This window comes from Camellia sinensis, chromosome 2 (assembly GCF_055761805.1).
Source record: "Camellia sinensis isolate YWXY chromosome 2, ASM5576180v1, whole genome shotgun sequence".
Classification (NCBI taxonomy): Eukaryota; Viridiplantae; Streptophyta; class Magnoliopsida; order Ericales; family Theaceae; genus Camellia; species Camellia sinensis.
The window spans coordinates 48022738-48094826 of NC_138962.1; the positions used below are offsets into that span (position 1 = coordinate 48022738).

At 35.3% G+C, this 72089-nt stretch overlaps 3 protein-coding genes and 1 pseudogene across 3 annotated transcripts; all 4 read left to right on the top strand.

Moving 5' to 3' along the window:
* The first annotated feature begins 14186 nt into the window (after positions 1-14186).
* LOC114266778 (Aldolase-type TIM barrel family protein) lies at positions 14187-21816 on the top strand. The gene is made up of 6 exons (XM_082914292.1): positions 14187-14655; positions 19637-19849; positions 19935-20030; positions 20350-20495; positions 20674-20893; positions 21028-21816. Exons 1-6 carry the CDS (start codon positions 14518-14520, stop codon positions 21217-21219), a joined length of 1005 nt encoding a protein of 334 aa, XP_082770418.1. The 5' UTR covers positions 14187-14517; the 3' UTR covers positions 21220-21816.
* Positions 21817-34082: 12266 nt separating this feature from the next.
* Positions 34083-34763, top strand: LOC145813549 (putative mitochondrial protein AtMg00310 pseudogene; annotated as a pseudogene).
* Positions 34764-35051: 288 nt separating this feature from the next.
* LOC145813551 (uncharacterized) lies at positions 35052-35798 on the top strand. The gene has a single exon (XM_082909095.1). It carries the CDS (start codon positions 35052-35054, stop codon positions 35796-35798), a length of 747 nt encoding a protein of 248 aa, XP_082765221.1.
* Positions 35799-40145: 4347 nt separating this feature from the next.
* LOC145813553 (uncharacterized) lies at positions 40146-52377 on the top strand. Its single transcript, XM_082909100.1, has 9 exons — positions 40146-40210; positions 48922-49261; positions 49338-49556; positions 50078-50125; positions 50209-50364; positions 50476-50522; positions 50838-50994; positions 51090-51151; positions 52119-52377. The coding sequence occupies exons 1-9, from the start codon at positions 40146-40148 to the stop codon at positions 52375-52377; spliced, it is 1353 nt and encodes a 450-aa protein (XP_082765226.1).
* Positions 52378-72089: the final 19712 nt, after the last annotated feature.

A 72089-nucleotide genomic window follows, 5' to 3' on the forward strand; every position in this document is an offset into this window, starting at 1 on the left:
TTTCTATCCCAATGGATTCCGACCTCTGAGATATCAATAAACTCCAAGTGCCTTTCCCTCCGCCTCCCAAAGGATCGGGCAACGAGGCTGATGAAAAGGAGGTCAAGTCCGACGACGCTAAAGAGGAGGAGGAGGTTGCTAATTGGGCCAAGTCCCCCACTCTAAATGAGTAAGTCCTTGACTTGACTCAAGATGAGGAGGACGAGGTCACCAAGAGTTCCTTCTCCAGGAAGACCATTTCTAAAGTCGAGGTCCAGACTGCCGAAAAGAGTTTGGACCAAACACTTCAGGAGATAGATACCGAGATCCAAGCCGAAAAGTCTTCCTAGATGTTTGCCGAGGTTAAAACAATGCCAATTTCCAAGGCAAGATAGTCTGAGGAAAATGTTGGAAATTCATGCACATATGAGTTTTTTCCCTTTGAACTTTTAGTTACTGTAATCTTTTTTCTTGCTTGTTGAGCTGAAGTACCATTTCTGTAACTGAACAAGTAGTCTTCTATGCTAGGCCAAAGTGCCTTTTTGTCTTGACTTGAACAAGTTTTCTTTAAATGAATGCATGCCTTTGTTTCTTCTAAGTGTTGGATGTTCCTTGTTATGTATGCTTACTGCTTTTTTTTTTATGCCTTGTATGCTTCCACACTTGGAATATTTCTAAGTACCAGTTTCTTGTGTGATCACTTCGGGTTAGAATACCCCAACCAAGCGTCATCTCAGACCCGTTTCATCTCGGGTGCACCCTTAATTGGTCACCTCGGACGAAATAATCTCTGAGTTCTCCTTTTACCGTGATCTCGGTCAAACCACATTAAAAAATATTTTATTCAAAATATTTTTACAAGTGTTCTTCCTTCATTTGTACTTGTTGTTTTCTAGCAAGACTTCACCATTCCAACCCTTCCAAGCTTGACAGCTTGGTTGGTTATCTCGAGTAATGAATACCTCAGATACCCCTTCCCTTATTACCTCGGTTAACTTCAACTTGTAAATTATTCTGAATTTTCAACAAGTGTCAAGCCCAGTTTAACTTGTAAATTTCTTCTAAAAATTTCAACAAGTGCCACGCTCTCAAGCTTATTTATCATTCCTGTTCCCTACCCCCTAATGTGAACCTAAGTTCCACTTATGTTCACATTATGCGTTTATGGTCTTTTGCCGAAGTCAGATTCAAACAAAGATTAGCCGAGGTGTTCGACCTTGGTTTCTTTGTTAATCTAACTAAAGCAAACTTAGTTCCATTCTGCCGACACATTAAGCAAGTCTGATTTTAATCAACTAAGTTCAACTCTGCCGATATGGCAAGTTTAAATTAATTCAACTTAGTTCAACTCTATCTTATGCAAGTATAATTCAACTCTGTCATATAAAAAGTCTAAGTTATTCGTCATGTTTCATTCAGAAACATCGCCAACTTAGTTTAACTCTATTATATGCAAGTATAATTCAACTCTGCCATATAACAAGTCTAAGTTATTCGTTATGCTTCAATTGGAGATATTGCTAACTTAGTTCAACTCTATTGTATGGCAAGTATAATTCAACTCTACCATAGATAAGTCTAAGTTATTCATCATGTTTCATTCAGAAATATCGTCATAGGACTGGTCAGTCCTATCGCACAAATTTCAAATTCATAAAGATCAAACTACTAGCATTTTATTATTACTTTGGCTAATAAAATTATATCATAGACTTTAAAAAATAAAAAAAACTAATGATAAAAAAAACTTCAAATTGCAAGTGTTCTAGAGTCTTTGACAACTCCTTGCCATTAGTGTCTTCAAGCCGATATGCCTCATTACCAGCAATCGAGATGATTCTATAAGGCCCCTTCCAGTTTGGGCCAAGTTTGCCCTCCCTGGGATCCTTCTTGTTGCCAACAACTTTTCTCAAGATGAGGTCCCCAACCTTGAACTCTCTTGGGTTGACTTTCTTGTTGTAAGCCCTAGCAAGTTATTGCTAGTATACCCCCAACCAAACTGCTGCTCTTTCCATTCTTTCTTCCAATAGATCCAGATCTCAGGCTAATAATGCCTCATTGGTCCCATCTTCCACGCCTAGGGTTCAAATTCCAAGGATGCCAACTCCCAGTAGGATAACTGATTTAGTGCCATAAGCCATGACAAAAGGACTCCCCAGTTGATCTTCTCAGCGTAGTCCGATATGCCCAGAGCACATTGGGCAACTTTTCCATCCACTTCCCTTTTGTTGCTTCCAGTCTCTTCTTGATCCCATCCAAGATAGTCTTATTGGATGCTTCTGCCTGACCATTACTTTGAGGGAAACTTGGAGTAGAGTAGTAGTTCTTAATTTTGTACTTTACACAGAAGCTTTTGATTAGCTTACTGTCAAACTGTGTACCATTATCTGCTATTATTTCCCTTGAGATCCCAAACCTGGCGATGATGTTCTTTCATATGAAGTTCTTCACATTAATATCTCGAATCTTCGCAAGGGGTTCAACCTCTATCCACTTCGTGAAGTAGTTAGTTGCTACCAGTAAAAACTTTCTTTGCCTAGTTACTTGGGAAAGTTGTCCAACAAGATCCATGCCCCACTGGGCAAACAACCAGGGGCTAGATACTGGGTTTAAATCTGCTGTTGGCTTGTGTATCAAGGGTGCAAACCTTTGTCACTTCTCACACTGCCTGACATAGGCTTCGGTATCTTTCTACATGTATAGCCACTAGTATCCCTGGGATATGGCTCTATGGGCAAGTGACCTGCCCCCTACATAGCTTCCACAAACTCTTTCATAGATCTCATATAAAAAATCCTTAACTTGGGATGGATGTACACATCTTATAAAGGGCCTAGTGAATGATCTTCTGTAGAGATGGTCATCTGTTGATAAGCAGAACCTAGCCGACTTTAATCTGGTCTTATGTGCCTGGTAGCTTGTTATCCCTTAGGAACATTACTATTACATCCATCCAACTTAGACCCATCTCCACACACATTACATCGTACTATGTGATCGATGGTTCTACACTTGGGCCTGACAAATAATCAACCATTATTATCCTTGTCTCTCTTGATTTCATTGCACTAGCCAGGTTAGCCAAGGCATCAGTATGACTGTTATCATCTCGGCTAACCTGTAGTAGCCAGCAATCCTTAAACACAGCTAGCAGTCTAATAACTACTTTGACATAGGCTATCATTCTTTCATCTCGGGATGCATACTCGCCTGTTGCTTGATTCACAATAAGTTGAGAGTCACAAAAGATTACCACTTCATTGGCTTCCATTGTTGCTATTAACTTTAACCCTGTAATCAGTGCCTCATACTCTGCTTCATTGTTTGAGGCCTTGAACCCCAAATGAATAGACTGCTCTAACATTTGCCCATCTAGCGATACTAACACTACTCTTGCCCCCGCTCCTTAACGGTTTGAACTTCCATCAACAAATAGGTAGAAGAAGTTGCCGATGTTGATGTCACAGGGTTTTGGTTTCTCTTATTTCTTCTGTTTTGCTAGAGTGGGGTTCTTAGGTCCCAGTTGGGTTTTTTTCTCCTCCCCTGGGCATCCCAAGACACGGCTCACCGGAGTCTGACATGGGATGGCGCCAAGGGTGAACTTGGCCACAAAGTCGGCCAAAATCTGGCTCTTAATTGTTGTTCTGGGCCTAAACTCCAAGTCATATTGGCCCAACACTACTGTCCATCTGGCTACCTTGCTTGTCAGATCTCCTTGCTGCAACAGGGACTTCAAAGGATGCTTAGTCATCACCACAATCTTATGGGCTTGGAAGTAGTGATTCAGCTTTTTCGAAACCATTATCAGAGCTAGTGTCAATTTCGAAGCCATTACCAGGGCTTGGAAGTATTTGGTTGCTGCACCTGTTAGGGTCTTACTTACATAGTATACCACCTTTTGTTTTCCCTTTTCTTCTCAGATTACTACCGCGCTTACCGCGTGTTCTGAAATTGCTAAGTATAAGAACAATTCTTCTCCAGGTACCGGATTTGATAGAATTGGAGATGTTGTCAGGTACTTTTTCAAGTCGGCTAAGGCGACTTCACACTCTTTTGTCCACAAAAAATCTGTGGTCTTCTTTAACAAACAAAAAAAGAGTTTACACTTATCAAAACTCTGATAAACCTGTTCAGGGCTGCCGCATTGCCGACCAAAATCTGGACCTGCTTGGTTGACGTCGGGCTCTTTAAGTCAAGAATGGCCTTGATTTGATCTAGGCTTGCCTCAATGCCCTTTCTGGTAACCAAGTATCCCAGGAACTTACTAGACCCAACTCCAAATACACATTTTGAAGCATTGAGTCGGAGCCGATATGTTCTCAAGATATCAAAAACTGCCCTCAAATCGATCAAATGATTCCCTGGTTCTTTGGTCTTTATGACCATGTCGTCAATGTACACTTCTACTGTCTTGCCAATTAGATGTCTGAACGTCTTGGTCACTAACCTCTGGTAGGTTGCTCCTGCATTTTTCAATCCGAAAGGCATCACTCTGTAGTAGTACAGCCCTTTTAGGGTGATGAATGTAGTCTTCTCCTTGTTAGGAGGATACATTGCTATCTGATGGTATCCCCTGTAAGCATCCAAGAATCTCATCCTCCCATGCCCTGAAGTAGCATCCACCAGCTAATCAATTTTGGATAGAGGGAAGCTGTCTTTAGGACAAGCCTTATTTAGGATAGTGAAGTCCACTCAGACCCTCTACTTTCCATTCTTTTTTTTGACAACTACTGTGCTGGACAGCCAAGTTAGGTTGTTCACTTCTCGAATGGCCTTGGCTTCTAATAGTTTGTCCACTTCCTCCTCCATTGTCTCCACATGAATCAACTGTCATGACCCAAACCCGCCCCTATGGGTTTAGCACCGTAACCGGCCAGTAATCCGTGATTACCGACGGCCTACTTAACTGTCAAACAATATAGAGTACAGGGGCATGGCGGAAGCCAAAACAATAAATAGACAATGTCCAATGAGTTGTGACAGTCTGTATGCAAAAAGACTTTTCATACATATATACAATCATTGCAAAACAGTATGTACAACATTTACAATCGTTCAGGACAGGGACTTAATCCCTATTAAAACTGTGCAGTGACAGTATATACAGTCTATATAAAGACAAACAGAAAGGGGGAAACTAAAACACCTCTATAGCCAAAGCTTGAACGGACTCGGAACCTCCCAGTGAGGCACATAGGTTGGCTTGACAAAATTGGAGTTTACCCCAACGCTTCTAGCAACGGTCCGGTGCCTGTACATTTACATATATATATGAGCAACGAGCTAAAACCCAGTGAATAACATAATGCGTAAAGAGGTTAAGAATGAATGTCCTTACAGTATTGAAAACAATCATTTCAATCAGTATATCAGTTACTCAGTCATTACAGTCATATGTGGTACATCTAATAGCAAAACAGTACAGTAGGTCTTATCAGACCGAACAGTCAGTTGATGGCCATCATATCAGTAAACAGTAGTGGTTCTAACATGGGAACCGACAGAGATCTCTATGACAGTAGCAGTACAACACAGTAACAGTAGGTTGCTAAGGATGCCACAATACAGTTCACAATTAGGACGTCATTCATTCAGTAACAGTATCATTTCAGAAAACAGTACAGTTCAATTGTTCAGAAGATAATCATATTTGAACATATCTTTACATAGTTGTTACTCACAGAGTTTTGGGCTACAGATAAGCTGGAGCGCGTCTCTGGATGCCAACCCTACACAGTTACAGAGTGAACACACACTAAGCTATATAGTTGGGAAAATATAATTTAATCCCTATCTTGACTCGGTATGGTTCTACATCTATATCCTCATTAAGATGCCTTAAACTAGGCCTAGGAATGCCTAGAATGGAATGAGGATGCAAAGATGCACTTTAAAAACATTTTCAAAAGTTTCAAAAAACAGGGGTCACGCTCGAGCATCGATTACTCCGCTCGAGCGGACATGCAGATAAAGGTTTCCGCTCGAGTGCAGACTTACCCACTCGAGCATACTGCAAAACAGTCAAAATTGCTGGATATGTGAAATTCACACTCGATTGGGCGCTCGACACCCGCTCGAGCATAAGACAAAAGGTCCCGCTCGAGCGTAAATTACCCCGCTCGAGCGGACTTCAAAACAGTGTAAAGTACTGGGAGCACGAATTTCACGCTCGAGCGCCAGTCACCCCGCTCGAGTGTGAGTTCAAAATCTGGAATTCTCAGATTTGAACCTCAAGCTCAAATTCAACTTTTAAAACATGAATTTTGATCCTCTTGGGCTAATTTGCTGGAAAACATTTGTAAATACATAGTATGACATGATTTAAAGCTCAATTTGTAAAATCAAGGCCCAAAGGTGAGGGAATTAAATCCAATTTCAAACCAACCTTTCAAGAACATGATGAATGTGTAACATGCATGAATTCAACAACTTTAAAGCTTCAAATGCTAGCTCAATTGAGCCAATTCTTTCCAAAACCAAGACGAGTTCATGGTCCAATGCAAAAATATAAACATGCATGTACCAAATTCCATGTATTCAACCTCAAAATGCTAGGATATAAGCATGCATGCATGATTTATGCTACAATTCAACATTGTAAGCCATATCTTGGCTCTAATCTTCAACAATCCTCTAAATCATGCAAGAAGTAATTCAATTCATAAACAAGAAGATAATTACTCTACCTTAAGTCTTGTATTCAAATGTAGAAACTCAATTTGCACAAACCCTCTACAATTTCTTCAAGTTTCGAAGCAAAATTCAAGATGAACAACTCAATTCACTCACTCCCTTCTCTTAGTCGGCTATGCTCTCAAGGAATGGCTGAAGAAAATGTTTTTTCTAAGTGTGATAAGGCTCCAAACAATGTGTAGGTAATGGCCCACTTCTATGGCAAAATTGGTAATTAGAGCCAACTATTGCAATTTAGCTCGATTCAATCTAATTTAATCATACCAAATCACATTTCAGATAAATATGCCATAAAATCTTATAAATTCTAATGATCATAAAACATCAATCGATTTCAGATTCGGCCGCCGATAAGGCCTTCAATTCGCAATTTAAAAAAAAAAACATGGACAGATAAGTTTAACAGTCAACAGATAGATATGCATTTAAACTAGCACATTCAATCAGTCAGTTCAGTATTTCAGTCGATTCAATTACTTTTCATAATCAATCTCAATTTAGCAGTAATCAGTAGGGTTATCAGTAATCAGTGGTGAGGGTTATTACATCAACGTTGGCCTTCTTGCCCGCTAAATAACAAGTTTAGCCGACTTGTCTACATTGAGTCTTTGGCAAGTGACCTCGGGGTCAATGCCAGGCGTCTCGTATGGCATCTAGGCAAACACTTCTATGTTTGCTCGTAAGAAAGCTTCCAACACTTCTCTTCCTCCTCGGCTAAGCCTGAGCCAAGAAGGAAGAAATGCTCTACATCATTTTCTTTTACTAGAATCTTCTTCAAGGCTTCTTCACTCTTGTCGGCCGGCTCTTTGCCGACGTCATCCAGGACCTCCATGTCTTCGTCTTCAATTTCTACTGTTTCTGCCTCTTGCACGTTGTAGGTGGATTTTATTGTTGCCACGAAGCAATTTTTTGCCTGCACATGATCTCCTTTGACCTCTTTAATTCCATACTCCTTTGGGAACCACAACAGTTGGTGCAATATTGAGGAAACAGCCCTCATCTTGTGCAACCACGGTCTTCCCAAGATAACATTGTAAGGAGAGGGAGTGTTAATTACTGTAAACTTTGTGCTTACCTTCTTCATGCCTGCCTGCACTTCCAAATTCATGGCTCCTAGAAGCCACGTCGGCATTCCATTGAATCCAACTATTGGGCTGTTGGATTGTTCTAGATCATCTGGGTGACGACCAAGCTCCTTGTAACATCTTACATATATGATCTCACAAGAACTACCTTGATCAACCAGTATGCGCCTTACTTGGCAGTCCCTAATCTTCAGTGTTAACCAAGACATCATTGTGTGGATGCTACACCATATCCAGATCTGCTTTGGTAAAAGAAACCATTGGTCTCTGGTACTCATTGGTCCTAGGTTTCTTTTGTTGGACCTAATACACATGCTGCAAGTGCCTCACTCTCTGAATCTCCTCACACACCTCATTCTCATTAACCTTTAAGTGAATAACATTGATCACCCGAGGTCCATCTTCTTGTTGTGGTAGCGGTGGCGAAGGTAGAGCTACCAGTGCCTGGGACAGTCTTACCTACTTTTCCCTTGTTCTGGCCTCATCTACTAGGTCTCGCAGATGACCTTGTCTGACCAGATCCTCTAAGTGCGTCTTTAGAGCCCTACACTCCTGAGTCAAGTACCCATTCTCATTATGGTAGGCACAGTGCTTCCCAAGGCTCCTTCCCATAAACTCACTAGGGACCCTCTCTGGTGCTCTATAATATGGATGGCTCCTGATTCTTTCTAGAACTTTGTAAATTGGGATCCGGAACACAGTGGTGACTACCTGCGCAGCCCTCAACCCTATCTCCTGTCTGTTAAAACCAGTGTTACCTCGGCCTCGCTTCGGTGTGCCATTTCTCTCCTCTTGTTTCGGCACCTTTGTTTCTGGCGTATCCTTTCCTACTCTGGCGTATTTTTCAATCTGAGCCATAAGCTCCTCCATACTTTTTGTTAGAGTTTTCGCCAGTGATTTTCAAAGAGGGCATTCATCCTCTAGGCTGTTCTTAAAAGACACGACCGCCAGCTCCTGGTTGCATCCCGATATTCGGTTGAACACCTCATAATACCTTTTGGCATATGCCCTGAGGCTTTCACTCTCACCAATTTTCAAAGCCATCAGGGAATCTGCTCTTAATGGCTGCAACTTGTTCGTAACAAACCTAGCCACAAACATCTCGGTCAGGCTTTCTCAACTCTTCACAATTTCTTTCGGCAACTTGTGGAACCAATCCGATGCGATTTCTCCAAAGGATGAGGGGAACACCTTGCATAGCAATTGCTCGTTCTCGATATACAAATCCATTGAATTCAGATATAAGCCGACATGAAAGTTCGGATCGGACTTACCGTTATAAATCTGAAATCTCGACATATGGAACCTCTTTGGGGCCTCAAACCTATCTAACTCCACTGAAAACAACGTTCTCGGCTTGACGGGGGATGTGACCTCGGCGTTTTGTCACTTCCTCTGGAGGTAGTCCCTTAAATCCTCATTCGTTCATCCGGGAGCTCGGCTATCAACAACTTTTAGCCTTTTTGGCACATTGCTCCCAGCTTCGTGGTGTGTCCTCTTGGATTTTTCTTCATTCACTGTATCAAAGCAAAGTCCTTTCCCCTGGACGTGTCGATGTTCTTTGACATAAGTTCCCTTGGTGTGAGGCGTCCTCTGAGACTCACATTTCACTGACTCTGGTCGCCCGACATCCCGTGAAGGTCGATGTGAACATTCATTCTCCTTGTCATGCTGAGGGACTACTGGGATTGCTCTCTGCCCTCTTTTCTAGGCGTCAATCTTGGCCGCTGGTATCGGCGTGTCCTGCAATGGGTACAGTGGTTGCATCACGTTGTTCTACATCATGAAGTTGACAACTGATTGAAGATCTGCCAACTTGTTTGCCATCCCCTTCATCTCACTGTCCCTCTTCAGGCATCTATCCTTCCATACCTAAAGGTCGCTCTCGTTGTAATACTCATCTCGGCCTGCTTTCTTCGGGGCGTCTCCTTTTTTGCCGACGTCATTCTCCCTAGGATTCTGATCTCGTGCTCCTTCATTATGGTTTCTTCTTCAATGTTAGGATCGGTATGTTTACCACTTTGCCTTGGGATGTCATCCTCGATCTTTTCTCCTTACCCGTTGTTGGCCATCTATTCTCCTTAAGTTCCCACAGACGGCGCCAATTTGTGGATGTTGATTTCCGACAACACAACCAAACGGAGAACTTATCTAAAGAGCACCAATAGAATAGATTAAGCCCAACAACCTGCACAAGAAGATGAGAATCCGGCGGTAGTTCGTCCACCCGGGGGCACTCCGACGATCAAGTTAGTAATCAATATCTCTCAAAGATAACAAATTGTGCTTAAACTCACAAGAAAGAACTTACCTTAGACCCACGAGGGTGCCTTGCTTTTATAACCAGCAGTGACCTGATCCCATTAGAAGCCTCACTTCAATGGACTCAAGCTTAATACTCATCTTGGACCTTCATCTAGATAGAGATAAACTCTTCTTGAGACTTATCTTTATTCAGACTGAGATCCTTCCCTGCTCTAAGACTCTTGTTCCCTATTCACTCATCTCGGATTCCGGTATCTCCACAGATAACCTCGGCCTGCCGGAGATCACCTCGACGCATGACCAAACCACGTGGCACCTTGGCTGACACTTCAACATCACCTTAATCACGTATTGTCATTCACAAAATACGTTGCCACAAAGACCACAGATTTTTTTTTTTTGTTTTTTTTTGTTTTTAGTTATTTAATTGATACAATATTTGAAGTGACAAGCTAAAGATACAAAAAGTTACAATAGCGGAATAAATTTAAAAATCGCCATCTAAACATGGATATGTAATTCTACAATCTTAAATAGCCCAAGTCATCCAAATCAGTATAAAATTAGTGTTCCAAAGAATTACATATAGATCATATAAGATCATATAGGTTTGCAATTATCATTCGTTAATTTATTACTTTAAATAAGGTAAATATCAACAGGTATCCATTATGTATTCTTTAATTTTAGAATTAATATAAAAAGTGTATTGAAAATGATAAAAATGTTAAAAAATATTTTAAATTAAGTGAAAAGCACTAAAAAAAAATGGAGCATTTACGTACAAATCCTTATTTATAAATAAGTTTTAATTAAGATTTTTTTAACCTTCAAATCCCATTAAATTTTTAATATTGGAATTACCCTGCAAAATTGAAATAAAAATGAAAAAAATGATAATGTTCTTAGTTTTAAAACTGAAAAAAAAAATTGATAATGTTCTCAGTTTTATTGGATAGTTGAATCAAACCAATAAACAGAAGGACAAAAACGTTTAATCTCATGTTCTGTTTTTTCCCCCCAGTTAGTGAAATAATAATCTAGAACATTATTATGCAAAATGTTCTTAGTTTTAAAAATTAAAAAAAAATTGATAATATTCTCAGTTTTATTTACTAAGGCTTATTGATTTAAAAAATCTTAGATATGACTTGAATTATCATAATATTTGTAAATAAGACTTTTAAGTAATTAACTTAAAAAAATGAGTGAATAGTATCTTGGGTTTTTTTTTAGCTCTTACTTGGCTCTTAATACTTATTAACATGACTTTTATTTTTAAAATTAGGGAAAATTATTTATAAATCCTATTAGGGAGACTTATACTACATATGGTCCTTTTAAAAAACTTATGTTCCCATAAGTCCTGTGGGAAGTTTGTTGACACATTTACCTTCAATATTAGTTGTTAATATCATAAATAATAGTAAAATCATATATAGGAAATTGAATGTTACCATAGATCATATCTATATAAACGTAACGTAACGTGACACCTACATAAACGTAACGTGACACCTATGATCTATGGTAACATGCAATTTTCTAATTGTATGTTACCATAGATCATATCTACATAAACGTAACGTAACGTGACACCTACATAAACGTAACGTGACACCTATGATCTATGGCAACATTCAATTTCCTATATATAGGAAATTGAATGTTGCCATAGGTCATATCTACATAAACGTAATGTAATGTGACACCTATATAAACGTAACGTGACGCCTATGATCTATGTCAACATTCAATTTTCCTATATAGGAAATTGAATGTTACCATAGATTATATTTATATGAAACCTAACGTGACACCAACATAAACCAGCAACATTTTCACATTTAATTTAAAAAAATAAAAACTCATTAAGTTTACGAAATGTAACGTGACACGTTACGTTACGTGATGTTTATGTAGGTGTCACGTTATGTTACGTTTATATAGGTATCACGTTACGTTACGTTTATGTAAATACCACGTCACGTTACGTTTATGTAGGATCTTGTAGAATACATTCCTATCTAAATAGGACTTAAAACTCTATAAAAAATTATCCAGGACTTAACTTACCATAAGTCTCTGAAAAAGACTTATAAATAAGTCTTCCAAAAAATTATATTGTTTTAATTTTCAATATGATCCATAAAACCCCTCACTAATCCCACATAGCATGAGAAATGCTATAAATTTTAAATAATTTATTAAATCTTTTATTAAACTTTTCACATGACTAGAATATGAGACCATACAAATTCGCATGTGCACAATCCTACACGCATAAGGTGCTTAATAAAACTGGGGTTTGGTTATGGTGTGCAACTTACACCTTACACCTTATACCTTACACTTACATCTTACACTTACACCTTTTGTAAAAAATTAAACCTTACACTTACACCTTTTTTGAGGTTGCACACCATGTGCAACCCACTTACACCTTACACCTTACACTTACACCTTATACTTATACTTACACCTTACACTTACACTTTTTGTGTAAGTGGCACATGGTGTGCACTTGCGCACTTAAGAAAACTCCATAAAACTGACATAGAATTCCAGGTACAATGAACTAGAGTAGATGTGACTAGTAAACCAAATGGAAACGAAAGAACCACCATACCGTCCAAAGTGACTACAAAAGCATTGGAAGAGGTAAGAGACCTCCAATAGATAACTTAAAACTCATTTTTTAAATAGAATAAAAAAGTCATTCGTCAAAACATAAGTTTCAATAGGTTCCCCGGAGTATTTTAGAAAGATAATTAAAAACTGATTTTTTAATTTTTTTTTTAGATTTTTTAATTTTTTTATGAAAAAAAAATAAATTAAAAATTAAAAATAATTTTTAATTCACTTCTCAAAATACCTTTGACTCCTTAAATTTAGCAAACGTTATAATAATCTTATATTTGAGGAGTTACCTAACCATTATTCAAGGTTGTATTAGACAGGTATTTAAAAAGGATTAAGAAAAAGACAAAAGAAATATAATTGTAATATAAACTATTTTTTATGGAGAAATTACAAAAAAAAAAAAAATCAAAATCAATCAATCAACATTTGATTTAAATTTTAAATTAATATTTGGATAAAAAAAAAAAGCTTGGTCAATAAATTTTTAAAATTATTTTTTTCCCTCTCCTGTATCCTTCTCTCTTTTTTTTATTTATTAATAAATCAATCAATCACTTTTTTCTCTTCTCTCTCTTCTCTTATTTTCTCACATTCTACACATTAATCAATCAAATTTTTTCTCACACATATCTATTCAATTATAAAATAAATAAATAAATAAAAACTACAAATAATCCTAAAATTATTTTCAAAACTCACAACTAAACAAATTTTTAATTTTTAAAACTCTTTTCAATAACTTATCTTTCAAAATATAACTCAAAACTCAAAAGTCCAACAGAGCCTTAGAGTTTGACTATTGTAACAAAATAAATTATGAATTCTTAATTTTGCCAATTTAAAATTATAAACTTTTTATTAATTTTCAATCTAACATATTTATCTGTTTTCGTTAAGTAAATTGCTTAAAAGAATGATATTTTACTCATTAAGCTCAACAAAAAATTATATTTTAGATATGCTATGTACACTTGCATTAAATTTAATGACTAAAAAATTATTTTCTCGTCGGTTTTACTCAACAAAAATAAGTTGAATGTATATATTAAAAGTAAATCAAAAAAATAAAATTTTGTGATGAGAAAAAAAAATTAAATTGACAAAATCAAAATAAAAAACTTAAAATTTATTTTATTATAAGGTTCAAATTCTATATTTTTTTATTATATAATTTCCCAATTTTTTTCATTTTTCATGCCTTTCTCTTCCCCTTTTAAATTCATATATAAATTAATGATCAAAATACAAACTAAAAATATAGAATCAGCTGCTTTACTACTGGGTTATTTTGGGAAGATGATTATAATTAATTTTTTGATTAAAAGTTACTTATAAGTAATTTTTTTGTGAGGAATGAAATGGGTTATAATCTGAGAAGTGAATTATAACCCACTTTTCAAAATGGGCCATCACCATCTCCCATATCATTATCGCATCAATTTTTAAAACATTAAATTAAATAGTCAAAAAAAAAAGAATAATTAAATGAATTTAGAAAATTAAAAAATATTGTGATGGCAATAAGTGTAGTTTAAAAAACATTATTTATGACATCCTTGCTTACGTTAAAAGGTATTTTCTAAGTACATTTGTGTTTTATAGTAGTAGTAACAAAACTCTAGAACATGGTATTGAAAAAGAATACGAATTCTATGGCTTACCCGGAAAGAAGAAGATGACTCTGCGCTGACCATCACTCTCTGGATCGAGCGGCGGCCAACGCCCACCACAAAAAGGCTCCCTGCACAAATTTGAAGTAAAGTTGGAGTGAAGCTACAATATATATATATATATACACACACATATGCACACTTGAATTATCACTTCAAGATCAACCTAGAGAGAGGGAGAGATGGGGGGGTGGAGAGGGATATTGGGTTTTGAGTATGGAATAGTATTGGCACCATTAGGACCTGATATATCTGGTCCAGAGCTTGTAGCTGCTGTTGCTAATGCTGGTGGACTTGGTCTCCTCAGAGCCCCTGACTGGGTCTGTTTCTCTTTCTCTCTCCTTTTTCTTCCTCTGTTCTATTTAATTTTATCTTGGTATGTGAATTGAATACTTCTTCAATACATACAGGTTGTTCTACCCTGCAATTGATCATGCTATAGCTTAAACCCAACTGCCAATTTCCTTTCTTTCTTTCTTTTTTTTTTTTTTTTTTGAATAATTTGATTATATATATATATATACCATAAGGCTGATCATTTGATATGTCAATTTTGATTATAGTCTAAATTGTATTGGTTACAAAAGAATGATTCATTCTCACAAAAATCTCTCACAAAGTATCCGTTCATATACTGACTGTGTAAGAGAATAGACTTTTACCGATCAAAGATGGTCTTGTAAGAGATTTTTATAAGAACGTAGCACGACTGATTTGTTATGCACCATCTTGGTATTTCATTATGGATAAGAGTGGTGATCATTTGGCCTAAAGACCTACTGGACCCAACATTTGAAGCTAGGTTGGGCTTATTGCCCATGAGAGGGACAAAAATATGAAATAATTGGGGATAGGCAACGGGACCCCAGGTTTTGAACGGATTTAGGGCCCGTAATTTATATAAGTCCTTATGGTACCTGGAAAACAGGCCTAAATATGACTAATATAGCCCAATCTGACTTCACATCAATTGAAAGGCCCAAGAAAATTCGTGTTTCAACTTCAAAGTTTCACAAACTATTGGGTCTAAATTGCAAATCTTTCATCAATTGATGTTTAGAACAAATCAGTGGCCTCGGTATATTTGTTCTTTGTACAGTAGCCAAATTTTAACTGTTGAAAATCATGTAATATTTGAATAGTCAGGGTTGTTTGATTTAATCATCTTCAAGAGTAATAATGGTGGGGTGTTCTAGATAAAAAAATTGTTGATATTAATGTACACCTAAACTTACTCCACTAAACCTAACCCACTACACCACTCCACCTCCACTTCACCTACTCCACTACACACTCCACTTCACCTACTCCACCACTCCACCTCCACTTCACATCTCCATCTCCTATATAATGTACATACAATACATCACAACATACATCAATCAATAATACATCAATTTTAACATGGTATCAGAGCTATAAGATTTAGGCCTATACTCCTTTCTTTCTGGCAGGCAGCCGGCCGGCAACCTTGCCTTCGCTGCCCGTTGGAGTTTTTCAACACATACCACAAACACATACCAGAAACTCTTCTTTCTTTGTTTCCTCATCTTCATCGTCACTAATTTCTTTCACTGTGGTCTTCTCTGTCCAGAGGTAGATTGGGTAGCTAATGAACTCAGAGTGCTTCTTCACAAGTTCCTTCAACTTGGACATACTCCCTGCATTGGGGTTGGCGGATGCATGATCATCCCCATCAAAATCATCAACTCCTCTCTCATTTCTCTATCTTCACCTTCTTCATCTCCGATGCCGACCAACCACCACCTCCGTGGCCTCTGACGATCTCGCTGTCGATTCGGTGATTCAAGTAACAGAGCAATCATACAACAGCTGCAACATCACAGATCCAATCTTGTACATGAACAATGGCAATTCTCTGTTTAACATCACCCAACCAGGTGAATTTTACTTCACCAGCGGCGTACTGGGTCACTGCGACAATGCCCAGAAACTCCACATTTCTGTCTTTGGAAATGGATCTTCTTCAGCATTTTCACCCTCTTAGGCTCCTGCCGCTTCACCTTCTTACCCTACCGTCTTCGGCTCAATCCCGATGGCACCTTCCTCTTCGCTTCGGAAGCAAAATCCAGAGGCGATCTGTACATTTTCTTACTGAGCCTCGACTTTGCCATTCCCAGAACCATCGGTTGCAACCTCAAGCACATTGCCCTATGTGCCGTAGAGAATGGCAGTTTAAAGCAAACAACCAAACGACCTCCTATACCGTGGCCATATGCTCGTAGCAGTATTCACAGCTATGGCATGGATGACAGCTTATGGAGGTTTTAGCTCAGTTCTGATATGGCTACTAGTAATGCACAGTGCCTAGAGAGAAGTACGGGAACACCACCATTACAGTGTGGACTGTGTCGTGGCCATCACTGGTCAAGTCCCCAGGCGCATCCCTTTCTCTCCACCAGACACCAACTTTTGTCCCCCTCTTTTCGTTTCTTTTTATTTTAATATTATCCACCCCCTCTTCTTTTATTTCAACATAAAACCCTCTCTCCACTCATTCATTTTATTATTATTATTATGCACAAACTCAGACTCCAACATCCCTGTGCTCTTTGACCCTTTTTATCAACCCTTTCCCCCCCCACACACACACACATACATCTATCTTTTGATTACTTTTCCTTAATATATCTATTTTGCTTCCTTTTTTCTTAGTGGTCGGACCCGCCCACACCACACACTCTCACAATTTTTTTTTTTAAAACTTTGAATATCATCTTTCCTTTTATATTTTTTTTTTCTTACTTTAACTTTCACATCCTTCTTTTCAAATTTATTTTCTTTTATACTTTATTTTCTCCCACTACCTCTCTGTTTATGTCAGTGCGCTACATAGCCTTCTCTCCGGAGCACATGGGTATGAAAAAAGAAAAAAAAAAAAAAAAAAAAAGGCGAAAAAGACGGACTACACACCACACTCCTTTTATTCATATCGGGGCTCACCCCGCTCACCATTTTACACCACAAAAAAAAAAAAAAAAAAAACAAACAAACAAACAAACAACAACAACAACAACAACCTCATCCACAGGCGGGATTTTTCTTCTCTACTCTGCCGCCGGTCTTTTCTTCTTGCCTCCGTCCTAGGCAGCCCTTGCCGGTGTTGCCTCCGTGTTTCCCACTCCACTGGGCATGCTCACTACTCCCTGCTCCTCCACTGCAGCATATGGCGGCCCTCCAAATCGGAACATCACGGTGGCCTTCCGCTTCAGCTCCTTATTTTCCGTCTTTAGCACACTTATCTCTGCTCGCGCATCCTTATACATGCGTTGGAGCAGAGTCAGTTGGGCGTTTAACTGCTACACCTCATTTGTCCTACTCTGAAGCCGGTGCGACAGGTTTGTCACCGCCGTCATGGTCTCCACACATGACTTCAAAGTATACTGATTGGCCTCAATATCCGTTTGCACCGCCATTTTTTGCTCCACCGACCGCATCGGAAAGTTCAACGGAGCAAAACCAGAGGCGCTTGGTTGAGGTTCACTGGCCACCGCACCAGTTATCTCTCTTGTTGACTCGTTGAGGTCGGGAAAGAGAGTGAGCAGACCACGGGACAAAGAGGCCATATTCTGGGTAGCTGAACGGGAAGACGAGGCCATGTTATGGGTTGCTAAGTGTTTCAGAGAAGGGTTGGTTACAGAGTGTTTACAGAGTGTTTCAAGATTTGCAGCTCTTAGCGACAAGCTCTCAGAGAACGAAGAGGTTTCAACTGGTTTGTTATGCTTCCAAGCCTCAGCTTCCGCTTCGGTTTATAAAGACCATGATGAAGAGGCAGACACGCGCATCATGCGCCTCTCGGTGCTCGCCGACAACTTGGGCGCACCTTTTGATGGCACGTCTTTTGATGGCACGCCTTTTTATGGATTGGGCACGCCTTTTGATGGCACGCCTTTTGAAAGATTGGGCACGGCTTTTGAGGGCGCGACTTTTGAGGGCTCGATGTATATATACATGTATCTCTTTTGGGCAGCCTATCTACACACTCTTTTACAACGGTCAACTTTCTCACTCCCTTTGTTTCAACCTCAAATAGGTTTCTATCTTCACACCTATTTGAGTTTGAGGGGGGGTTATACATATATCATGTATCATGGTGAGCATGGTTACACACCATGGGAACCACTCAAGCCATCCCATGGCGCACTCCCTAAGTCGCCTCCTTGGTGCACCACCACAAGCTTTACAACGGTCCGGCATAACCCCATAAACTGTCCCGACATTGATTCCGGTTAGCATCTACATCGGTCCGACATGACCCCGTAAACTGTCTTCTACATCGGTCTGACACGACCACACAGTGTCTGCTACAACGGTCCGACATGACCCCGTAAACTGTCTTCTACATCGGTCTGACATAACCCCATAAACTGTCTTCTACATCGGTCTGACACGACCACAGTGTCTGCTACAACGGTCCGACATGACCCCGTAAACTGTCTGCTACAACAGTCCGACATGACCCCATAAACTGTCTGCCACATCGGTCTGACACGACCATACCGTGTCTCCTATCCTGTTTTATTTTATTTATCAGTTTACTTTCCTGTTTTGTTACTCTCTTCAAACTCAAGTTGGTTAGTTCCTATCCTCCTTGAGTTTGAGGGGGCTATTAATGTACACCTAAACCTACTCCACTAAACCTAACCCACTACACCACTCCACCTCCACTTCACCTACTCCACTACACACTCCACTTCACCTACTCCACCACTCCACCTCCACTTCACATCTCCATCTCCTATATAATGTACACACAATACATCACAACATACATCAATCAATAATACATCAATTTTAACAGTTGAGATCTTTATTTGTCTTCCAATTGGACTTAAATATATGCTCAAGTATACTTGAGTTTCAAACACCATTTGTATCATCGAGTGATGACACCTAATCTTCATCTTTGGAGACAAATAGACTCAATTAAAGGGTGGGTTGGGGTATATTCTGTTTTTGGATTTAATACGAGACATAGGTGTAATTTGGTTAATCTTAGTGCACTTTTGTTTGAAAACAAAAACAAACTTGTGGGATTTCTAGACTTGATATTGATAAGTATAGATATTTGTTTGATTGAACCAAAATCGGTAGCCCATATCATATATAAAAATAAATAATAAAACTCACCATCCAGAAAATGTTCTTCTCTTTCTTTTTCTTTTTATTTTCTGGGCAAAGGGGTGACGAACATTTTACAAGAATATTTACTTCATATTCTTGTGCTATTCAATTTGTGAAATGTCATTTGATTGTGTTTTAATCTGTTTGTCTTGCCAGGAATCACCGGATTACGTGAGGGATTTGATAAGGAAGACTAGGACCTTGACTGATAAACCATTTGGGGTCGGTGTTGTTCTAGCATTTCCTCACAAGGAAAATATAAAGGCCATACTGGACGAAAAGGTTGCTGTATTGCAACTTTACTGGGGTGAATGTACAGAGGAACTAGTCCTTCAAGCTCATCAAGCCGGTGTGAAGGTTGTTCCCCAGGTAGGTGTTTTGTGATATTTTTATTAAAAATAAAATAAATAAAAGATGCATCTTCCGTATCTCATGAGTTTCAATTTACTATAAGGTTGGGAGGGTTGAAGAAGCGAAAAAAGCTATTGACGCTGGTGTAGATGCGATAATTGTCCAGGGGCGGGAAGCAGGAGGGCATGTAATTGGTCAGGTATGAATGATGCTATTCAACTATTTAAGTTATATATATATATATATATATATGCAATTTTATACAGTTGTAGAAAAAACTTAAATAAGTAGATCATAAGATGCAATAAAAAATTCATTGTTAATGATTTAGAACCTCTGTCTACGACTCTTATGTCCATGAACATCTCCGTTGTTTATCTCGTCAGAGACTTCTACCCTTTGTCAGACATTGAGATTTGCTAGATTTACTATTACAGAGTATAAACTAATAATAGTATATACTAATTCGTTTTCATAATTCTGACATCCTTCTCCTTGACGTGTTTGACTGTTTCCAGGATTCGTTGTTTTCATTGGTGCCAAGAGTAGTTGATCTTGTTGGTGATCAAGATATACCAGTAATTGCTGCTGGGGGAATCGTAGATGGACGTGGTTATGTTGCCGCTTTGTCTCTTGGTGCACAGGGTATCTGTTTAGGCACTAGGTTAGGAACCGTTTCACCTGGATTGTATTGAACTTTCTTTTTTAGGCATTTTGACAAACTGTTCCTTGCTATTTAACAAGCAGCCTTTTGGATTCCACAAAATTGTGAAATTGCCCATTTTATTTCACAAATAATTTTGAAATGAGTTTGCTGACAGACCGTTTTATTTTTTATGTAGGTTTCTCGCAACAGAGGAAAGCTATGCCCACCCAACATACAAGAGGAAGTTGGTTGAACTTGAGAACACCGAATATACAGATGTATTTGGCCGTGCAAGGTGGCCTGGGGCACCTCATCGTGTCCTCAAAACACCTTTCTTCCAAGATTGGAGAAATCTTCCTAGTCATGAGAACGAGGCCAATCAACCAGTCATTGGCCGTTCAACCATACACGGCATGGTGAAAACTTTTACCCTAATACCTAATCATGTTATTTTATTTTATTTTATTTTTATTCACAATGGTTGGAATGAATTCATGGCATACATGTTGAGGATTATGGAAATGATGCCTTTCATTTTGTTATTCAACAGGAAAAAGAGATTCGGCGTTTTGCTGGTACCGTTCCAAACCCGGCAACAACCGGTGATATTGAAAGCATGGTGATGTATGCTGGGCAGAGTGTAGGACTCATCAAGGAAATTTTACCTGCAGCTGAAGTGGTAAAGAGGCTTGTTGAAGGGGCTCAACTCCTCATCCATCAAAGATTTAATGGTGAAATCTGAGGAAGAAGCAAATTAGTTTGAGTAACGATATTCAAACATAATTTTTATACAAAATTTATATATAGAATGATATGATTTCTGATAATCTCTTTTTATTTCAAAGCAAAACACTTATAATTTCAAAAACAATAATGCTTAGTAGTCCGAAAATTCATGGTTGAAATGACTCGAATGTGTCAAAACGACGTCGTTTTGGAGATAAAACGACGCTGTTTTAATACATTTGAGCCATTCAGGCCTCATAAATTCAGGTCACAAAGCATTTTTTTTTCAAAAAATATTATTGTTATATCATTCTGAATGAATTCTTTGTATTAAAATTATGTTTGTAAATAATTTTCTAATTACTTTATTATGGCATGCCTTGGTATCCATGGTCTCTCTCTCTCTCATATGTTTTTTTTCTTTTGTTTTTTATTTTTTGTTTTAATTTGGTGGTGTAGTGGTGAGAACTTACAAATGAATTGAATGTTGTAAAAATAAATTGTCAAAGTCACTTCAATTATGTGAGGCAAGTTAATTTGCAGTAAGTGCATGTAATTATATGATTCTTATATATTGTGTAATAATTAAATGTATGGAAATTTGTGTAAAAAACATGTGACATTTTATTTTTAAAATTTGTGTAAAAATATTTGATACAAATTTTATTTATCACTTATGTGGTAAAAATAATTAAAATATTTTTAAAAAAAATTAATTGTTAAAAACCCTTGAAAATAATACTAGTTGCTTGCTGGTTTGAAAAGCGGTCGACCTCATCATGTTCTTTAGGACCTCTATAAAATTTATAAAACCTTTGTTTAATTTAATTAAAGTGTTCCGGAATTTTCGGTTTGACTTTCATCCTCAAAACGTGTTTAGTACAAGAACCACCGTTAGTTCATGGATTTGAACTTAATTAGTTGCGTTTTGGATATTTGGACCCAATAATCACTTTTCATCAATTTTTTTTATTTTTTATTTATGTACACTTGTTACAATCCCAATTGATTGGTGTAAGGGATTCAAGGTTAGAGAGGTGATTAAAGAGATAAAATTATGTTAATGATTCAATAATGGTGGAAGTGGCTGGAGAATGAGTAGTAGCAATTGTCTAGGAGTTGGAGAGTGTGTAGCTAGGTGAAGGTGAAACAAGTGGCTCAAGAAGAAGACAATAGCAGTGTCAAAATGGGCAGCATCTCCCCCAAATCCTCCAAATTTTTCTTCTTGAACCTTGGGAATGGGTCCTATTTATAGGCTTTTCCTTGGCACCAAGATGACACCAGGTGGCCAAATAGAGAGAAGATATGTGTTCTAGAGGATCACATAGAATATTTTTCCTTGAACCACCAGGTTGAAGGTACCACGTATCCCTTTGTATGTACTGTGTACTATCTGTTTCTCTCAGCAACTACCTCTTTGAGCCTCAGCAAGTGTAACTGCGACGAGAGTGTTTGGCGTGGCAACTCCCTTTTGAGCCTCAGCAAGTGCAGTGTCAACGGGCGTGCTTGCCTCTGCACTTGCATTCTCAGCTTGAACTTTAGCAAGTGCACTTGCAGCGGTGAACCTTGCCGCTGCATCTGCCTTCTCAGTTCTATTTGGCCAGTGCATGCATTGCTAAGACTCCATTAGTCTGCTATCGACTATGTTTATGCCCACCTCAGCGAAGCTTCCACCCTTAGCCACCTAACCACAAACTCCCCAACTTCCCAAGGCGAAGGCCACAACCAAGCTTGCTATCAGTCATGTTATGCTTTAATACCAAGCCCAGGGGGGCTTCCTTAATCCTGTCTGTGCGACTAAGGCAGGTTCATAGCCTGGGTAATGGAAAGGGAGTCCCCCATGTTCGGGCTACCCGGCTCCCATCTTCACAGGGTTACCGCGGTAAACTGGTATATCTGGGTCTGCTATCAACTTCAATCAGCAAGTTTTAGGGGCCTGCTATTAGTGCCAAGTTAATAAACTGTTGGACCTGCTATTAGCCCTAGGCTAGTAATGCCTTGGGGCCTGCTATCGGCACCAATCATTAATCTCTACTTGCAAAGGGAAGTCTCTCTCAAAGGTTGCTATCGCCTTGCTAGGATATTCCTTCTGCAACTTAGTTGTCATAGTAGTAGTTGCTGCAGTAGTCATTTCCCGTGGCAAGTTCAGACGGCATGACCGAAGATATTAGCGATGGCGGCATCGACAGAATGCCTCCGCAACTTGGGCGCTGCAAGTATTGCCTCTGCAACTTAGTTGCTTCAGTCTTCTCTTTCCCTCGACAACTCTAGATGGTCGTGACACCGACATTACTTGGAATGGCAGTGGCACCGAAGATACTTGGAATGGCGGCACTGAGACAAAGTGCCTCTGCAACTTTGCCGTTGCAAGTGTTGCCTCTGCAACGTAGTTGTATTGGCTTTTCTCTTTCTCTCAGCAACTTCGGATGGCGGCGGAACCGAAGATATTAGGAATGGTGGTGCTAAGGCAAAATGCCTCAGCAACTTTACTGCTGCACATGTTTCCTCGGCAACTTCACCGCTACAGGTGTTGCCTCTGCAACTTGACTTGGGTATTTTTCTTCACGGAGTCTATCTGGAGCCCTGGTGGGTTGGACCTGCCTCGACCCACTTGTTGGCCCACTTTTCTTGGGCTTTGGCCCATTATCTTTTTTTTTTTAATCTCTAGTCACTTTTTTGGGGCGATCTCAGTGCTTGGGTCCATGCTTAGTTTGGGGCTTAATTTCTGACCCTCTACAATTAGGTTTAGGACTAGGAAAAGATTATAGTTCACATCTCTTATATGGTGTGTATCGTATGTAATTTATAATAATAAAATATATATAATTTTATATTTTTGAGTCATAATTAAAAAAAAATATAACCAAATAGTGCGTGAGATATAATAAAAAATTTCATGAATCATAACTAAAATAAGATCATAATTAAAGAAGAAAATTAATTATAATTAAAAAAATTATATAACTTAGGAGTACATAAAATAAAAGGTAATAATAGTAAATTTCCCTTTGGACTATCATGTTCAGTCTAATTTTTCAATCAAATATCATTTTTCATCTTTTAAATGTGATTATTTCATTATTCCAAAATAACAGTCAGTATCTTTATTTTATAAATCTTGTGAAGAGATTTTAAATGTTTATTAGTATTTTAAACTTCTTAGTTCATAGCATGCAACTTATAAGATACGCATCAAGTTGTGATTTGTGATCCTGTACAACAAAAGGGCACAAAATTGACGGTTTATTATATTTTGGATAAATTACAAATCACAACAACAAAAAACACAAACGGCGACTAAAAAAAAAAATTCGTCGCTGAAAGTGCATAAAATGGCGACTAAAATGGAATTAGTCGCCGAACATAACGGTTTTAGCGACTAAAAGAGTTTAGTCGCCGAAAAGCAGGGTTTTAGCGACTAAAAGGAAGTTTAGTCGCCGAACATAGGGTTTTTAGCGACTAAAGTTTGTTTAGTAGCCAAAAGTCACGGTTTTTGGCGACTAAAATAATTTAGTAGCGAAAAGTTATGGTTTTGGCGACAAAAAACAGGTTTAGTCGCTGATTATAGCAGTTTTGCCGACTAAAAACAATTTAGTCACTGAAAGTGACGTTTTTTGGCTACAAAAAAAAATTAGTAGCTAAAGGTCAAGAATTGCCGACTAAAATGCATTTTAGTCGCCCAAAGTAGAGGTTTTGGTGACCAAAATTGAGTTTAGTCGCCAAATGTGCTAGCCTTAGGCGAGTTGTCACTGTTTTAGCGACAGAAAAGAAATTAGTAGCCAAAAAATAGAGTATTGGCGACTAAAATTCTGATTTAGTCGCCAAAAGTGCTTACCCTTTTTTTTTGTAAATATTTTATTTTTTACATAAAATATATTAAACAAAAAAAATTATTTTCATATATACAATTTTGTATTAATGCCAGTGAATATAGTATATAAATAATATTTGTTGCAATAATATTCATGTGAATTGGGAGTGGTGTAGTGGGGGAGCAGGCTTTGGGAAGGCATAGTGGGGTGCAAGTTGGGAACACAGGTTCGAACCTTGGGACATCCACAGAGGCAACTTTTTTTTTTTTTTTTTTTGTGAAATATGGTTTTGGCGACTAAAGGCATTGGTCGCCGAAAGGTATACCTTTTGGCGACGAAAATCTTAGTCGGGAAATGTTTAAATAATAAATAAAAAAATCACTATTGGCGACTAAAAATTTAGTCGCTAAATGTATAATTTCAAAAAATGAAATTGCATTTGGCGACAAAAAAAATTCGTCGCTGAAGACCTGTGAATTGGCGACTAACAGGTTTTTAGTCGCCAAAGGAATGGACGACCATGAATTCGCGACAACAGTGGCGACTAAAAGTTTTTGTCGGGAAAAGTGAAAATTCGACCTTTGGCGACTAAAAAAGGACCTTTGGCGACTAAAAATTTAGTCGCCAAAGGTGTATTTTCTTGTAGTGAATACACTCTTTGAAGTTTAATTAAAATACGAATCATCTCTTGTGATTTTAGAAATTACATTTCACCCCCTGAGATTTCTAATTTCATAACAAATCGTCCTTTTTATTAATAAAGCATCGAGTCAATTAACAGTTTTTAATGATGTTAGAAATATGTTTCAATTAATAATTTATGTAATTTTATTATTGTATAAGAGAGCAATTATGAATTTTATTTTTTTAGTTAATTCTGTTAAATGAAAATTACTAACAATGAGATATTTTTAATTTTTCAAACCACGTGAGGCAATCTATACTTTAAGCAAACCTCATGAGGTGTATTTGTAATTTATCCTTATATCTTTGTTTGATCAACTTATATGTAATAAGAAAATTGGATAAAATTCATTTTATCTCTTTTTTTGGTTTAACTCTAGATTATTTCACCACGTCTTTTAAAAATAGCTAATTATCCCTCGTATGATTTTAGTTGTTTGTAATTTATCTACTCGCCGTTACATATTCCATTTAAATTGACAAACTTTGTCATACATGTGCAGAAAGGGAGAGTAGGTATTGCAAAAAATTAATAGGGTAAATTATATTAATGGTTCTTATAGTTTGAGACTTGTGTCATTTTACTTCCTGACTTTTCAATTGTGATATATTTGACTCTAAATTTTAATGACATTTCTTAATCTCTCGTTTTGTAACCCTACTCCTTCCATGAGACTAGTGGAGGACCTATAAATCTAGAGGTCTACCTTTATATCCAAACATAAGATTCAAAACCAAACAGCATACATAGTTATTAACAGAAACTTTCATAATTCCAAACAAACACTAAAGATGTTAAAAATGTGTGATTAGTGAACCCCAAGTGGTTGGCTTAGTAGTTGTACTTAAGAGTTTGGAGGAATGTTTTTTTCAAGTCTTAAGTTCAACTCCCATTAGATGTCATCAAATTTTTGGAGGCCACGCCCGCCAACTCTACCTGATCTATATGGAGGGGCACTTTACATGGATCCCATTATTAGTCAAGGTACGAGTAAACTGGTCCAGATATCTGGTCATACAAAAAAAAAAAAAAAAAAGTATGGTTAGTATAGATCTCAAACTCTTTTATAAGTTATAGATTCTCAGATTATATTGATCAGCCTAATACAATTAAAGCAGATTTACAAAGAATATATGTCTTTGGTTAATGATAAATATGATTCAATTCAACCAAAAAAAAAAATTATAAATTATAATTACATTCGCAAGTATTTTTATCGTTATTTTTGGTGGGCTGGAATTCATGACAAATAGATATTGTGCCTAGGACGAACTAATTTGAAAATGAAAACAAAATTATTTTCTCACAGAGAAATTTAGTTAGCTCGGTTTGGATTATGAATTTGGATATAATTTTTTTTTTTAAAAAGGCGAGGGAGATATGAATGAAATATAAGGTTTTTTTTTTTTTTTCATTTCTCTTTCCCTTTTCAAATTCATACTTAAATTCACGATCCAAACACAAGGTCAGAAAAAATATTTGAAATCCTTAAAAAAAAACTCTTATAATTTGACTCGCAATAATGTAATAATGATAGCTATGAGCTTGTGGAAATTTGCCACATGATCTTCATGTATTTGGCTTTGAGGCATCCAGTTTTACCGTGGTTTTTATCTCTTTAACTAATTATGTGTTTGTTTAGTTAAGTTTAATATTATGGTGCTATTTATTTTGGTTTCCCATATTTGCCACCAAAAAAAAAAAAAAAAAGTACTTGGGTAGCCATATGGGCCAAGACAGGCTGAGCTTTAGGCCACGGCCCATTTATACATTTTGAAAACCGAATAGTAGCCCTATTTCAGATCTTCTAATTTCTAGGCCCAAACAACAATTTTATAATTTTTCTTTTGAACCCAAATAATAATTTTATAATTGATTCAAATAAATGCCACATTTGTGGGCTTTTAAGTAAAAGCCTTTCGAAAAATGAAAGGCTTTAAACCATTTGTAAATTTCTCTTATTATTTTATACTGACTTGTTTTTTAATACAAAGAAGTGTTCGAGTTCAAGACCTCCACACAAAGGCAAAGTAAAATCTATGACCACATCACAACAATGATGACCACAGATTTCTTGTTTTTAGCTATTTAATTGGTTCAATATTTGAAGTGACAAGTTAAAGATACAAAAAGTTGCAATAGAGGAATAAATTTGAAAGTACGATTATCAAAATCGCCATCTAGACATGGATATGCAATTTTAGAATCTTAAATAGCCCAACTCATCCAAATTGGTATAAAATTAGTGTTCCATATAACTGCATATAGACCATATAGGTTTGTAATTGTCATTCGTTAATTTATTACTTTAAATAAGGTAAATATTAACAGGTATCCATTATGTATTCTTTAATTTTAGAATTAATATAAAAAGTGTATTGAAAGTGATAAAAATGTTAAAAAAAAATTTAAATAAGTGAAAAATACTCCAAAAAAACTAAAAATAAAAAATGAAGCATTTATACATAGATCATAATTTATGAACTTATACTCCATTAAGTCCTAACTAAGATTTTTTAGACTTTCAAGTCTCATTAAATTTTTTGGATAAATTACAAATACACCCCTTGAGATTTACTTAAATTACAAATTACACCATGTGGTTCTAGAAATTACATTATGACCCCTAAGGTTTCTAACTTCATAACAAATAAGTCATTTTATTAATAAATCATCAAATTAATTAACAATTTTTAATAATGTTAAAATTTTATTTCAATTAATAATTCAAATAATTTTATTATTATATGGGTGAATAGTTAGAAATTTAACTTTTCAATTAATTCTGTTAAATAAAAAATTTTGACGGGAAGGTATTTGTAATTTTCCAAACCAAAGGACATAATTTGTATTTTAAGCAAACTTCAAGAGGTGTATTTGTAATTTATCCAAATTTTTAATAGTTGGAATTGTCTTTCAAACAATGATTGTTCATTTATGATTATCTATAAAGGAATACGATGATTTGACATTTATTTTTATTTTTAAAACTTTAAAATATCAACTTTCAAATTAAAAAAAAAAACTAAATAAAAAAAATAGTGTTTTTTTGGAAAAATTGAATTTTTTTTTGTGCAAAATTGAAACTTTTGTATTTATAAAGGAGCATGATGATTGAATAATAACGCGCAAAATTGGAGAAAAAATGAAAAACTAATCAGTGTGTTTGGTTTGAGTTTTTTGGATTAAGTTTTTTAAAAACCGAGTTTTTTTATTTTTTTATTTTTTTATTTTTAGTGAATATTTTTAAAATTTTAATTTTTTTTTTTACTTTTTTAGATGTACTTTATTTAAATGTATCTAAAAAGTAAAAAATTTGTGAAAAAATATTTTAAAAAATTAATAAATACAAAAAAATACAAAAAAATGTACTGAATTCTCCTATTTTTTTTTTAATATTTTTGGTATTTAGTAAATTTTTAAAAGGTTTTTTTTTTCACAATTTTTTTACTTTTTAGGTATATTTATGTTAGGTATGTCTAAAAAGTAAAAAAAATTGCTTAAAATATTAAAAAAATTCAATAAAACAAAAAAAACGGAAAACAAAAAAGTATAATTTTCTGAAAAATATTTTTGGAAAAATAGAACCAAGCTAATGTTCCAGGATTTATTCAATAGTTAAATCAAACCAATAAGTAGAAGGGTAAAAGCATTTAATCTTGTGTTCTGTTTTTTTCCCTAAGTTAGTGAAATAATTATCTGGAACATTATTATGCAAAATGTTATTAGTTTTAAAAATTGAGAAAAACTAATAATATTCTCAGTTTCATTAATTATGATTTATTGGTTCAAAAAATCCTAGATATGACCTGAGTTATCATAATATTTGTAAATAAGATTTTTAAGTAATTAACTCAAAAAAATTAGTGAATATGATCTTTTTTTTTTTTTTTTTTTTTTAGCTCGCTCTTGTGTCTTAATACTTATTAACATGACTTTTATTTTAAAAATTATATTGTTCCAATTTTCAATATGATCCATAAAACCCTTACTAATCCCACATAGAATGAAAAATGTTATAAATTTTAAATAATTTGTTAAATTTTTTTATGAAACCTCTCGTATGAGTATGGTATGAGACTCATGCAAATTTACATATATGTCAATCTATATCCATATAAAAAATTTAATAAATTATTTAAATTTTTTAAGATAACTCGTATTGAATTTGAGATACTCCCTCCGTCCCAAAATATTAGTCCCTTATTCCATTTTTCATTGTCCCAAAATATTAGTCCCTCTTTATAAATCAAGTACAAAAATAATGTAAATTTTCTATTTTGTCCTTCTTTTAAATTAATAAATAATTTAAAAAGTACAATTATGACATTGATATTTCTAAAAAATGTACTATCAAAAGGGTAATTTTGGAAAACCAACTTTTTTCAAATGCAATAAATGTACTACCAAAAAAAATTAGATTCCCTAAAAAGGACCAATATTTTGGGACGGAGGGAGTACCATGAACGAGAGTAGATGTGATTAGTAAACCAAATGAAAACGAAAGAACAACCATCCCATCCCAAGTGCAGTGACTACTAAAGCATTGGAAGAGGTAAGAGACCTCCAATAAATAACTTAAAACTCATTTTTTAAATAGAATAAAAAAGTCACACGTCAACACAAAAGTTTCCATAGGTTCTCTATGTGACTCCTTAAGGGTCCGTTTGGAAAGAATTAAAGTGGATTTTTTTTTTGACTATTTTAGTCACAAAAGATAAAATAGGTTATTTTAGCCACAAAAAACAAAACATCACATCCAACCCATAATCATTACACTCTTTTCTCACAAAAAAAAGTCAAAAAAGTCAAAAAAAACTAAAAAGCTCTTCCCAAACCAAACTTTTTAGCTCAGGCTAAAATAGCCAAAAAAGTCAAAAAGCCAACCCATTTCCCAAACGGAGGCTAAATTTAGCAAATGTTATAATAATCTTATATTTGAGGAGTTAACTATCCATTATTCAAGGTTGTATTAGACAGGTATTTAAAAAGAAAAAAGACAAAAGACAAAAGACAAAAGACAAAAGACAAAAGAAATATAAATGTAATATAATTTTTTTTTTGAGAAATTATAAAAAAAAATAAAAAATAAAAAATAATTAAAAAAAAAACTCAAACAACATTTGGTTTAATTTTTAAATTAACATTTGGATCAAAAAATAAAAAAACTTGGTTAATAAATTTTCAAAACTCTTTTTTAAAATTATTTTTTCTCTCCTCTCTTTCCTTCTCTTTTTATTTATTCATTAATAAATCAATCAATCGTTTTTTCTCTCTCCTTTCTCTCCTCTCATTTTCTCACAATTTTACACATTAATCAATCAAATTTTTTCTCACACCTATCTATTCAACTACACAAAAAAATAAATAAATAAATAAATAATCCAAATCATCCTAAAAATATTTTCAAAACTCATAACTAAACAAATTTTTAATTTTCAAAACTCTTTTCAATAATTTATCTTTAAAAATGCAACTCAAAATTCAAAACTCTAATTGTAACAAAATAAACTATGAATTTTTAATTTTGTCAATTTAAAATTATAAACTTTTTATTAATTTTTAATCTAATCTATTTGTCCGTTTTCGTTAAGTAAATTGCTTAAAATAATGATATTTTACTGATGCGTGAATTATTTTAACGGTCCCTATAGTTTAGATCTTATGTCACTATGATCCCTGACTTTTTAATTGTGACACATTTGACCATGAATTTTGAATCTTATTTAAAATAAGGACAATTGAATATATCATTGCTTAATTTCAAGGGCAAAATTGTCAATTTGATAAAATATAAATTAATCTGAAAAAAATAAATGTCAAAAAAATATTTTTGAATTTTTAAAAATTATTTCTATCAACTAGAGATAAATTCATGTAAAATTGATAAATCTTTTAGACATTTATTTATTTTACCAAATTAATTTTTATTATGTGTTTGGATGATAATCATGTAATGGGTAGTTATTTTTATTTTCATTAAATTAGTTTATATTTTTTCAAAACTCAAATATGGCGACAAATTTGATATCATTATTAAACTAATCCATTAAATCAAAAAATTTAAAACTAAAAACATTTCATATATTAAATATTGATTACACATTAAAATCCTAATAACCACCCATTACATGATCATCATTCAAACACATAATAAAAATTAACTTGGTAAAATAAATAAATAAATAAATGTCTAAAATATTTATCGATTTTATATAATTTTATCTTTGGTGGATAGAAATAATTTAAGAATATTATTTTGACATTTATTTTTGTTAAATTAGTTTATATTTTATAAAATTAACGATTTTGTCCTTAAAATTAAACAATGGCATTTTAATTGTCCTTATTTAAAATAAGATTTAAACTTCATAGTCAAATGTGTCACAATTGGAAAGTCAGGAATTAAAGTGACATGAATCTCAACTTATAAGAATAGGGGCAATGATTGGTGGCCACAAATTATGTGGCTCAAATGGCTTGAAAATGCCAAAACGACGTCGTTTTGGGTACAAAATAACTCTGAAAATGTCAAAACGACGTCGTTTTAGCATTTTCGAACCATTTGAATCACAGAATTTGTGGCCACCAAATATTTTCCTAAGAATAGTATAATTCGCCCTTTACTCATTAAGCTCACCATAAAATTATATTTAACAAGTCATAAGAACGAAGCCAATCAACCAGTCATTGGCCGTTCAACCATACGCGGCATGGTGAAAACTTTTACCTTAATACCTAATCATGTTATTTATTTATTTATTTTTGAGTCACAATGGTTGGAATGAATTCATGGCATACATGTTGAGGATTATGGAAATGATGCCTTTCATTTTGTTATTCAACAAGAAAAAGAGATTCGGCGTTTTGCCAGTATCGTTCCAAACCCGACAACAACCGGTGATATTGAAAGCATGGTGATGTATGCTGGGCAAAGTGTAGGCCTCATCAAGGAAATTTTACCGGCAGCTAAAGTGGTAAAGAGGCTTGTTGTTTTACACCATCGCGAGGGCTCCGTCAAGGAGATCCATTATCTCCCTATTTGTTTCTTCTAGTAATTGAGGTACTCTCAAAGCTTCTGCACCAAGGCCTCAGGGAACATCAATTTTCGGGGATCAAAGTTCGCAGGACTTGCCCAATGCTATCCCACCTGTTGTTTGCGGATGATGCCTTATTGTTTTTGAAAGCTGATTTGGACCAATGTAGAAATACTCTTCGAATCTTGGGGGTGTATTGCAAAGCTTCGGGACAGTCGATTAATTTTGACAAATCAGGGATCCAATTTGCAGCATCCACTACAAGAAAAAACACTTTTGACAACCACTTTTTTTTTTTTGTCGCAAATAGTCCACTTTCTGCGACTAAAATTTAACTTTTTGCGACCACAATTTTTTGGTGGCGGAAAATTACCTTTTGGCGACCAAAAAAAAAAGTTGGTCGCGGAAAGTATACTATTGGCGACCAAAGGCTTTTTTGGTCGCGGAAGATCACCTTTTGGCGACCAAAAAAAAAGTTGGTCACGGAAAGTATACCCTTTGGCGACCAAAAAAAAAAGTTGGTCGCGGAAAATATACTATTGGCCACCAAAGGCTTTTTTGGTCGCGGAAGATTACCCTTTGGCGACCAAAAAAAAAAGTTGGTCGCGGAAAGTATGCTATTGGCGACCAAAGGCTTTTTTGGTCGCGGAAGATCACCTTTTGGCGACAAAAAAAAAAGTTGGTCGCGGAAAGTATACTATTGGCGACCAGAGGCTTTTTTTGTCGCGGAAGATTACCCTTTGGCGACCAAAAAAAAAAGTTGGTCGCGGAAAGTTATGGCGGAATAAATTTTAAAAAAAATGATACTACAGTAATTACATGCTATTTTTCTATTTAGGCATTAAAAGTTTTATAAAATAATATATAACCCAATTTTTATGGGTTATATATTTTTTTTGTCAAATATGAACAAGAAGTATGTTATTGGCAGAGTGGCAGAGTGAATTGGGTGCATGGTGACTCCTTGGTCAGGAGTTCAAGTCCCAAGGAGCACAAAAGAATTATTTTTTTTGGGTCAAGGCGCTGACTTTTGGCGACCAACTTATCTTTGGTCGCTAAAAGTTTACTTTTGGCTAATATAAATTGGACTTTTCGCGACCAAAAAAGTTGGTCGCGAATGGTCACTTTTAGCGACCAAAGGCTTTTTTGGTCGCAAAAAACTATCTGTGACGAGGCTTTAGCGACCAACTCGCGACCAACATATTTTGGTCGCGAAAAGGTTTTAGCGACCAAATATGGTACTTTTCGCGACCAAAATGTTGGTCACGGAAAGTGTTTTTTCTTGTAGTGATCAGTAACACCATTGATGAAACATCAAACTTGTCATTTAATGCAGATGAGACCAATGGGGGCTGGGGCAAAATATTTGGGATTGCCATCGTGTTGGGGTCGCTCCAAAAAGGATGCTTACAATTTTTTGGTAGAACGGATGATGGATAAGCTTCAAGGTTGGAAGACAAAATTTCGATCTCATGCTGGCAGGGAAATGTTACTCAAAGCAGTAGTGCAAGCCATTCCGACATATGCAATGGCTTGTTTTCTTTTTCCTAATAATTTGTGTAAATCAATGAGCTCCATGATGAGCAAATTTTGGTGGAGGGGTGACTCAAAGAGCAGAGGGGTTCATTGGGCAGCTTGGGATAAACTGTCCATGCCAAAAGCCAAAAAGGGTTTGGGGTTTCTTGATTTTCGAGCTTTTAATAAAGCATTACTTGCTCGACAAGGATGGCGGCTTCTTAAGTACCCTAACTCATTTGTAGCAAGGTTCTTGAAGGGTATTTACGTTCCGAATTCTGATTTCTTACATGCTTCGAAAGGAGCTCGAGCTTCTTGGGCTTGGGCGAGTCTCCTTGAGGGCCGCAAGATTCTACAGCGGGGGATGCGGTGGCAAATCTCTAATGGAGCTTCAGTCAAATTTTGGGAGGATAAGTGGGTTCTAACGGATAAGGATTTCCGCATCCAAACTTGTAAACCAGCTGGGTGCTTAAAGATGCTATTAATCCGACCACTAAATCCTAGAATGTAGGGCTGCTAGAAAATTTGGTCTCACGATCGGATATCCGCAATATCTGTGCCATTCCCATTTCGATTGCCAACATGAAGGACACTCTTATTTGGCACCATAATCCTAAGGGCTTGTACAAAGTCAAATCTGGGTATAAAGAGGAGATCGGATTCCAGCAAGCTCAACTTACTGATAGACCATCCACTTCTTTTCCACATCCCTGAATCGGTTTGGAAAATGATTTGGGGCCTTCCAGTCCCTCCAAAACTTAAACATTTCTGGTGGCGTTGCTGTCACAACTCTTTGGCGATGAAGCACAATATCTATAGACGTCGATGTACTCGGGATGATGTCTGCCCAGTTTGTCTTGCTGCGCCCGAATCTATTGAGCATTTACTGTGTGGGTATGCATGGACCAAAGCTGTTTGGTTTGGTAGTGATCTGGGTTTGTCTTTCCAGGAGGGTGTTACGTCCATACCCAAATGGATGTGTGATCTTTACGTTGCCTTCTCTAATACCAAGGATCGGGTCTCGTTTTTCAGTAAGGTATTGTGGGTAAGTTGGCACATTTGGAAATCCAAAAATGATTTGGTTTTTAATGGCCTGCCTGTGGATCCAATATCTACCATTTTCCAAGTTGCAAGGGATGGTTTGGAGTTTTCATCAGTGGCTTCCCGACATCAGTTTCGGGATAATCTCAATCTTGCTCCAGTGGTAGTTTCCAATGGGGGTTGGACAGCTCCTTTACCTGGATGTTTTAAAGCAAACTGTGATGTGGCTATGGCTCCAGATTCAACATCTGCTTCTATTGCGGTTTTGTTTCGGAATTGGAAAGGTGAGCTAATTGATGGGGTTGTGCAGAGGCTAGCGGTGAACTCTGTCATGCAAGGGGAGGCGTTTGCGATTCGCAAGGCTTGCCTCATGGCCCAAATTCTTAATCTCTCCCAGGTTGAGATTGAAGGGGATAACAAAACAGTCATCTCGCTATATGTTTCCGAGGACGCTCCTCCCTGGGTGTGTGCTCCTCTCATTGCGGATATTAGAGCTTTAGCTTGATGTTCTAATCTATCCTTCCACTGGTCACCTCAGACGGCAAACAGGGCAGCTCACTGGACTGCGAGAGCCTCTCTATCTGGTTCTTTGCCAATCAACTGAGTGCTAAATCCTCCTAAGCCTTTGGTGCAAGCTTTGAGTTGAGCACTGTTTTTGCTTTGTTAAGTTCCCCTGGTTGTTTAAGTTCCTGTGTTCAAAAAAAAAAAAAAGAAAAAGAAAAAATGGGCTCAACTCATCCATCAAAGATTTAGTGGTGAAATCTCAAGAAGAAGCAAATTAGTTTGAGTAATGATATTCAAACATAATTTTTATACAGAATTTATATATAGAATGATGTGATTTCTGATGATCTCCTTTCATTTTAAAACAAAACACCTATAATTTTAAAAAATGTTACTGTCATATGATTTTGAATGAATTTTTTGTACAAAAATTATGTTTGTAAATAATTTTCTAATTACTTTTTTATGCCATGCCTTGGTATCCATGGTCTCTCTCACATATGTTTTTTTTCTATTGTTTTTTATTTTTTGTTTTAACTTGGTGGTGTAGTGGTGAGAACTTACAAATGAATTGGATATTGTAAAAATAAAATGTCGAAGTCACTTCAATTATGTGAAGCAAGTTTTTTTTTTTTTTTTTTTTGGTTACATCGGAAATAAAAACAAGGACTACGCCCGCTCTTAAGATAGTGTAGTGAAGCAAGTTCAGTTGCACTACGAGCATGTAATTATATGATTCTTATATATTGTGTGTGGGTGAAAATCTGACCACACTGCCCGTTTAGTGATCAGCTGGAGAGCACAAGCAGAATAGATGGCTTGAGTAACCTGAAACAGAAAGAAAAAGCTCCGGCGGTGGTTCTTCCACCCGGGGGCACTCCGACGATCAAGTCAGTATATCTCTCAAAGATAATCAAGTACTAAACTGAATACTCAAAGTATAAATTGCATACCTTAGACCCACGGGGGTGCCTCTCTTTTATAATATACTCAATCCAAGTCCCACTAGAAGTATGACTTCTATGAATTCCAATTTACTGTTTACTCTGGACTCTTCAAGAGATAAAGATAAACTCCCTAAGAGCTTTATCCTTATCTTGGTTAAGTCCCCTCTTTCCCTTAGGACTCTTGCCCTTTATCTCGGATTCCGATATCTTCGGAGATGACCTCGGCTTCTCCGTGATTACCTCGGCATAAACTACCAAGGCACGTGGCACCTCGGCTGACACGTCGGCGTCACCATGCCACGTGTTGGTATTCAGAAAATATATCCCCACAACTGCCCCCTAGGTTCTATTACCTCGGCATTCTGAGGTGATGGAACCTATTCCGAAATTTTGTCACTTCTTTTCTGAGTAATGGCTCAAAAACTATTTAGCCAAGATTATGTACTTTCAGCCGACGTGTTCTCTTCGGAGAACAAGGCTTCGGTCGTACTCTCCCATGCGTATGAGCTGTCATGCATATCTAACTGTTTCTTTTACGTGTTTCGCCTTTATTGGAGCGTGCCAGTGACGCGCCTGAAGCTGTCTGTTCATTTCGTCTGCGCCGCCTGACGCGTGCGTTACCCTAGGCGTAATGATTACCCTAATTTTGCCGCCGTTTCACATTTTTGACAAAACTTTTCTTTTGCCTCTATCTTTTCTTCACTTTTTCATTCTGTCTTCTTGCTCTTTCTCTCTCTGAAAGCTCATTCTTCTTCGAATCTGCCATCGCCTCAATCTCTCTTCTGGATTTGCTTTTAACCCCTCATTCTTGCAAAGCCTTCTTTGCTGTTGCAACCGGTTTTTGGGTTCGGCGAACATTGCCTCGGCTTCATTTGTCCTGGTAAGATCCTTTCCTTTAATTCTTCCATTCTTTTTATGTGCTTTTGTCTGTCTGTCGCCATTACTGATCTTGTTCGAGGTCTTGGTTTTATTTGTATCTTGAATTTGTGGCTACGCCTTGAACTTCTATGTTTTTTCATTATTCTCTTTGCCGCTGTTCTTGATTTGTTTCTGTATCTCTATTGTTTCTGAGAACTATACCTCTGTTCTTGAATCTGAAACTTCGTCTTTGTTTTGTTCCTTTTTTTTTTTTTTTTTTGTGTCTGTCCCAGATTTATGCCCTTGATTTTTATCTTCATACTTCATAGATTTGGGATTTGTCTGTAGAACCCTTAATTCTTAGGGAAACCTGAAAAACGCCCATCTTCTGAAACATATTCCTCTTAGTTTAAGCCGACATAATGGGTATGTGGAGGCATAGGGTAAATACCCCAACAAAACTTGAATACTTTAGGCAAGAATTCTCTATCCCAGCCGACGTTCATCTTAAGCTGGCTGGGGATAATGATACCATCATGCCCACAGACCACACAATGCCTTTTCCGATAGTTGCTTTTACCGAATGTGGACTTCGACTTCCACTCGATCCCCTCTTTCGTCAAGTTCTCCATTTCTATAAGCTGAACCCTATGCAACTTACTATCAATTCCTATAGGGTAATTAACGGTATTATTGTCTTAGCTAGGCAAGAAAACCTCAGAATCACCCTAGCCGACCTTCAATATTGTTATACCATGTGCCCTCTTGATCTGAAGGATAGGGGTTTTGTCTATTACCTTAAGCCGAGATCCACACAGTACAAAATTATAGCCGACCTCCCAGACTCCAACAAGGGGGCTGGAGATGATTTTCTCATTGCTTCTGGAAATTGGGAATTTGGCCCAGATGAAGATGTCCACCTCTACCCTCTTCCTCGAACAATCACAGAGGGCAAGAGTAAGAGCCCTGAGTCAACACTTAGTTGTTTTTATTTAAGGCTTTAATAATCTTTGTTTCTGACGTCTGTTTCTTTGCAGATCTTCATCAATCACCGAAAAATTTTCGTCAATCCTTCTTCCCAGGAACAGATCTGAAAACACTTCTTGGCCTTCCAATCCATAAACGAAAAGCCCCAGTATTACTAAACTTCATCCCTACATACAAATCCACCTTACCCGACGTCCCAAGAAAAAGGAAAAAGAGTCTTTCTCCACCCACAGCCACAACCTTAACTGCTTCTACATCCCGAACAGATCAAGAGTCCACATCTGACCCAGCCGATCTTCTATCAACTTCGGCCCCCTACTTAATACCAATTCCTGAACGTAAACGCCGACAAAAGCTTGTAAAGACTGCCGAAATGGTTCGTCCAAGGCCTGTCGTCCAAGACCTTCTTGCCGATCTCCCAACTGACGCCGAAGCCACACCAACGCAATCAATGCTCCCACCCAAACCAAAGAGGGTAAAAAAGGCTCAGCCTAAGGCCAAGGCTACAGATGCCGAGGCTGAGGATGCTCTGCCGATTTCGAAGCTAGCTGAAAGCAAAAAATCAGCCTCTACTTCAACCAAGAGGTCTGCTGAGGGCCAACCCTCAGGGTCTACACAAACAAAGAGGCCAAGGTCATCGTCTGCGACGACCTCGGCTTCGAAGAAACCCGACGTCCCCTGGGCCCCTGATTTATCCCTGGAGGATAGGCCCATTATGGCTAGTGAGAGTGCTGACGACATTAATGTTGCTGTCGCCCTTAGCACTGCTCTTCTTCTACCAAATGACTTGGAGCGAAATGGCAAGCTTAGTGAGTATGAGAATTACGCTCTTATGCTCCAACACTCCGCTCAAGTAAGTATTTCTGTTTGTACTTGTGATTTTTTCTTCCGTTCTATACTGAGAGTACTGTCTCACATTTCTGTTCTTTTTGCAGGCCATTCAGCATGCCCACTCATTTTCCATGCAATCCTTTGAAAATCATCAAAGGTTGGTTGATATGAAAAGGGAAGCATCTTCAATGAAGAGAGAGATACGGGCCCTTGAAGCAAAAATGAAAAAATTGGAGGATCAGGCCGAGGCTGCAACGAAGGTTCAAACTTTAGCGCTTGAGAAGGCCGAAGCTGCTGAGGCCGTTAGAAAGGTTGCTGAGGTCGAGAGGAGAGAGGCCGAGGTTCAGAAGGTCCAAGCGGAGAAAGAACTCCAGCAAGCTCTGGCCACTAAAGAGGCCGAAATCAAAGAGGCCGACGAAAAGGCCTATGCTCAAGGTATGGCCGACGTCGCAGAAGACTACAAGCTTCAAGTCAGGCAGGCATGCAACAGGGGATTTTCCCTTGGTTGGATGTCCTTGATAAAGAAGCTTGATCTTCCTGCTGACTCGCCATTGCGCCAGGCCGACGCTATTCCTTTACCATTTCCTCCACCTCCTCCTGAAGGTGGATCAGAGTCTGAGGCCGAGGCCGTGGATGAAGATGAAGAAAAAGATGATGGTGAGGCTTTGGTGAGAAAACCTAAGAATGCTGCCGAAGCCAAGTCCCCTCCTCCTGCTGAGCAGGTTATGGACTTAACTCAAGATGAGGGGGGTGATGATGCTGAGGAAGTGCCCAGGGAGTCTGTTCAAGGGTATCATCTGACCTCCTTCTGACTGAAAGAAGTCTTGACACAACATTGGCAGAGATAGATGCCGAAATACAAGTGGAGAAAGTGGCCGAGGAGATTCCTCCAGAGTTGTCCGAGATCCCAGTCCCTGCGGTGGCTAATGCTGAAGAATCTTGAAAAAATTGTCCTTTGTACTTTTTTACTTTCTGGATTAATAAAAAAAACTCTTTCTTTTGGCCGACGTGGTTTCTTCAATATGTAACTGCAACAGTTCTTCCTCTGGATGTTTCAATCTTGTGATATTCTGTTGACTGCATAGTCTTGTACTCAGAATATTTTTGCATATTTCCTCATGTTGCTTCCTTTGTGCAACCTCCTCGGGGTTTCATACCTCGGGTATAATCATAAAAGTATTTATTTCGGCAAGATACTGTCCTGCAATCTTTTCATAAATTTCAACAAGTTTTAAATGGTTATCTTAATCTTACCTACTTGTGAATTGCTACAAATTTTGACAAGTAATAAACAATATACTTAGCCTTTATTTTAACCTGTAACTTTCTGTATACCTCGGCGGGTGATCATATGTCGGCTTAACATAAACTTGTAAATTGCTACAAATTTCAACAAGTGTTAAGCATCTTCCCTAGGTTTTAAACAATCCACATATTGCTACGAGAACTTAAGCAATAACCTCGGCTTATCTTCCACTTTGTAAATTGCTACAAATTTCAACAAGTGAAGATAAGGAATCAGCTTAATTCCAACTTGTAAATTGCTACAAATTTCAACAAGTGAATTAAGGAATAACATCGGCTTAGCTTTGCCTGAGTTTGATATGTCTTCAAAAACATCCATGCATAACTTTATCAATCGAACATGTTGAAAAGGATTCTGAAAAGACTTTATTGATAATATCGGTCAAATAATGATGTTTATCTAATGATAGAAAAATTTCAAATTACAAGTATTCCAAGGTCTGGGCAATGCTTTGCCCTCATTGTCCTCAAGCCGATATGCTCCATTGCCTAGTACTGAAGTAACTCTGTAGGGTCCTTCCCAGTTTGGGCCAAGCTTGCCTTCCCTGGGATCCTTCTTGTTCCCGACGACTTTTCTTAGGACTAGGTCGCCAACTTGAAAATCTCTTGGATTAACCTTCTTGTTGTAAGCTCTGGCAAGCTGTTGTTGGTATACTGCGAGCTGAATTGCAGCTTTCTCTCTTCGTTCTTCCAACAAATCCAGGTCTCGGGCTAAGAGTATGTCATTGGTGCCATTCTCTACTCCCTGGGTTCTGATCCCTGGGATGCCGATCTCTAATGGGATGACTGCTTCTGTGCCATAGGCCATGGCAAAGGGGGATTCTCCTGTTGATCTTCTCGGCGTAGTCCGATATGCCCAAAGTACGTTGGGCAATTCGTCCACCCACTTTCCTTTTGCTGCCTGCAGCCTCTTCTTTATTCCATCCAGGATTACTTTGTTGGATGCTTCTGCTTGCCCATTGCTTTGAGGAAAACTTGGTGTTGAGAAATAATTCTTGATCTTGAATTTTGCGCAAAAGTTTTTGATGAGTTTGCTGTCGAACTGTGTCCCGTTGTCGGCAACAATTGCTCTTGGAATCCCAAATCTGGTGATTATGTTTCTCCAAATAAAATTCTTGACGTCCACATCTCGGATTTTGGCAAGAGGTTCTGCCTCTATCCATTTTGTAAAGTAGTCTGTTGCTACCAGCAAGTATTTTCTCTGCCCAGTTGCCTGGGGAAGTTGTCCAACCAGATCCATGCCCCATTGGGCAAACGGCCAAGGGCTGGATACTGGGTTTAGGTCGGCAGCTGGCTGATGTATCAAAGGTGCAAACTTTTGACATTGTTCACACTTCTTTACATAAGCTTCGGCATCCTTTTGCATGTAGGGCCACCAATACTCCTGGGTAATGGCCCTGTGGGCTAACGATCTGCCCCCTGCATGGCTTCCACAAATTCCTTCATGAATCTCGTAAAGGAAATCTTCAACCTGCAAAGGATGTACGCACCTTAAAAGTGGTCCAGTGAAGGACCTCCTGTAGAGATGGCCTTCCGCTGTTAGACTGAATCTGGCCGATTTCAGCCTAATTTTATGTGCTTCTTTATGGTCTTCTGGCAGCTTCCCCTCTTTTAGGAATGCGATGATTGCATCCATCCAGCTTGGTCCAAAGCCCACGCACATTGCTTCTTGTTCGGTGCTTTGTTTATCTATGCTCGGGGCCGACATGTAGTCGATCATGATTGTCCTTGTTTTTCCAGTTTGAATTGAGCTAGCCAAGTTGGCTAACGCGTCGGCGTGAGTGTTGTCATCTCGGCTTACTTGGAGTAATCTGCAGTTTTGGAATAGGGCTGCTAGTCGGATGACTTCCTTTGCATATGCCGACATTCTTTCGTCTCTGGCTGCAAATTCTCCTATTGACTGGTTAACAATCAATTGTGAATCACAAAATACAATTACCTCGTCTGCCTCTGCTGCTGCTGCTAGCTTTAGCCCTGCGATTAAGGCTTCATATTCTGCTTCATTATTGGAGGCTTTGAACCCCAGATGGATGGACTGTTCTACAATTTCTCCATCTGGAGATATCAGCAGTACCCCTGCTCCTGCTCCCTGGCGGTTTGAACTTCCATCGACGAATAGTCTGAATGAATCGCCGATGTAGATGCTGCACGGTTTGAGTTTTTCTTTCTCTTGCTTTTTTGTCTTTGAGTGGGATTCTTTTTCCTTGTCGGGCCGATGCTCATCTTGGCTCGACGGAGCCCGAGGTGTGATGGCTTCCGGTGTGAGTTCTGCGACGAAGTCGGCCAAAACTTGGCCCTTTATTGCTGTTCTTGGCCTAAATTCTAGGTCAAACTGGCCTAGTATTACTGCCCATTTTGCTATCCTTCCTGTTAAGTCTCCTTGATGTAATAAGGACTTCAGTGGGTGCTCTGTTAGGACCACAATCTTGTGTGCCTGAAAGTAATGGCTCAATTTCTTTGAGGCCATTACCAAGGCTAGCATTAATTTTTCCAGTGGTAGGTACCTTGTTTCTGCGTTAGCCAGAGTCTTGCTTACATAATAGACAGCCTTCTGCTCCCCTTTTTCCTCTCGGATTAGCACTGCACTGACTGCGTGTTCAGAGACTGCTAAGTACAAAAACAATTCCTCCCCTGGGATTGGGTTAGAAAGGACCGGGGTTGTGGTTAAGTACTTTTTTAGGTCGGCTAAGGCAGCTTCACATTCTTCCGTCCATAGGAAGTCTGTGGCTTTTTTTACCAGGTTAAAGAAGGGTCTGCACTTGTCTGAGCTTCTGCTGATGAATCGATTTAGGGCTGCGGCCCTTCCAGTGAGTACTTGAACTTGCTTTGCCGATGTTGGACTCTGTAGCTCCAGGATGGCCTTGATTTGGTCTGGGCTGGCTTCAATGCCCTTTCTTGTTACCAGATATCCTAGAAATTTACCTGACCCAACTCCGAAGGCACACTTTGAGGCGTTGAGTCGGAGCCGATATCTTTTGAGTATGTCAAAGACCTCTTTTAGGTCGGCAAGATGACCTTCTGATTTCTTGGTCTTGACGACCATGTCATCGATGTAAACTTCTACCGTTTTGCCAATTAGATGTTTAAACATCTTTGTGACTAACCTCTGATAGGTTGCTCCTGCGTTTTTTAGCCCAAAAGGCATTACCCTGTAACAGTACAGGCCTTTCGGGGTGATGAACGCGGTCTTCTCTTCATCTGGTGGGTACATAGCAATCTGGTGGTACCCTCTATATGCATCTAAAAAACTCATCCTTTCATGTCCCGAAGTGGTGTCGACTAGTTGGTCGATTTTGGGCAGAGGAAAGCTGTCTTTGGGGCAAGCTTTGTTGAGGCTGGTAAAGTCTACACAAACCCTCCACTTGCTATTCTTCTTTTTTACTACTACTGTGTTGGACAGCCATGTTGGGTACTGAACTTCTCGGATGGCCCTGGCTTTCAGGAGTCTGTCTACCTCTTCCTCTACTGCTTCGACGTGTATTAACGTCGGCCTTCTGGCTCGTTGAATCACTGGCTTTGCCGATCTGTCGACATTCAGTCTGTGGCAGGTGACCTCGGGGTCAATGCCAGGCATTTCATAAGGTGTCCAGGCGAACGCCTCTATGTTTGCCCTTAAAAAATCTTCCAGTTCCTTTTCTTCTTCTCTAGCTAAGCCTGAGCCGAGAAGAAAGAATCGTTCTTCGTCGCCTTCCTGGACGAGGATTTTCTTTAGCGCCTCTTCGCTTTTCTCGGCTGGTTCTTTCCCGACATCTTCTAGGACTTCCATGTCCTCATCTTCAACTTCTGCTTTCTTTGGCTCCCGTATACTACAGGTGGATTTTATTGCTGCCATGGAGCAAGTTTTGGTTTGTAGTTGATCCCCTCTCACTTCTTCAATCCCATGCTCTGTTGGGAACCGGAGTAGTTGATGCAACGTTGAGGGAACTGCCCCCATTGCATGCAACCACGGTCTTCCCAGGATGATGTTGTATGGTGAGGGTGTGTCAATTACCAGGAATTCCGTCCTGATCTTCTTAGTGCCGGCTTGTACTTCTAAGCTTGTTGCACCCAGTGGCCATGTTGGTGTTCCATTAAAGCCGACCATCGGGCCGCTTGATTGTTCTAGGTCATCTGGGTGAAGGCCTAGCTCTTTGTAACATCTGACATACATGATGTCACAGGAGCTGCCTTGATCTATTAGGATGCGTTTTACTTGGCACTCCCCAACCTGGAGGGATACTACCAAGGCATCATTATGCGGATGTTGGACCAGTTCTAGGTCGGCTTCAGTAAAGGCTATTATTGGCCCTTGGCACTCTTCTGGCCGATGTCTCTTTTCCCCGACTTGGTAGATATGCTGTAAATGTCTTACCCTCTGGGTTTCTCCTCTGACTTCGTTTTCGTTGACCCTTGAGTGGATCACATTAACCACCCTTGGTTCTCCTGCTTATGGTAGCTGTGCTGGGGGAGGGGGTGCTGCTGGCGCTTGAGGCAACCTTGCCTGCTCTTCCCTTGTTCTGGCCTCATCGACCAGGTCCCTCAGAAGGCCTTGTCTTACCAGATCCTCCAAGTGTGCTTTTAAGGCTCTGCAACCTTGAGTTGGATGCCCTTCTTCATTGTGGTAGGCACAACGTCTACCAACGTTCCTTCCCATGAATTCCCCCGGTGCTCTTGCCGGGGCCCTGAAATAAGGTTGATTTCGAATCCGATCTAAGATTTTATGGATTGGGATCCGGAATACCGTGGTTACCGCCTGTTTATTTCTTAATTCTATTTCTTGTTTGGTTGGCCCATTGTTGACTCGGCCTCGCTTCGGCGAGCCGTTCCCTTTTTCTTGTTTCACCTCTTTGTTTCCCGATGTATCTTCTTCGGCCCTGGCGTATTTCTCAATTCTTGCCATGAGTTCTTCCATGCTTTTTGGCAATGTTTTTGCCAAAGACTTCCGTAGTGGGCAGTCATCTTTCAGGCCGTTCTTGAAAGACACGACTGCTACTTCCTGGTTGCATTCAGGTATTCGGTTGAACACCTCGTAATACCTCTTCGCATAGGCCCTGAGGCCTTCTTCCTTGGTGATTCGTAGAGCCATCAAAGCATCAACCCTCAGGGGTTGCAGCTTGTTGGTCACGAATCTGGCCACAAACATCTCGGCCAAGCCTTCCCATGTCTTTATGCTTCCTTTTGGTAACTTGTGGAACCAATCAGATGTAATTTCCCCAAAGGATGAGGGGAATACTTTGCAGAGCAACGGCTCGTTTCCGCTATATAACGCCATTGAATTTAGGTACAGCCCAACATGAAAGTTTGGATCTGACTTACCGTCATAGATTTGAAACCTCGGCATACTGAATCTTTTGGGCGGTTCAAATTTGTCCAGTTCCACCGAGAAGGCTGTCTTCGGTTTCACTGGGGAGTTTACCTCGGCTTCTGCATTCTGCTGCCTCCTCTTGAGGTAGTCCCTTAAGTCTTCTTTGCTCCTCCCTGGAGCTCGGCTGTCTTTGGATTTTAGTCTTTTTGGTACACTGCTTTCGGCCTCGTGGTGGGGTCGTTTGGATCTTTCTTCTTGGGATGTGTCAAAATGGAGTACTTGCCCCTGAACATGTCGATGTTCTTTAGGGTCTGGATTCTTCATGTGATGTGTCCTTCGGGACTCTTCTTGCCTCGGCTTTTCCCGTCCAACTTCCCTGGAAGGCCGGTGAGAATGCCTTCCGTTTCTGGTATGCTGAGGGACCTCGGGGATTGTTTTTCTTACCTCTTTCTGAGTGTTGTTCGCCGGCATCGGCGTATCTTGCAGCGGGTATGGTGGCTGCATAACATTATTCTGCATCATGAAGTTGACGACTGACTGGAGGTCCGCCAACTTGTTTGCTAGTTCTTTTACTTCCTCATCCCTCCGTAGGCACCTGTCCCTCCATACCTGGAGGTTATCTTCATTGTAGTATTTTCCTTGGTTTGCTCTTTTTGACGTGTCGCCTTCTGGGATAACGTCGTTCTCTCTGTGACCCTGGTCACGGGCTTCTGCACTGTGGTTATCTCCTTCGACGTTAAGGTCAATTGGTCTGCCACTCCCATTGGGAGCGTTATCCCCAATATTTTCCTGCTGTCCGTTACTGGCCATCTATTCTTCCTTCGTTCCCACAGACGGCGCCAAATTGTGTGGGTGAAAATCTGACCACACTGCCCGTTTAGTGATCAGCTGGAGAGCACAAGCAGAATAGATGGCTTGAGTAACCTGAAACAGAAAGAAAAAGCTCCGGCGGTGGTTCTTCCACCCTGGGGCACTCCGACGATCAAGTCAGTATATCTCTCAAAGATAATCAAGTACTAAACTGAATACTCAAAGTATAAATTGCATACCTTAGACCCACGGGGGTGCCTCTCTTTTATAATATACTCAATCCAAGTCCCACTAGAAGTATGACTTCTATGAATTCCAATTTACTGTTTACTCTGGACTCTTCAAGAGATAAAGATAAACTCCCTAAGAGCTTTATCCTTATCTTGGTTAAGTCCCCTCTTTCCCTTAGGACTCTTGCCCTTTATCTCGGATTCCGATATCTTCGGAGATGACCTCGGCTTCTCCGTGATTACCTCGGCATAAACTACCAAAGCACGTGGCACCTCGGCTGACACGTCGGCGTCACCATGCCACGTGTTGGCACTACAAGAAATATAGAATTTAACGGCGTTTATTTAGCGACGTTTTTATAAACACCACTATTTCTAACCTTTAACGACGTTTTATAAACGTCACCTTTTGTTTTAATTAAAACGGTACCGTTTAAGGAATAGAAGTCATTTTTTAACGCCTTCACATGTGTTACAATGTTATTCCTCCCTCTCTTTTAGCTCTGCTATCAGAACCGTTCTCACTGTCTCTCTCTTCAGGCCCTCATTTTGAATCTGGAAACCTTCAGTTCGGTTTCATCTCAGATCTCTCACTCACTCACTCGATCCCTCAAATCTCTCACTCACTCGATCGCTCTCTCTCTCTCTCTCTAAACCCTTCAGTCTCAGAGATTAAGATTCAACCTTTTTCAGCTCGGTTTCATCTCAGATCCAATCTCAAAGTGATTTCGATTTCGAAGCTCTCTCTATCTCGATTTTGAAGCTCCACCGCCACCACCATCACCACCGTTGACTAAGGTGAGCACCATCGTCTACAATCTCAATTTCGTATTCTTCTCTCTCTCTCTCTCTCTCTCTCTCTCTCTCTCTCAAGCTTTTCCTTCCGGCGATTCTTCTCCTAGGGTTTACATAAGTTTAAGATTTCAGATCTGAGATTTCTCATTCAAAACTTAAGTTTCAGATCTGAGATTTCTCATTCAAAAATATGTTTGGGATTTGAGATTTCTTATTCAAAAACATATGTTTCGGATCTGAGATTTCTCATTCAAAAATATGTTTGAGATCTGGAATTTCTTATTCAAAAACACATGTTTCAGATCTGAGATTTCTCATTCGAAAATATATGTTTATGATTTGAAATTTCTCATTAAAAATTTTCATTCGAAACAATAATTTCTTAATCTAAAATTTTATGCTGGGTTCGGCATTAATTAATGCAAAAATAATTTCATACCAATTATTTGTCCTCTGTTTATTAATTTCATACCAATTATGAATGTATCTATTCCCCTCTCTCTAATACTTGCTGTCGAATTGCTAGACTGGGATTTCTTAATCTAGCCTTGTGATAGAAAGGGAAGGGAAGGTTTCCTCCATATGATAGAAAAGATTAAGGAGGAGAGTAGGGAAAGGAAAGGAGAAAGCTCTTTCCTCCACCCAAAAAAATCAATCTGCTGAAATGTGGTCCGTAAGGAAAGAGACAGAAGATGTTTGAAATTTTGGGCTAGTTCTGTATTACTGTTGGAAAATTTTGTATTGTGACTGAATTTTTTCTTACAATAAACCTTGTTAAGCTTTTCATTTCTGCTCTCTCATGGTGGCTTTCTTCATTAATTATACTTAACATAAGACTCTTCTAGACTCAGACCTTGAAATATTCTTCATGCATCATAACATATCTTTCACATAATTCTAGAGTCCTTAGATATTTAGTAAATTTCAATTTACTTTTTTTCTATAGAAGAAGCTGACTTGGGTATTAAAATACATGAAACTAGCTTGCATTCATTAACAAGTTGTTTGGAATGGTGGAATTGGTATTTGAAAATGGGATTTTTTTATGTTCATTTTGTTTGTTTTTTCTTTAAACAGGGCAATTGCCGAATATTTGTCACATGATCTCCCTTACAAGTTATCACCCGACGATGCTTTTGTCACATCTGGTTGCACTCAAGCTATTGATGTGGCATTGTCAATGTTAGCTCGCCCGGGAGTGAATATTTTGCTTCCAAGGCTAGGGTTCCCAATCTACGAACTTTGTGCTGCTTTTAGACATCTTGAAGTTCGGCATTTTGATCTTCTTCCCAAAAAGGGTTGGGAAGTTGATCTTGATGCTGTCGAAGCTCTTGCAGACCATAACACTGTTGCAATGGTAATCATAAATCCTGGGAATCCATGTGGCAATGTCTATACTTATCCACATTTGAAGAAGGTATTCTTCACTTCATAATTGGTTTTATGGTTACAATAAGCATTGGGTTTTCTATTAACTGATTTATTGCAATTAGATTGCTGAAACTGCAAAAAGGCTAAAATTTTTTGTAATTGCTGATGAAGTTTATGGCCTCCTTGCTTTTGGGGCTAATCCTTTTGTGCCGATGGGAGTTTTTGGTTCAGTTGTTCCAGTTCCCACGCTTGGCTCTTTATCAAAGCGATGGATAGTCCCTGGTTGGCGACTTGGTTGGTTTGTGATAAATGATCCAAATGACATCTTCAGAAACCCCAAGGTTTGCTCTGTGTACTTTCTCTTCTGATAATGTTGGTTACCATTCTCGGTATTGAATTATGTTGTCGATCAATGTCTTGAAAGTAAATGCAAGATGATTTGTTTTAATAATTATCATTCAGACATGGATTTGTTTTCATTGTATTTGGTTTTTTATGGTGTACTCACTTTAAACATTTTTATTTCATGCGGGCACAAATTTATTTTTTTATTAACCAAACATTAAAGTTCTTGTGGATGATGTCATGGCTAAAAAAAAGTTGATTTTTGTCACTAAATTTACTTGCACCAGTGCTAATGGTTTATTTTTCCTTTAAACAGATTGTTGAGACCAAGAGAAATCTATTAATTTCTCTCCAAATCATTCAATCTAAACGTGTTGTTCTTTTTTATTTTTCCCAATTTAGAGCAATTCCCGTGTATTGGTTTTGGAAGTTGTGTCTCTTTCCATTTCATTTGAGGTGATTTGAGTCTCCATTTTGCCGCAGCGTGGAGTACTAATTATTGGATTGGATGTTGTAGGTTTTCAGATCTCAGGATTACAGTGCTGTCCTCTACTGCCTTAGACAGGTGATGATTTTTTTTCCCCATTAAAATGTCCTGGGGAGACCTTGTAGATGGACGAGACACTGATGTTGGAATTTTCTTGGCAGCTTTTTGAAAAGGTTGAAGTGGATAAACCAGCGGCCAGTCGTTCAACATCTGCTGAGATTTATATTCTAGGTTTCAAGTATAAGGCCCCTTCAAAGATTGACCCCCATCTTCTTGATGTGAAGCATCTCTTCGAGGGAGGCAAAGAACCCCCAAAGGTAATTTGATATAAATTATTCAGAAAAAAATTCGCCTGCCTTGTATGCTTTCCTTTGTGTACTGTTGTTTCATGAATCATGATATTAAACTTCAGATTTTCCCTGACACAGGTGGTGGATGTACTTAGAGGAACAAAGCAAAAGAGACACCGTGATGGGTAATTCCTTGAACCGTGACATTTCTATATGTGCCATTAAATCTGTCAGTTTCCTCATATATCCATGAGAATCACGAGCTTTACTTCTTCACTGTATAGAAAGATAAGGTCACTGCCTTTGCGGGTTGTGGCACGATTTTATGCTGTCAGAATTGATGTGCTTATGAGACATACATGTTGTGGTTGTTGACAATGATATAACAAAGGCTTAGGCCATTGTTTTATTTATTGTTAAATGCCTGTGTGCATCTTAATGTGAATTTCTGTCAATGTGCGTCAATAGAAGGGCTTTTGCTTACTACTTGCTCATTTTAGGTATGAAGATGGGCAGTCAATTTTGAGGAAGGTTTGTTCTGCCGCAGATTTTATTTGGTCTGACAGTCCTCTTGAGATTCTTGGTTCAGTTACATCTATCGATTTCAAGGATCCTGCTTGTTTGCCTATAAAGGATCATACTTTGACAACAGAGGAGGTATACTCAGTGTGCATGTGTGTGTCTGGGTTTCAGTTCCTGATTAGCTATCCTGCACAGTTGTTTAACTATTTGGCCCATTGTTTTCTTTCCAGGTTGAAACTCTGTGTGATGATCTGCGTGTCTTGGGAAAGCAAGACTTCAAGCATCTTTTGAAGTAAGGAACACTTTCCCTTCTTCATACTAGTAGTGAGTGATTAACATCTGCATGTGGGCATTCTTTTACCCTCTTTGTGTGATATACTTGGTATTATCTGTTTACATGATCTGAAGGTTGACACTATGATTTGTTTTATTGTAGTGCTTGTTGTGCACCTAAAGTACCTGTGATCCTCTATTGTAATATTTTTTTTTTCTCACAGAAGTTCCATTAAACAATGAATTTGGTCTGAAACTACACATTTATTTTATTTCTTCTTATTTTTTTGGATTATCAAACACATTTGGAAGCAATAAGACTTGTTGTAGGACTGTTTTTGGAATAAAAGAGAGTTTCTACCAAGTAATTCAGATTTTGTGCTTGAAGCACCTAAAATGAAGGTAAGGTGGCAAAGCTTGAAAGAAACATATGGTAAAAAATATCTCCACTTAGATTCATTGAGGTTGTCCTTCAACTATCAGAATTCTAGGAGCAATGGACAGAATTTAGGAACAAGAAAACAGTAATGAGCGAAACAAAAAAACAGGATATGGAGTTAAATTACTCTGACTACCCAATCAATCAATTGGGACCAATTTGACAAGCTTGAATGCCATTTATTTACAATTCCTCTGCTAAGTAAGTCTTTGGGAATTTTTGCCTAATCACAGGGTGTACTCAATTTGCTTAGATGACTGTATCATCAAAATGCTGAATCAGCATGTATGGCTGTGAATATTGAAAGAATCATCTTATTTGCAGTTTTTTAAGCATTTTAGGCACATGTCATTATCCATAAATTATTGTTGGTGATGACATGCAATTGATGGTGCATCTAGCTACGTGCACATGGAACACATGATAGATTCCATTAGTAGATCCTTGTTTTGATCTACAGAGTGGGGCTTTAGTTTCCTTGTTCTCATATTCTACTTGTAATGAAGATACTATATGGATGTTTTTATCTTTGTTTTTGCTTTTGTAGGTGGCGTATCAGTATAAGAAAAGCACTGTCCCCATCAAATAAGGCTACTTCTACAACCACAGACGTCGAGCATGAGAATAAGGATGATGATAATAAGGATAATGAAGATGAGAGAATACTTAATGAAATGGAGGAGTTGACCAATGCTATGGATCATAAAAAGAAACGAGCAAAGAAACTTCTCGCAAAAAGACTAGCTAAGGTTCAAGGCCTATGTTTGGGATTCCATTGCATCTGCATGTGCAAGCAAATGACTTAACCTATTTTTTCTTTTTATTTTTTGATTGTGTTTGTTGTTTGATTTTGGTTCAGACACAATCATGTAATGTTTATTTAGTCAATATATTGAAGTAGCTGTAAAATTTTATTCATATTATTGTTATTTTTCAGCTTTATTAAAGGTATGTTTTTTAGTTAAATATAACAGATTCAGAACAATTTTTTTTTTAAAAAAAGAGCTATAACGGCGTTTTTTTAAAACGCCACTACAGTGCCAACGGACATTTTTTTAAAATAAAAAAATCTATCACGGCGTTTTAAAAACGTCGCTAAATATTGGATGACGTCATTTTATCATTATTTATCGCATTTAGCGGCGTTTTTAAAAACGCCGCCTATACTAATTTTACGACGTTTTTAAAGCGTCATAAACTTATAGCGACGGCCGCGTCCTCGACGTTTGGTGATAAGCGTCACTAAATGAATTAGCGGCGTTTTTCATACATATAGCGGCGTTTTTAAAACGCCGCTAAAAGTCATTTTTCCAGCAGTGTGGTATTCAGAAAATATATCCCCACATATTGTGTAGTAATTAAATGTATGGGAATTTGTGTAAAAATGTTTGATACAAATTTTATTTATCATTTATGTGGTAAAAATAATTTAAATAGTTTTTTCAAAAATTAATTGTTAAAAACCTTTGAAAATAATACTAGGTGCTTGTTGGTTTGAAAAGCGGTCGACCTCATCGTGTTCTTTATTAAGACCTCTATATTTAATAAAACCTTTGTTTAATTTAATTAATGTGTTTCCGAATTTTCGGTTTGATTTTCAAATTAATTTAATATCGTTTCTTTTGATCCTCAAGACGTGTTTAGTACAAGAACCATCATTAGTTCATGGATTTGATCTTAATTAGTTGCGTTATTGGATTTTTTTGACACAATAGTCACTTTTCATCACTTTTTTATTTTATTTATGTACACATGTTACAATCCTAATTGATTGGGTTTAGAACTAGGGAAAGATTATGGTACACAACCCTCAAAGAATGTGTACTATATGCAATTTATAATTAAAAAAATAAGTATAATTTTATATTTTTTGAGTCATAACTAAAAAAAAAAGAAAAAGGTTGAGACTCCTTTTTTCTTGACCCCGACTACCTCTAATGTATTGGGATTGGCCAACTTTTTATTTTTTGTTTTTTTTCCTTTCTATCACTCACTCACTGACATGTGTCTATGATGTTTTGTCTTATTAGGCTAAAAAACCTATTGAAAATGATAAAAATGTTTAAAAAAATTAAATAAGTGAAAAATACTATAAAAAAAAGGGAGCATTTATACATAGATTCTAATTTATGAACTTGTACTCTATTAAGTCCTAACTAAGATTTTTTAAACCTTCAAGTGCCATTAAATTTTTTGAATAAATTACAAACACTCCCCCTGAGATTTATTTAAATTACAAATTACCTCCTATGATTCTAAAAATTACATTATGCCCCCTAAGATTTCTAACTTCATAACAAATAGGTCCTTTTATTAATAAATCATCAAGTTAATTAATAATTTTTAGTAATATAGCGATTCCGGTTTTCCTCCATTGTGTATTGTGTTTCGGACTTAGGTTCCGTAGTTGTTGGTTGTTGTCTGTATCTTGTTTCCATCCTTTAATTCCTTATAATTGAGTTTTGGGATGTGTTGGGCAGATTTATAACAGGTTGGTTGAGTGTTGGAAAAAATGGGTGCTGTCCAGGTTTTTGTTCCTTCGCTCAAGCGAGGCTTTTGTCGTTCGAGCGAGGTTTGGGTTTTAGTTCTTTCACTCGAGTGAGCTTTGAGTGGTGTGTCTCTTCGCTCGAGCGAGCACTCTTGTGCTCGAGCGTGCGTCTGCGTCTCTTTTGACTTAAAGGTTGTATTTCTTCACTCGAGCGAACTTTCCTTCGCTTGAGTGAGCGAGCTCTATGTTTTGTGTTTCTTCGCTCGAGCGAGGAGTCTTGCGCTCGAGCGTGCTTCTGGGTTGCAGACCTGAAGCTTCGCATTGTTCGCTCGAGCGACGCTTTCGGCGCTCAAGTGAGATTCTTTTGTGTCTGGTCGCTCGAGCGACCACTTCTTTGCTCAAGCGAGCCTTGTATATATCAGTTCGCAGCAGCGGTCTTCCCTTTCACTTTTTGATCTTCTTTTCATCTCAAACCCTAGATCTGTCACTCTTTCTCTCTACACACTTCTTCTCTCTACCAATACACTTGATCTAGAGAGTTTCTACCCTACTTCCTTTGTAAAAAGGGTAGAGCTTTGCTTGGGCTACACTTTGATCCGAAAAAGTTGAACTTTGGAGCATCTTGAGTTTTCTTCATCATTTCCTTTGAGTCTCTTCATTTGAGGTAGGGATAAACTACTCGTCTTTATAAGTTTTAACCTAAATTTTAGTCATTTTGTATAAATGGTGAAATATGGAAATTTTGAAAAGTTAAAGTTTGAATTTGAAATTATAAAAAGGGGGGTTTTCAATTGTTGAGCTCCATGTATATGTGAGACCTTGGAAAGATGGGATTATTGGTGTAAAATTGAGGAAATTGAGCCTTAAGGCTAAAGTTGAGAAAAATGAGAAAATGCCATAATTTAGTGTGATTGATTAATTTGTATAATTAATTTGGGGGAATATGGAAATAAGAAAATGAGTTGAAAATTATGAAATTGGAAAATTATGAGATTGAATGGTGTAGCTAGATTGATTAATCACTCACTTGTGAAAATGTTGATAATTTATCTGTTTGATAAATGTATTATCTGTTTAGAAATATTTGTTTTGGGCTATCGGTGGAGGATAGTCTTGATTGTTGTAGACACTGTATGATGACTAGGCAAACTGAAATTAATCACCTAGAATATGCCATTAAATATGACGGTTGGAATAACACATTAAATATGTGCATTAAATGATCATTGTACATGATAAAGTGTTTAAATACATCGCATATGTATCTTTGTTTGAGAGGAGATGAGGGATGTACTCCATAGTTTGGGAGGAGATAGGGGATGGACTCCATCAATAATTAAGTTGGCCGAAGTGTCCAGGGTGAAAGTCCCGAAACCTTATATACATCTGAATGATGTTGATGAATTGAAGCATGGTCTCTATGAGTTGTAGTCTCATTTGAAATTGTTGATGATAGAAGTGTTGATAATATGAATTGTAGTCTCATTTTGAATTGTTTGGATAAATAACATACGATATTGTTGATTTGATTGAGATAAAGAAATGGGAATGAACTGAAAACAATGTTGTAAATGTAAGTGGATGTAAGGAAATCTATGTTGATTGATTACGGAAAGGGGTTGAGATAGTTTCGAACTGTTTAAAATTATATTTAACAAGTCATGAGAATGAAGCCAATCAACCAGTCATTGGCCGTTCAACCACACGCGGCATGGTGAAAACTTTTACCCTAATACCTAATCATGTTATTTATTTTATTTATTTATTTTTTATTCACAATGATTGGAATGAATTCATGGCATACATGTTGAGGATTATGGAAATGATGCCTTTCATTTTGTTATTCAACAGGAAAAAGAGATTCGGCGTTTTGCCGGTACCGTTCCAAACCCGACAACAACCGGTGATATTGAAAGCATGGTGATGTATGCTGGGCAAAGTCTAGGCCTCATCAAGGAAATTTTACCTGCAGCTGAAGTGGTAAAGAGGCTTGTTGAAGGGGCTCAACTCCTCATCCATCAAAGATTTAGTGGTTAAATCTCAGGAAGAAGCAAATTAGTTTGAGTAACGATATTCAAACATAATTTTTATACAGAATTTATATATAGAATGATGTAATTTCTGATGATCTCCTTTCATTTCAAAACAAAACATTTATAATTTTAAAAAATGTTACTGTCATATCATTTTGAATGAATTCTTTGTATAGAAATTATGTTGGTAAATAATTTTCTAATTACTTTATTATGCCATGCCTTGGTATCCATGGTCTCTCTCTCATATGTTTTTTTCTATTGTTTTTTATGTTTTTGTTTTAACTTGGTGGTGTAGTGGTGAGAACTTACAAATGAATTGGATATTGTAAAAATAAATGTCGAAGTCACTTCAATTATGTGAAGCAAGTTTTTCTGTTTTTTTGGTTACATCAGAAATAAAAACAAGGACTACCCGTGTTGAGATAGTGTAGTGAAGCAAGTTAATTTGCACTAGGTGCATGGAATTATATGATTCTTATATATTGTGTAGTAATTAAATGTATGGAAATTTGTGTAAAAATGTTTGATACAAATTTTATTTATCATTTATGTGGTAAAAATAATTTAAATAGTTTTTTAAAAAATTAATTGTTAAAAACCTTTGAAAATAATACTGGGTGCTTGTTGGTTTGAAAAGTGGTCGACCTCATCATGTTCTTTAGGACCTCTATAAAATTAATAAAACCTTTGTTTAATTTAATTAATGTGTTTCAGAATTTTCGATTTGATTTTCAAATTAAGGCCTTGTTGTTATCCTTTAAAAAAAGTTAAAAAGTCACCATCTTATTTAGCCTCTGTTTGGCAATATGGTTTTCAGGCTTTTTTGGCTATTTTAGCCACAAAAAACAAAATAGACTATTTTAGCCATAACAAACAAAACATCACATCCAACCTATAATCATTACATTCTTCTCTCACAAAAAAAGTCAAAAAAGCCAAAAAGCCAAAAAGCCCTTCCCAAACCAAGCTTTTTAGCCCAGGCTAAAATAGCCAAAAAAGCCAAAAAGCCAAAAAGTCAACCTACTTCCCAAACCAAGCCTTAAATAACATCATCTTATTTAAGTTATATCACTTCTCTATCACATTATTTCGAATCTAACTCATATTTCATAAAAAGTTAAAAAATATACTTATTTAGAACATTCCAAACTACCCCTTAATATAACGTTTCTTTTCATCCTCAAATCGTGTTTAGTACAAGAACCATCATTAGTTCATGGATTTTAATTAGTTGCGTTATTGGATTTTTGGACACTTTTCATCACTCTTTTTATTTTATTTATGTACACATGTTACAATCCTAATTGATTGGGTTTAGGACTAGGAAAAGATTATGGCGTGGTTTGGGAAGTGGATTGGCTTTTTAATTTTTTGATTTTTTTAATTATTTTAGTCTAGGCTAAAAAACTTGGTTTGAAAAGAGTTTTTTTTGTCTTTTTTTATTTTTCTTGTGAAAGAAGAGTGTAATGATTATGAGTTGGATGTGATGTTTTATTTGTTGTGCCTAAAATAACTTATTTTGTCTTTTGTGGTTAAAATAGCCAAAAAAAACCCATAAACCATCTTCCCAAGCGGAGCCATAGTGCATATCGCTCAAAAAATGTGTACCACATGCAATTTATAATTAAAAAAAATAAGTATAATTTTATATTTTTTGAATCATAACAAAAAAAAAAAAAAAAAAAGGTTTAGACTCCTTTTTTCTTAACCTCCGCCACCCCCAATGTATTTGGATTTACCAACTTTTTATTTTTTGTTTTTTTTTTCCTCTATCACTCACTGACATGTGTCTGTGAGCATGGTTTTAAAAATCGGATCGGACTGGCCGGTTCAACCGGTGACCGGATGGGGTTCCGGTTCGGTCAGCCCCCCGAAACCGGCCAAATGTAAAAACCGGCCTATTTAGTGAAAACCGGGTCGACCGAACCGGACCGGTTTGAATTTTTTTTTTTTTAATTTTTCTTTGTTTTTTTTATCTTCTTTCTTTCTTTTCTTTCTTATTTTATATATATATATATATATATATATATATATATATAAAATATAAGAATATAAGAAAATTTTAATTTGAAACTCTTTTTCAAGGGTCTCCTCTTGTGAGGAATCCCATTAAGAGTTTGATGAAATTATTGTGAAAGTCTTCACCTATTTATAAGAAAAAAACTCTTTCAAAAAAACTCAAGAAATCCATGTGGGATTCAATCAAATGTATTGGAGGGAATATTGAAATTTTGATATCCCTCCAAAATTTTTGCTTTCCTTTCAATCAAATTATTTGAATTAAAATCATATGGAGGGAATATTAAATATTTGATTTCATCTTCCAAAATTGAAATTAATAATATTTTAAAATATATTATTATATTTTTCAGTAAAAAAAATATTAGGACAAATATTTAAGATAATTTAATATTTTTAATATTTTTAATTTATAATTTTATTACTTATATTTTTATTTAAATATAATTTTAATATATTTATTACGTCACGGTTCGATTCCGGTTCAACCTGACGGTTGAACCGGTGACCCGTCCACCCGATGCCTTTTCCGGTTCGTTCACCGGTCCGGTTATGGGAGTCAAGGAAAAAGGGAATCTCTATCATTTCTGAAAAAAAATATAACCAAATAATGCATGGGGTATAATTAAAAATTTCATGAATCATAATTAAAATAAGAACCTAATTAAAGAAGAAAATTAATTATAATTAAGAAAAGTTATATAACTTAGGAGTACCTATGATAAAAGGTAATAATAGTAAAATTTCCTTTGGACTATCAACAGTGGCGGAGCAAAAAAAAAAAGAGCAGAGGGGGCACTTCTTAATTATAATATTGAAAATATTTACAAAAAATATTTCACATAAATTTTTACGATTGACTTTAAGAAAGATAAAAAAACAAAATCAGTGTGTTTAGTTTGAGTTTTTTTAATTAAGTTTTTTATTTTTTTGTTTTTAGTGAATATTTATACAATTTTAAGCTTTTTTTTTTTTTTACTTTTTTAGATGCATGATGTATCTAAAAATAAATAAAATATTTGTGAAAAAATATTTTAAAAAATTAATAAATACATAAAAATATGAAAATGTACTTATTTTTTGTATTTTTTTTTATATTTTTAGTATTTAGTGAATTTTTTAAAGATTTTTTCACAAAAATTATACTTTTTAAATATATTTATGTTATGTGTGTCTAAAAATTAAAAAAATTACTTAAAATATTAAAAAAAATCAATAAAAAAAATAAGAAAAAAAAACGTAGAATTTTTTGAAAAGTGATTTTAGAAAATTCAAACCAAACAAAGTGAATGTGTTATTTGTAATTAGTGTATCATGGACAACATTAAAAAAAGTTATAGATATAAAGTTTTAAAATAAATTATATAATGATAAAGTAATTTTTTATACAACCAAGTTTGCCAACATCAAAATAATCCATCTTTTTATCTTTTTATCTTTTTTCATCACATCACCTCTCTACTTTTCTGTACATCTTTTCGTAAAAAGGCAAAAAGTGCACTTATTTAGGTCATCCCAAACAACCCCAAATATGCGTAAAAATTCAATATAATAGTCATTCCACCCAATCATTGACATGTGATATTACCAGCCAATAATAAAGAAACACATAGAGGATGAACTCTGTATATTAAATGTAACTAATAATTTAATAAATTCTATATTTTCGTTGAGATTAATTATGTTTGTATATCAATAATAATAAAGATCACCATTATATTAAAATTTTCATAAATAATAATATTGCAATCTTTTTATTTTTAATCAAAATAATTATTATTGTTCTTATAATTTTAAAAATATCATTGATATTTTACTCTAAATAATTAAAATAAAAAAATCCAAAACTCGGGAGCACGTAACCCCCTGCGCCCTCCTTCCCTGACTATCAAGTTCAGTCTAATTTTTCAATCAAATAACACTTTTCATCTTTTTAAATGTGATTATTTCATTGTTCCAAAATAACTGCCAGTATCTTTATTTTATAAATCTTATTAAGCTATTATTTTGGAAGTGTGTTTGGGTGAATTTGAGACTGAAATAGTCATAAAAAAAATAAAATAAATTCTTTAGTTCTAATAAAATAAAATTACATTTTTTCTCTTATAAAAAAGTTAAAAAAGTCAAAAATTCTTTCTAAATCAATTTTTTTAAGGAAAATTTACCCATAAGTCCTAGTTTTTGAAACGTTGAACCATTTAGTCCTAAAAGTTTTCTTATGCTCCATTTAGTCCCTTTTTTACATCAACATGATGTGAATGATGTAAATGATCTGATGTTTCATTCTATAATTTCAAAATTTATTGAAATCTGATGAACATTAGATGTTTTTCATCTTATATTTTCAAACATTATTGAAATTTGATGAACATTAGATGTTTGAAATCCAATGTTTGTAACATGACTCTGATGTTATTAACATTGTATCTGATGTTATTAACATTGTAATGAGACCTTTCAGTCTATAAGAAAACTTTTAGGACTAAACAGTGCATAAGTTATTAATTTGGAATTTATTGGTGCATCTCCCTTTTTTTAATTTCAAGCTAAAATAATTAAAAAAAATCAAAAAGATAAAAAAACCAACTCACCACCCAAATCAAGCCTAAGAGATTTTAAGGGCTTGTTTGATTTCTTTTTCAGAAAAAATTTTAGAAAAAATTCTCTACGAATAAATTTTCAGGAGCAATCAAACCAAACAAATTTTTTCAAAAAAAATCTCAAAATTTTGTTTGGTTACCTACTTTCCAAAATCACTCTCTCTCTCATACACATCAAATCAATCACTTTTTTTTTAAATTCTCTCCCCAAAATAAAATTTCAAAACCATTTTTGATAAAAGATAAACCAAACAAATTTTCGTATTTTTTATTTAAAAAATTACTCTACAAACACAAACTAAACACGCCCTAAATGTTTATAAATATTTTAAACTTGTTAGTTCATAGGCCCCGTTTGGTGTAGCTGTTAAAACAGCTTATAGATTATAGCTTAACAGATTATAGATTATGATTTTAATCAGAAGTTGTTAATCTATTTGATGTAGCTGTTGGATTATAGATTTAAATTGCTGAGTAGTGTTTGTTAAATAAGTTGTGAAATAACTTTTTTTATTAATTTTTATTTTTTGTTTGTCTATATTTCTCATAAAAAATAATAATAATAATCTATAATCCATTTGAGTCTTTTTCTATTTTTAAAAAAATAAAAAATAAAAAAATTTAAGAGTATAACCATAAATTAACATGTCCACAGCAGAAGCTAATAATCAGAAGCAAGAGGTGAGCAGCTTCTCAGAATCAGCTTTTTTGAATTAAAATAAGCTGTTAGAATCAGAAACTGTTTAAAATAAATTTAACCAAATAATCTAAGCCTCCGTTTGGGAAGTGGGTTGACTTTTTGACTTTTTTGACTATATGAGTCTGAACTCAAAAGCTTAGTTTGGGAATGGTTTTTGACTTTTTGACTTTTTTGATTTTTTTGTGAGAGAAGAGTGTAATGATTATGAGGTTGGATGGGATGTTTTATTTATTGTGACTCATGAGCCTATTCTGTCTTTTATGACTTATTAAGCCAAAAAAAATCCAATAAACCCTTGCCAAACGTCTTTTAAAATAACATTTTCAAAATTAAATGTCCTAAACAAACACCCCCATGGCATGCAACTTATAAGACACGCATGAAGTTGTGATTTGTGATCCGGTACAACAAAAGGGCACAAAACTGACGGTTTGTTATGTAATAAGAAAATTGGATAAATTTCATTTAATTTCTTTTTGTGGTTTAACTCTAGAGTACTTCACCTCTGTCTTTTGAAAATAGCTAATTATCCCTCATATGATTTTAGTTGTTTGCAATTTATCTACCTGCCGTTACTTATTCCATTTAGGCTTCGTTTGTGAAGTGCGTTAGTTTTTTAACTATTTAATTTTTTTTATTATTTTAATTTGAGATTAAAAAATTTAATTTGACTTTTTTAACTTTTTTAATTTTTTTATGAGAAAAATAATATAATAATTATGGATTGAATGTGATATTTTATCTTATTAGACTAAAAAGTCTATTTTATTTTTTGTGGCTATTTTAACAAGAAAAACCACAAAACCTTCTTCCCAAACATAGGCTTAAATTGACAAAATTTGTCATACACGTGCAGAAAGGGGGAGTAGTTATTGCAAAAAACTAATACAGTAAATTATACTAATGGTCCCTATAGTTTGTGACTTGTATCACTTTGATTCCTGACTTTTCAATTGTGACATATTTGACTATGAATTTTAAATCTTGTTCCAAATAAGAATATTTTATTATTGCTCAATTTTAAGGGCAAAATTGTCAATTTGATAAAATATAAACTAATTTGACAAAAATAAATATCAAAAAATCATATATTAAATATATCGATTATACATTAAAAGTCTAGTAACCATTTATTACATGATTATCATTTAAACACATAATAAAAATTAATTTGATAAAATAAATAAATAAATAAATAAGTAAATAAATAAATGGGCAAGAAATTTATCAATTTTACATAATTTTATCTTTAGTTGGTAAAAATAATTTTTAAAAATTTAAAAATATTTATTTGACATTTATTTTTGTCAAATTAGTTTATATTTTATCCAATTGACAACTTTACTCTTGAAATTGAGCAATAACATCTTCAATTGTCTTTATTTGAAACAAGATTTAAAATTTAAGATCAAATGTGTTATAATTGAAAAGTCATGGACCAAAATGATAACCCCAAACTATAGGGGTTGTTTGTGCAATTTGCTCAAATTAATATAATAGTTTAAATATGATGTAAAAAGACATAGTTGTCCAAAATTTCACCTTCTAAAAAATCGTAGCTATCATTTTCTTTCCTAAAATCTAACCCTTAACTCTGAAAAACCGTTCATCCATGGTCATCTCTTTTACGTTTATATTTTAAATAATTTTTAAAATCTTTCCAAGCCGGTGGTACTTGAAAAGACTCGCTAAGAGACATACCTTCAGCATGAATATCATGCAAAATTAATTAAAAACTTTGAACTTGAGAAATTACCGTTTGAGAGTATACCATAACGAAGCCAGAAATTTACCAACAACAAATTTCTTTGCGCCGGCATCTTCTGTCTTGTATTTTTTCTCCACAGAATTCCACAATTCTTTTGTTGTTTTCAGAGGGTTATAAACATTATACAGCATGTTGTCAAGGCCATTAAGAATGTAGTTTCTGTATAGAAAATTAGAATGTTTCCAAGCGACTACAGCGGCAACAACTTGCCGATCACTTTCATCATCTTTAAGTACTGAAGCCTCTTCACGGAGAAACCGGGCCAGATTTAGAGTTATAAGATAAAATATCATTTTCTGCTGCCATCTCTTAAACTCCGTGCCATTAAATTTTTTCGATTTTTCTCCATGATTTATTGGAACTTAAACATGGTTCTGGATAGGAACCAGAGTCGTTATAACAATTTGAGTACCACTTTCAGTTACAATAGCCATAATATCTGATTATAAAAATAAAATAAAAAAACAAAACACAAATTAATTTTCTAGTTACTAAAACCAGAAAATAAATTATAACACAAAATAATTTTACTCTTCTAGTTACTAAAACCAGAAAAATAAAATACTACACAATAATTTTCTTCATCACTACTACACAAATTAATATTTTGAAATTGTTAATAACACTAGTATATTACTACTAGTTGTCAAAAAAAAAAATAAACAGTATATTACTACTATTTGTATTTTCCAACCGGAATATCACTTTGTGAAAGCACAGAAAAATAAATACAATGAAGACACAAAATTGGTCTGTCTTAAGATTGTTGGACAATCTTCACTGTATTCGAAGAATGGATTAAAGAGAGGAGAGAGACTATTTGATTACAAAAATCAAAACAGTATATAAAAATAAATAAATAAAAATAGATTCTTATTTTGTTATAAAAACAAAATTAGAATCTGAAAAAGGAAAAATAATTAAAATTGAAATTAAATTAATTACTTACCTCATTAATTTCTCGAACAAAATTTTTGATCAAGTCCAATGTTTAACACTGTGTCCTTAAGACAGATTCGTCCTTCCATGGTGCTTTCAGATTATGAATGTCTATCTCTCAGGATAAAATGATGAACAGTGAATAGTAGCAGCACTACAAACTATTCATACAACGAACACGTTTAGTGTTTACACTCTTTTTCACAAGGAAAATAATGTAGCAAGAATGAAAAAAGCAATAGCAGATTTATGACGAAATTTTTTTGAATCAAAAATCAATTGAGGGACTGCCTATTTATAGATGAAAATAGTGGCTGTTTGGTTTGAATCCAACATGTATGGTACATGTTCGGACATATACATGTTTGAATTTCAAACAAATAAGGAACTGTTTTGGGTTTGAATTTGAACAGATTTGGATCTATTTAGACAGATATGGAACCTATACAGAATTTCTAAAGAGGTGCAAACCAAAATTTGAATTTTATTTTTAACCAAAATTTGAAATAAAAACGGAAAAAAAATTCAAAATTCAAAATTCCAATGTAATGTTTTTGGCTCAAAAAGATAAGCATTGGGCCAGACAAGCCCAACCCAACCTCACACAACACGCCCAAGCCCAGCCAGCCCGCCTGCCCGTCCGACTGGACGGACGATGGCGGCACGCACGCGCTTGTTTATTTTTGGGTCCAATGGGTCTAGCCCACTTTACCCATAATCTCTTCCTTCTATAAATTTGGGATGCCCTTTAGGGCTTTCCCCAAGTTGCAAACTCAAGCCTTATAAACCCACAAAAGTTTGCCCACGAAACCAATGTGGGACAAACCTTTAGTTCAAACCTTTAAGGAAATTTCACCAATATACCATTTTCATGGAGTTCTCTTTGGCTTCAATTTTTTATTCACTCAATAATGGTTTTGAGCAACCAAATATACTATGTGAATCACAACACGGCATAGAATGTGTTACCACTTAGACTCGCCAACTTTGGCGCATGGATCCCACCTAAAAATTAGACGAAAGTTGAGAAAAAATCTAATTTTTCCAAAACCATTTCTAACAATTTCTATAATAACGTGCATGAAATTTCCTGGTAGATCTTTAAGAAAAAGCATGATGGGGATGAAATAAGAGAAAATAGAGTAAGATGATTGGTTACTTGGTTATATTGCCTCGCAGTGGCCCGGTAAGACTAGTAGCTACACTACTCTGGTGCAATATGATGCAAGCCAAAGCTCATAAAAGTATGAAGTGAAGGCCCCAATCAATTTCATGACTTTGTTTCTTGTGAATGTAGGGTAAGGAAGTGAATTTGTTCCAACCTGCTAGTGAATTCTTACCTATGATCGATAAGGTGGGCCAATATATTTTTTTTAGTACTATTCTATGATATTTTGTGCTAACTTTGTATGTTTTAATTTCTTTTTATAATGTAAAGCATTCTGATTTGCCCTTGCTTGATCAGATTTATAGGTCCCTTGTTGAGACTACTAAGTAAATTGAAGGAGCAAAAGTGGAGAACAATAAGTTTTGTGTCTCTATACATTACCGTAATGTGGATGAGAAGGTAAGGGTTGTTCTAAGCACCATAAGCTGAATTAGCTATTTCAGTGGCACTTTTGTTTCACCAACTATAGATCTTTTATTTATGTGGTTTCTTGAATTTTTTCAGTAGTGGAAAACAATTGCACAATATGTCCAAGAAACACTAAAGGACTCTCCTTGTCTACGATTGACACATGGGCAGAAGGTTTGCAAATTGATCCAATTTAAAAGTTTATTGCTCTTGGCTCATTTTGTTTCCCTAATCCCGCTAATTTTTACGCTTTTTTCTGTGTTTCAGGTTTTAGAGGTCCGTCCTATGCTTGATTGATATAAGGGTAAAGCTGTCGAGTTTACTTGAATCCCTGGGTGAGTAAATTTTTTGCCTTTGCTATTAAACAGTTCTCTCTTTGTTGGTTGTGAAAATTAATGTTGTTTTCCTGTAACAATTGAATGACGAATTAAATTGATGTAGGCTTAAGTAATTCTGATGATGTGCTCCCAATTTATGTTGGAGATGGTCGTCCTGATGAAGATGTATTTAAGGTAATACTTGATTAACCCTAAATAATATAATCAGTTTGGTTGTCTGAAAATACATAATTTTTCATTTTCTTTCAAAACATGCAACAAACCAAGATAATCGACTATTTGACATGTTTTGAGAGATTGAAATTGTGGTTTTGGTTCTAACTCTTGGCATTTGATCATGATTGTGAATTCATCTCAGATGTCACAAACTGATTTCTTTTTATGTTAATTGATTTAAATTATCTTATTTTTACTTATCAAAATAATTGAACTTTATTTTGTAGATTGATTTAGCAATATTTGGCTGTGAACTATTTTGCCAGGTACAACTAATTTATTGTTTATTTTTCTCTTATTATGCTAAGAAATTATTTGAAATTCTTTTTCCTCCTGTGTAACTGTTGCCGCTTGGGATATTTTTCTTTTCTATCAATGCTTTAACTCAATTCTATTGAGATTTCTTCATGCATTTCCTTTAAATCTCAGTCCTCTAAATTTGCAAGTTTAAATTTTTATTTATGACAATAGTAATAATTAAAAAAAATTCTTTTTCTTTCTTGAATGTAGGTTGTTGAAGATGGAGATTATGATCTTGCTCGAGTGCTAATTGGAAATGAGAAGAGGCTTGTTTACATGCATTTGCATATTGTCATTGGTGATGCTATAGTTGCATTAAACACATCGTTCCAATTGAGATTAACTTGATTTTATTTATTTTGTACTTGGTTTAACTTTAGGTATTGTTGCACACAAACTTAAATTTTGGATTGTAAGAACATGTGGGCTATTGTTGTTATCATAAATAGAATTTATTTATATATATTTGGATGTCAATGAATTAAATCGTGGATATTATTTAACAATTTTTTATTGAAAAGTAATTTGTTATTTGTGATGGTAATTTTGCTATCCCAAATACCAAATTAATTTTATATATATATATATATATATAAAACAATTAGATGTTTTGCCACGCAATCAAATTGTCGCCAAAAGTATTATTTTTACTAATGCAAATTTGAGTCGGCAAAAGTGACACATAATCATCTTATTTGAACCACTTTTGCCAATACAATGGTAAATTGGCGATGATGGTTGAAGGCTTTTTTACCCACAAAGATGTTTGTCACAAAGGACATACTTTTGGCGATACAATAAATTTTTCGTCAGTAAAAACTTTTCCCGACACACTTTTGGTGACGAGTTACCAACGAAGCTCTACGGGTTGGCAAAGCTCTTTGTCGACGATTTCTGCCTTTTGGTGACGAATTATGTTGTGTTGCCAAAATTATTTTTTGTTGTAGTGCATAACTCTCAATTGATTGGTAACCACTCATTATGTATTTTTTTTTTCTCCTCTCTCTCTCACAAGTGTCCTCTCTTTCCCTCACAGGTGCATGGGGTCGTGGGGTCTGTAGCACTTCTACTATTTTAATGAGAGATTTGCGTCAATTAATTATTTCTTTATATATTATATTTATCATTTTAATAATACGACTTGTCATACTCACGATAAAAATAATACCAAAGCTTTGATTTAGTTCATAAAATTATTCTTCTACAGCTTGTATATTTATTTTATGTCATTTGACAAATTGGTGATTTTCGATAATAAACAAAAATTAGTGATTTTCTTTTACAAAACATTTGTGTTCTGTAATTAGAATTTTTTTTAAAAATTTTATTCAAGATTTGTAATATATGAACAAAATTCATCAAAATTTTACTTAAATTTTCATTATATCTAGAATATTATATCTAGAATTATTGTTTATCAAAATGCCAAACTTTATAGCAGATTATTGAGTTAATGAAAATTTGTTTATGAATATGATTCTATTTTTTTTTACATATTGGTTCACTGTTATAGACGGCAAGAGAGAGTTGACTAACAAATGTCTAGAATAAAAATGACGTAATATTAAATCATTGGCGCCATATTTTGAGAGCTAGGAAGTGAAATATGATTTTAAGGGGCTGGACCCATCAATAAATAAACAGCCTGGATCAAGCAGGGAATCTTCCAAATGGAATACCTTTCAGGATTTATTTTTTAAAAAATAATTTTTTTTGTTTTTATATATTTTTATTTTCATTAAATTTTTTCTAATATTTTTTTAATTTTTAAATAGGCCTAACATAAATATACTTAAAAAGTATAATATTTGTGAAAAAATATTTAAAAAATTCATTAAATACCAAAAATATAAAAAATACTTTAATTCAATACATTTTTTATATTCTTGTATATTTATTGATTTTTTAAAATATTTTATTAGAAATATTTTATTTTTTAGATATATTTAAGTAAGTCGTATCTAAAAAAAGTAAAAAAGATTGTTTAAAATTTAAAAAATATTCATTAAAAATAAAAAAAACATGAAAAATAAAATACTAAATTAAAAAAATTAAAACCAAAATATACTGATTGATTTTTTAAAAAAAAAAAAAAAATTGTCAAAGCATGTGGTTATAATTGTCAAAAAAAAAAAAAAAAAAAAAAAAAAAATGTTCAAAGCAGGGCTATCCGAAAAAACAAAAAAGCGGGGGGTATAATAGCCGTCCAACTGCAGAGTACATTGGGCCAAAAGAACCATCACTGTCCTTGGCACATGGACTGAAAATAAATAAATAAACAAATTAATTAATTAATTAATAATTTGTCAAAAGTCCTCTGCAGCACCATTATCTTGGTCAAAGTCCAAATTTGCGGCAAGAATTGGGCTTTCTGAAGGATTTTTTTTTTTTTTTTTTGGTTATTTACCACTTAGATTTATTTCATAATTTTATTTTTTCATTGTTTACCTCTATTTATGCAATAAAAATTATGTTTATGTGTCGACAAATGCTAACAAGTGCGTTTAATATTAGAATTAGGGTGAAAGGTGCTTTGAAAATTAATTAATTAAAAATATTTTAAAATAAGGTAAAAATGTCTCGCCCTTTCAAATAATAATACAAATAGTAATTTTTTCATTTCCTCATACTTCGGTAAATTACAAATACACCATCTGAGGTTGCTTAAAATACGATTTGCCCCATGTGATTTGAAAAATTACAAATACCTCACTTTTAGAATTTTTTATTTAACAGAATTAATTAAAAAAATAAAATTTCTAACTGTTCACCTATACAATAATAAAATTATCTGAATTATTAATTGAAATAAAAGTTTAACATTATTAAAAACTGTTAATTAACTTGATAATTTATTAATAAAATGACTTATTTGTTATGAAATTAAAAATCTTAGAACCATAATATAATTTCTAAAATCACAAGAAATAATTTATAATTTAAATAAACTTTAAGAAGTGTGTTTGTAATTTACCCATTTCTCGTTCTTCTTATTACCAAGTCCCTTATGTATGAGACTAATTATATTTGAAAACATGAAAAATGTTATTTATAACTATATTTATTTTATAATATTATTATTTCTCATGCTTATTTATGCAATAAAAATCATGTAAAACCCACTATATTTAATAATTATTCGGTCTTACCATGCAATCTTTTTTTCTTTCTTTTTGACTTCCGTGTTTTGAAATAAGAGAGGCAAACATATGGATGATGCTATATACTCACAAAAATATTTAAAATTTAAATTTATATTTATATTTAAACTTGATATTCACTCACTTTAAATTATAAATTAATTTTTAAACACACCGCATTAGTTGAGAAAATCTGATCTCGATGTTGAAATATGTGTTGGCCCATTTAATGATTGAGTTTTGCTACATCCCATTTTATTACTTTTAATTACACCTTTAATGATGTGGTAAGAAAATAAAATCTTATATAATTGAGTATGTAATAAATCAAAATTGATACCTATCATTCTATATTATTAGAAGTAAAACTATGAAGGTTTTATTAGAAGTCTCAAATATTTTTCTTAATAGTTGACTACAAATGTTAATAAGTGTCCAATGAACATTTTTTAATATTAAAATTGACATAAAAAGTTTTTGAAAATGATTAAAAAAATATTGATTTTATTAAAAATGTATTAATTGAAATATTTTTCAAATTTTTAATCTTTTTCTTGTGCGTCGAAGATAATTGTTAGCAAAATCTTTTAATTAAGATCTTATTTGGAAACTTGGCTGTTTTAGGTGATTTTTAAATTTTTTTTAGTTATTTTAATTTGGTTAAAAAAATTATGTTTGGAATAATAATTTACTTTTTTTATAATTAATTTGATAATTGTGAAAAAAATAATTATAATTTAAATATGATATATTTTTTATTAATTATTTTAATTTATTTTATTTTTATTAACTATTTTAATCTAAAAAAAAATTAAAAAAATCTACCTCCCAAACAAGGCGACCATCAATTGGGTTTCTTTTTTGATTTGAATATCGGTATGGTGTCAATACAAGCCTGCAATAATATATTATTTTTGTTTTTTGTGCCGTACGGCTTCGGCAGTGTTTTTTTTGTCAGATCACCTCACTATTTTCTTATTTCTTTTTTTAATAAATTATAAATACATTAATGAGATTGAATTAAAATATGAATCGCCTCTATCATTTTAAAAATTATGTTTCACTCTTGAGATTTTTAATTTCATAATAAGTAGTATTTTTTATTAATAAATCATCAAGTCAATTAACAGTTTTTAATGATATTATAATTATGTTTTAATTAATAATTTAGATAATTTTATTATTGTATTGGAGAGTAACTATGAATTTTATTTTTTTAGTTAATTTTGTTAAATAATAAATACTGATAGGAAGGTATTTGTAATTTTTCAAATCATAAGAAATAATCTATATTTTAAGCAAACTTTAGGAGATGTATTTGTAATTTATCAAAAAAAATCTGAACTTATTTGTTCAATTAAGTCTTTAAAGTAATTTTACTGTTTATTATTATTATTATTTATTGATCTAATTCATTCGTTTTTGAATTTTTTTTTTTTTTTTTTTTTCGGTCAAATATGTCGTATAAGACCAATTTAAAGATAAATGATAAAACTAACCCTGAAATATATTTTAGGTTATAAAATATTTAATCAATTTCATAAGGAAAGGGGGTGTTGATTGTATTTTTATTTTTGCTAATTTCGTTTTGATATAAAAAAAATAAATTAATGATTAATTATCTGAATTGAGATAGGTCTATATAATGAACTTTAATGACAAAATGTGAACATACAAAGACTAGATAATGTTTGGTTTAATTTTTAAAATATGATTTGAATCAAAAAAAAAAAATTGGTAAATAAACTTTTGAAATAAAACGGCAATGTTGAAAGTATTAACATCACAAACGTCTCTAGCGAAGCACAATTCGGGTTGGATTTGCATCTAACAACTCATATCCTCACTGAAATAAAAATGCGAATAAAATTACAATAAAAAAAAAATTTGTCAAACGAGATTGCCAAAAATAAAACTTAACAAAACTCAAAAATCAATTTTCTCTCTCCTCTCTCCTTCTTTTTTTTCATTATCAATAAATAAATCAATTACTTTTTTTCTTTTCTCTTTCCTTTTTCATTCTCTTACATTCTATATATCAATTAATTAAATTTTCTCTCACAATCCATCTATTTGAATAAAAAAATTATAAATCATTCCAAAACTATTTTCAAAACTCATAACAAATAAATTTTCAACTTTCAAACTCTTTTCAACAACTAATATTTTAAAATACAATTCAAAACTCATTTAAAAAATTAAACCAACCGGAACTTACATCTAAAGGGTGTTTAGAAAAATCTAAATAAGTATATTTTTTGACTTTTTACGAAAAGATATATAAAAAGTAAATAAATAATTTGATCCAAAAAAATAAAAGATAAAAATATCCTATTTATAGGAGATGCCAAATAATGCCTTAATCAATTAAAGAAGTTGAAGCACCTGATTGACCCAA

Excerpts from the sequence above, each read along its gene's own strand:
- LOC114266778 (XM_082914292.1), top strand. The coding sequence starts at position 14,518 with ATGGGGGGGTGGAGAGGGATATTGGGTTTTGAGTATGGAATAGTATTG. Across the intron at positions 19,850-19,934 it reads GTGTGAAGGTTGTTCCCCAG|GTTGGGAGGGTTGAAGAAGC; the intron begins GTAGGTGTTTTG and ends ATTTACTATAAG. Across the intron at positions 20,031-20,349 it reads GAGGGCATGTAATTGGTCAG|GATTCGTTGTTTTCATTGGT; the intron begins GTATGAATGATG and ends GACTGTTTCCAG.
- LOC145813551 (XM_082909095.1), top strand. The coding sequence starts at position 35,052 with ATGAAGCACAATATCTATAGACGTCGATGTACTCGGGATGATGTCTGC.
- LOC145813553 (XM_082909100.1), top strand. The coding sequence starts at position 40,146 with ATGGACTTAACTCAAGATGAGGGGGGTGATGATGCTGAGGAAGTGCCC. Across the intron at positions 49,557-50,077 it reads ACATCTTCAGAAACCCCAAG|GTTTTCAGATCTCAGGATTA; the intron begins GTTTGCTCTGTG and ends TGGATGTTGTAG. Across the intron at positions 51,152-52,118 it reads GACTTCAAGCATCTTTTGAA|GTGGCGTATCAGTATAAGAA; the intron begins GTAAGGAACACT and ends TTGCTTTTGTAG.